Source organism: Battus philenor, unplaced genomic scaffold (genome assembly GCF_028537555.1).
Source record: "Battus philenor isolate CCGP_79_NKW_IND1 unplaced genomic scaffold, ilBatPhil1.0.hap1 SCAF_16, whole genome shotgun sequence".
Classification (NCBI taxonomy): Eukaryota; Metazoa; Arthropoda; class Insecta; order Lepidoptera; family Papilionidae; genus Battus; species Battus philenor.
In genome coordinates, this window is record NW_027181678.1 from 7,600,171 (window position 1) to 7,657,006 (window position 56,836).

The 56,836-nt window shown below is 32.4% G+C and overlaps 7 protein-coding genes across 7 annotated transcripts; 1 reads left to right on the forward strand and 6 right to left on the reverse strand.

Moving 5' to 3' along the window:
* Positions 1 to 202: 202 nt before the first annotated feature.
* LOC137919352 (uncharacterized) lies at positions 203 to 1,110 on the reverse strand. The gene is made up of 2 exons (XM_068762403.1): positions 1,093 to 1,110; positions 203 to 1,009 (listed from the first exon to the last, which is right to left on the reverse strand). The coding sequence occupies exons 1-2, from the start codon at positions 1,108 to 1,110 to the stop codon at positions 203 to 205; spliced, it is 825 nt and encodes a 274-aa protein (XP_068618504.1).
* A 3,689-nt stretch (positions 1,111 to 4,799) lies between these two features.
* LOC137919514 (cuticle protein 16.5-like) lies at positions 4,800 to 5,922 on the reverse strand. Its single transcript, XM_068762607.1, has 2 exons — positions 5,821 to 5,922; positions 4,800 to 5,144 (listed from the first exon to the last, which is right to left on the reverse strand). Exons 1-2 carry the CDS (start codon positions 5,920 to 5,922, stop codon positions 4,800 to 4,802), a joined length of 447 nt encoding a protein of 148 aa, XP_068618708.1.
* A 3,710-nt stretch (positions 5,923 to 9,632) lies between these two features.
* Positions 9,633 to 10,119, reverse strand: LOC137919515 (cuticle protein 16.5-like). Its single transcript, XM_068762608.1, has 2 exons — positions 10,079 to 10,119; positions 9,633 to 9,989 (listed from the first exon to the last, which is right to left on the reverse strand). Exons 1-2 carry the CDS (start codon positions 10,085 to 10,087, stop codon positions 9,633 to 9,635), a joined length of 366 nt encoding a protein of 121 aa, XP_068618709.1. The 5' UTR covers positions 10,088 to 10,119.
* A 3,158-nt stretch (positions 10,120 to 13,277) lies between these two features.
* Positions 13,278 to 14,492, reverse strand: LOC137919516 (uncharacterized). Its single transcript, XM_068762609.1, has 2 exons — positions 14,481 to 14,492; positions 13,278 to 14,399 (listed from the first exon to the last, which is right to left on the reverse strand). Exons 1-2 carry the CDS (start codon positions 14,490 to 14,492, stop codon positions 13,278 to 13,280), a joined length of 1,134 nt encoding a protein of 377 aa, XP_068618710.1.
* Positions 14,493 to 17,172: 2,680 nt separating this feature from the next.
* Positions 17,173 to 17,841, reverse strand: LOC137919359 (cuticle protein 38-like). The gene is made up of 2 exons (XM_068762412.1): positions 17,753 to 17,841; positions 17,173 to 17,451 (listed from the first exon to the last, which is right to left on the reverse strand). The coding sequence occupies exons 1-2, from the start codon at positions 17,762 to 17,764 to the stop codon at positions 17,173 to 17,175; spliced, it is 291 nt and encodes a 96-aa protein (XP_068618513.1). The 5' UTR covers positions 17,765 to 17,841.
* Positions 17,842 to 31,590: 13,749 nt separating this feature from the next.
* LOC137919518 (cuticle protein 18.6-like) lies at positions 31,591 to 48,852 on the forward strand. Its single transcript, XM_068762610.1, has 6 exons — positions 31,591 to 31,639; positions 32,899 to 33,130; positions 41,430 to 41,506; positions 41,801 to 42,101; positions 47,571 to 47,710; positions 48,175 to 48,852. Exons 1-6 carry the CDS (start codon positions 31,628 to 31,630, stop codon positions 48,412 to 48,414), a joined length of 1,002 nt encoding a protein of 333 aa, XP_068618711.1. The 5' UTR covers positions 31,591 to 31,627; the 3' UTR covers positions 48,415 to 48,852.
* On the reverse strand, positions 45,847 to 46,787 carry LOC137919362 (pupal cuticle protein C1B-like). The gene is made up of 2 exons (XM_068762414.1): positions 46,737 to 46,787; positions 45,847 to 46,065 (listed from the first exon to the last, which is right to left on the reverse strand). The coding sequence occupies exons 1-2, from the start codon at positions 46,746 to 46,748 to the stop codon at positions 45,847 to 45,849; spliced, it is 231 nt and encodes a 76-aa protein (XP_068618515.1). The 5' UTR covers positions 46,749 to 46,787.
* Positions 48,853 to 56,836: the final 7,984 nt, after the last annotated feature.

Sequence of the window (56,836 nt, forward strand, 5' to 3'; positions counted from 1 at the left end):
TAGATGTAGTTTAAAACTTCCAAAAAACACTCGTTCCGTATTGTGTTAAAATCATTCAATAAAAAACATCTTTAAAGTATAGATCACATTTATTAGTAAAGTTTGTACAAAACAGCCTTATGTTTAATTGTAACAATAAACAACAATTGCTTAATATAAAGTATTAGACTAGATAACAATGATCAATGAAATTAAAATTAAATCATTTCCATGCAAATTGCTTCAGGATGGGAGCGGGTAAAATTGGTGCCGGGCCCAAAAATTTTCCGTAAGGTTGAAAATGAGCTGCGTAAGGTGCTATACCATAAGGAACTGATTTAGCGACAGCTATCGGAGCTGGTGGAAGGACCGGAGCCGGGGCAGGGGCGAAAACAGGAGCAGGCAATGCTGATGCTACAGGTCTAAGGATGGGATTAAATGGTGCTGCTTGTAGAGTAGGTACTGCTCTGAAGAATTGAGTTGGCCCTACTACAGGTACTGGAGGTAGAGCTGGTATAGCAGGAGCAATTTTGGGTAGAACGGGAGTAATAACAGGCGCCGCCGCAGCTGCTACACGGAAGGCTGGCGCGTACGCTGTTGCAAATGCTGGCACTGGTAAAGGTGCTGGTAGCACAGGCGCCGGAAAAGGCGCGGGTATAGGTGCCGGTAGTACTGGCGCCGGCAAAGGTGCTGGCAACACTGGGGCAGGCGCAAACGAAGGGGCTGGCAAAATCCGTGTAGGTGCTAATGCAGGGGCTGGTAAAACCGGTGCTGGAGCCGGCAGGTACGGTGCTGCTAATGCAGGAGGAAGAACAGGCGCTGCTAATGGAGCTGGTAACAGGGGCGCTGGTGCCGGTAAACTAGGAGCAAAAGCGGGTGCTGCTGGAGCTACTGCATGTATTGATCTCGCTGCGTTCGGAAAATTATAGAACGGAGCATATCGAACAATAGGCACAGATTTAACTGCTGGTATGAAGTGTCCTATTCCGCTAGCGTGGCAGCTAACTATGATGGCAGCAATAGAAATGATCTGTGAAAATATTAAACAATTATTAATTTTGCGCGTTTATTATTTCAAATAAAACTTTCTTTATTGTCTTCGTGATAACTTACTAATTTCAAGATTGTCATGATGGTTTCTATACGACTTGATGAGTCGAGATACAACGTGTTGTGTGATTATGAATGTGTTACAAGTCCATTATATAGTTCACACTATTGCAAGCATTACGTCTATATCAGTACTCATTGTTTTCACTTTCCTTTGACAGGACGTGTACGTGGCCAATTATGAGTCAATACGGACTCAGTCGGTTACCGAACGAGTCTCACACTTGACCATCAACGGAGTGTTTATATAACTTAAAGAGGTTTATAGGTAAGGGTTTGCGTAGTAATTGAGTTACAATATTGTTTAGCTATGCACTTGCTTTATAGAAGCATACAGCTGATATATAGAGCTAATATTGTAGTAAATAACGAATAATCCATATGTGAATAGAAAAGAAGTAAGTAATAACGCCATATTCATTGCAATGTAATTATTTAAATTTTCTAACCGATTAGAATAAAAGTGTAGAATGCATACGATCGTAGATAATTGTAAAATGAGTGGTATAATTAACCGCCTATTGCATCCCGGAAATAAGGCATTTTATAAGTCACATACCGACAGTGTGATATGAGTCAATGTGTATGTAAAAATCTATAAAATAATCGTTTTAAAAAAATCAATTTGTACTGGGTTTATTGAAATGTTGGTAAAAAAATAGTTTTTATAATTGAAAATAATCACATACTGTATATGTAATGACATTATAATATTTATTTTCTTATCAAGTGGACTCAACGCCTATTATTATTCAGGATTGTTATGGTCTTTAACAATACACCAACGTATGCGTCATGTGTTGTTTAATGCATCAGAAAGGGCCAAAGCCCACAAACAAATATGTTAAAACTATTACCTCGAGTTGAAATACTTTATAGGATTTGTATAGATCTCATGGCTTACTTTATTCAACAAGCCTGATAATGTACAAGTAATAAAGCTAGTTTCAAATTAAACTTACTTAAAAATTTTAGGTTTATTATTTATTTTCACACAACTCTTTGTGATTTACAAGGATCATGAGATTTGTAGTAATGAGTTCGTTGAGAAAAACGTTATCGAGTTTATGGACATTGAGACAATAGTAAGACAAGCCATGTAAAAAAAAAACGCAGCAAGTGAATAATGACAAAACTTAATTATGATACATAAAAGTGTCGTTGCAGTTTCTTACGCCACTCCTACCAGCGCTAACGCTTTCCAAAGTAGTAGTGCCAGGCTAAAATAACCGATTAAGTCTAGGTGCCGCACACCCTTGAATCGATATTGTGAATGCATATAAAGTGACAGCTCAAGCTGTGGGCCCATTTTGAGGGCTCTGGTGCCAGGTATGGTACTTCGGAGTGGAGTGTCCGTCGAGCGCAAAGAGCTCGGCACTCACGCAATCCAGTAATATTGTATATATGACGTGAGGGCGTGAACCGCAGATCCCGAAAATCCCCGAGCACAGATCCGTAAACGAGATTTAGGCTAATCGACATCTGCGCTGTGTCCTCTTGTCCTTGAAATCCCTAAATGCCAAAAATCCAATAAAAACCGTCACCGCTTATTTTAGAAGAAATGCTATTGATTTCTTAAAAATTATTCATTGACACCTAAAATAGCTCAGTATAAGTACATCGCTTTATTTTAAACATTGATTATTGCTGTCAAAGTCAAATGTTGTGCACTTTAGTAAAATTGCGGGAAGAACGCAATATATTACAGAAGCATCCATCAGAAACCGTAAACAGGCTTACTTTAAAGATTTTGTTACGTATAGGTTATTAGCCTTGACTCTTTATAGACGATTTATAGTGTCCATATGTACGTGACTGTACCTTAAAAGATCGTCTATTAAGCGACCATAACGAGATAAAGTTTTAAGTAATAGGGAAGTTTATGATAACAGAGTTCTTATCAAAACAGAAGATTGTCAAAATTAGTACGGTAATGATTAATTATGATGATACGAAAGATAGAAGATATTAGGGCTAAGCGTAGAAAACTAATCTTTTTTTCTTTGTTTTAACAGTTATCAGCTGTGGCTTTGATATACCAGAGAACAACATGTGCTGGCACAGAAAGGTTGCTTATATAATGCTGTGGGAGGAGTGAGGCTTTACCTTTCTTAGTTTCTCAAAGCCAAAATCAAGTACATTTTGAATTTAGAATTCAGGCTGAATACAGTTTGACATCAGCGAAAAAATACTGAACTTCGATGGCCGCCGCGCTGAAAGCTGACTGCATCCATAAGTTCTAGTGATTGAATTTCCTTTAGTCGTCTTATTATCGAGAGCTAACTCATCAGCAAAATCACACCATTAGTTGACATATAATTATTTTAACCAGGTTTTATATCAGATGGAGAGAGTTACTTTTCAAAACACACTGGCCTTTTCAAGTAAACGCAAGCGTGTTGAAAATTTTTAAGTGTAGAATAATTATTACAAATATTTCCACCTGAGACAATTTATGTCAAATGATTCTATTATTAATATTACGTAATATATAAAATTTATGTTACTCTTACCGTATAAGGCGTGTTATTAGAAATGTAATACTATGGGCAGCTGTGAATTATATGTGCTATTAAACTGTGGAAAACCATTGACCCGATTTCACAATGTGTTCGGTGACAGGACGTGTACATATTTAGTCCATGGTCAAACAACGCTCCAAATATCGTGCGTCGTCCCCAGAATAACCATATATGAAACGAATTCGAATGAAGTATATTCCTCTAATCTATTTGTATTCAACAAGCACTGCTTGACGGACCAGTGAAATGGTTTACAACCGGCTGCGAGTAGTCAAATCAATTCAACACTATCATTCTTCCATGCAGAATTTTGAAAAAGTTATAAACTAATTCGTCTATATAAAATTGTATAATAACATAATGTTTTTGTTTTGGCACAATATAAACTACATGTTACGTTATAATTGTACAAAATTTATTCTATAATTATTACCATTACCATAATGTGGTTTCAGACAACAATTTTTAAGTTTTGTTACATTGTAAGCGATTTATTCATTCTTATTAATAATAAAAAAAATCAATGTAACAACATTGAGTATATTTCCAGATTTTAACTTTATCGAGTAAATATAATAGATTCAGTAATCTGAGCGTAGTTAAATTTGTACGGTCTTTTAAAACCATATACTGTATCATAAATATATTGCTACACACATTCGGCGAGTACCAATTTTTGAAAAGAATACATAAAGCTAAAATATTATCAACACAATGTTAGATTAATAAAAAAAAATCTTGTAGAAATAAATAAAAAATACTGTCTAAATAAAAATACTGTCTAAATGAAATAAATACTGTCTGAATATACTGGCTTAAAAAAGAATTCTCAACATGGTATCCGGCTTTCAAATAATTATAGTTGAGTTTTAAAAGAGATGTTTAATCTTTAATACATTCTTCAGGTTTAAGTTAGTAAAATCATAAATAAATGTGATCATTATTTCGTAAAATTGTTTAGTTTTTGATATTCTTTTGGTTTCAATTAACGTTTCAAAATAACAGTAATTACTGGGCAAAGTTCTTATCAAGCTAAAAATGTGTTTTTTTAGCAATTCTGCATTTTACCTATCCTTATACGGTTTTCATATTTTAAATACTAGGATGAAGAATAAAAAATAAAAAATGATGTTGACATAATTATTTTATTGGTCTATTCTCTATGTACAAAATGGTACAATGTCTGTTTTAATAAGCTATTAAGGGAGCAGGTGCTGCTACGTACGGTGAAGCGACGTAAGGTGAAGCATAACGAGCGAATACTGGAGCAGCTGCAGAAAGGAAAGGCGCAGCTGGGGCAACGATTTTAGCTGCAGGAGCTATGTATGGGGCTGGTGCTGCGACAACTGGAGCGGCGGCTGCTACCAAAGGTGCAGCTACTACTCCGTTGTAGTTCCGCGCGATGTACTGCGAGCTTGAAGCTGTGACGATAGGAGCAGGAGCCGCAACAAGAGGAGCTGGTGCAGCGACCAATGCCGCAGGGGCTAGGCTGGGTTTGGCAGCAGCCATAGCAATGCTAGCGAGAAACAGTACCTAAAAAAACAAATTTATTATTAAAATTACTCAAATAAAAAAGTATTCTTTTTTAAGACAAGTACTATCAATTATTGTTGTCTGTTAATAGTTGTAATGAAAACGTCTTAGAATGCTTATTAGTAATAGCAATCGCCAAGAGAAAATTATTAAATACCTTGAACATTTTGCTTTAGTTTAGGTAATTCTGTTGAAAGAGAAAAGTGTTGTGTACAGTTTTGGAGCAATATGTAGCTTTTATACAAAAATCGTTGGCGAGATTCACCTTGTGTTTCGTCATCGGTATGTTACGAAGTCACCTAACGCAAATGCAACGAGGCAAATTACAATTCTGCATAAAAATCCACCGAGAATGTTTAAAGTATAAATTAAGTAGCTACGCAGTAAGCAAAGTTTCAAACGCATATTAGATTACAATTCCATCTGATTTTGTTTAAAGATAGTTGAAACGATAATCTGAATACTATTCACACAATATCTGGGCTTGTCAATATTACTGTTGTTGTTAGTCTCAAGTTACTATCCGACCAAATGAGATCCGCTTTTATTTTATTACTACGAAATGTCCAAGGAACCTAACATTTCAGTACTAAAAATTACGTAATAACCTATATATACTAACATAAAAAATGGATGTAATAGTAAAAGATTGGAGTTCCTGCATCTTTAGGTTTACCTTTGAGATCCTACACTTGACCTTGGGTGGTTTAAAAGGAGTGAAAACAATTTGGCGGTAGGTTAACGCCGCGGCTTGTAACCAACCACCCAACAAAGCCATGTTACCAAGCGGTCTGATCTAATTCCGGCATGATGTTCGGTGCAGCTATTACATAAGGATGGGTCGAAACCGCTAGCTATAATAAGTCAGAAGTCTTCGATTCGAGAGTGAATAGATGTCTTAGAAGCAAGCATGTACCATCGTAGACCTCGTCATCGCTTAAAAAATAGTTTACGACGCGATAACATTAAATTAAGGACTTTATATTAAAAAACTCGCATATGAACAACTTAACCAAAACCTTGCTAATGTAATAAAACTTGAATGGATAATAATTTTTTTTTACATACCCAATAAATATTCTCAAAATATAAATTAACAAAAGGTAATATTAAAAAAACTGGTTCTCAGCCGGGGCGTGACTTAAAACGACTGCGTTTTAGCACTGGATTGATTGTTTTATTATAATAAAAGTTTAATAGACCTTTCGGATTTTAATAACTGGTACAAATTAGGTTTTTTATTTCCTTTAGTAGTAAATTACTACTTACCCTACAATGTAATATTAAAAGAGGCGAGACATGTAATGCAACTATGACAAAAGCTTTATTACTTATATTAATTTTTGATTAAATACAATTTTCGAAAAAAAATGTAAATTAGATCTAAGCGTTGTCCAGACATTAATCACTGAAAAAAAATTCCGCTCAAATTGAAAGATCACTGTTCATATATTTTGTTATTGTTATCTCTTCGGTCTTTCTCAGAAATCCATAAAACATGGGTGTGAATATTGAATAAACCAACAGTGGACAAAATAAGGTTACATAAGACATAAACTGGAGCACTTGCAAATTAAGTATTCAGATGCAGGTACATTTTCATGGCAAGGTATTACTAATTGAAATGAAATGTATTTTAAACAATACCTTTTTCATTTGAAAAGCGGTTTTAACTTCGGCATAGAGTAATATTTTTGTCAATTCATATAACTATATATGTACACTACTAAATAAATGCTTTTTTACTAATTGAAGTAAACTTAAGAACTTTACGTGGATATTCAGAACAACATTTACATGTACATTAAATATTTTAGAATGTGTAAGTTTATAACAGCGAAATAATTATTTACATTGCTTTAAAGTATATAATTAGTGTAAATATTTCATAATACGACTAAATAATAATAGTTTAAAGTGATTACGAGCAATCACCACAGATAATAACTGAAATAGATAGTAACTGAAAAATTATTAACTAAGATTAACTTCTAACTCTAATGAATAATATATTGTAATATATGTAATACAAATTTGTGGATATCTATGCTTGAACTAGATTGGTACTACCGCGCTCTTATCTACCACTCAATAGTAGTTTGTAAGTTCAGTTTGTTACGGTTTAAATACACCGTAGTCATTCAATTTATAGAGCGTATTTAAAGCACTGATCACATTGCATAAAATTCTAAAATGTTTGCATTAAAAAGATCTTCCTTTTCAGTTTCTTTTTAGTACAATTTTTAAAAGGTCACTCATGTTTTTATTGATGTTTAAATAAATTTTTAATTTGTGTTGATAATGTTTAATATCTGTACATACATTTAAAACGTTTCGGTGATGCCGAGATCCCTTTATTTTTTATTAGATTTGATGCCACGGAGCAAATTTTTTATAAATAATATTGTATAATTACTTTTCAACATCATCATTTTAGACATAGAATATCCACTGCCAGACATCGGGCTCTCCCATTGATATCTAATAGGACCGGTCGAAAGCGGCCTGTGTCCTGTGTTTTCTGATGGCCTTAATTGGGTCTTCTGTCCATCGTCTGAGTGGACGTTTTACAGCCTCTCCTTGTTCTCTGCGTTATATGAATCGCCCACTACCGCTTGTTGCCGTTGGTCTACGTATCTCAATCCTAATATGATCTCGTAGAGAAATCCAGAACATAACTTTCTTCAGGGCTTCGTGAACAACTTTGAGTAAGTTCATAATGCACGAAGTCAGACACCACGTGTTTGTTCCTTAAGTAATTGGTCGTAGACCTTCGCCTTAAAGCGCTGAAGGGTTTTGGACAAAAAGATAATTCGTAGTCTCTCATACGGTGTCCAGCCGTGTTGGATTGGATAAATGGCCTCTTTCTAAAAGTTCCTTTTAAATAATATTTAATATGCGCAATATTAAAAACGCTTAGAAGCTATGATCATGTATTATAATTTCTTAGTATCAACCGGGTAAAACGTGATAATACATTTAAAATGTGAAGTGTTTAACCACTCATGAGAATTGATTGCGAAAATATATTTAATTCATTTAATAACTGACTTGATTTATCTTGTTAATTTGATTTATAGTGCGATTCATTTATAAATGATAATTTAAAAGGAAATCTAAATTTAGCGTTACCAATTACTGTGTCAGAATAAATAACTAACATCGATTGCGTAAACGCCTCCCTGCTACGTGTGCTCTAAGTAATCATTTTATTTTTGTTTAATTAATTGCAATAGAGACATTGAGTAAAAAAATGAACTAACATTTATTTTTTTTGTTTGTTAATGGCATAACTTAAATAAATCCTTAATTTGTTTACACCATAGTAATTTTTTTTTGTATAATAATCATTTTTATATTATTTAAAATATTCAGGTCTTAAAATTTTTTTTAATAGCTTTGTATTCGTTATTTCAGTTCATAGACCCCCACTGCAAGGCATAAGCCTCCCCAAAGATATCTATGGGAGGATAAACCATAATACGCACGCTCGGGTTGACGATTACTGTGTGGTATATATATCCTCTGTGAAACTATTTTGGTCAGTGGCAATCCTATATAATGAATGCATAAACTGTGGATAACTTTAGACACTATCCCGGAATTCAAACTCTTGACTTGTAATCGCACGTCTCAGTCCTTCACTTCTGGGTAGCCCACTGTTCAGCTTGGTATTATTATTACACAATCACTGATCTGGGGTGTAACTTTCATTTTCTAATTAATATTAGTAGTGTAAGTGTCAATCATATAATTGTAATCTTTTTTAAATAGAAGCTGCTCTTTACCTCTCCTGTTTAAAATATTTAAATTTTAAAATTTTCGTGTTTCGAAAGATAAAATCTTAGCATATTGCGCTACCTTATTTCAAATTCAAAAGTCTTTAAAGTCTCAATAATTAACTACTGAATCGTCGAACAAGCATGTAACTGTCTTAATTCTGATAAGTCATACTGGTTTATATTAATGACACCGTGTGGAACTAACTAACATTTTATATTTACATATTACACCAAATAAAAAAAATTAAAATTTAAAAATCATCATACCCAATTTTATTCACGGAAGTGTAAATGGGTTAAATATAACGAAATTGTCAAAATCGTTTATTTTAAAATAATTAATCTATTTAATGAAGATGTCATCTGATTAACGTTTAAACTTTTGCTTATGTTAAAATTTATTTTCCTAAGAACTTAACTAGATTGTCTAAATTAAAATTTACTTTTAATGATAAGGTTGCATATTTACGTCGATATTACATTTAAGGTATAAGACAACGATATCACGTTCGATAAGCTTCATTTCACTAACATAAATAAGTTTGAGGTTAGGTAGAAATTGAAACACATAACTATGTTTTGGGTGAATTAATATGTCGTGTAAAGCTAAAGTATGCGGGTTTTGTCCGAAAGAAGATACGCTTATATGAGGTATAAATTCGTTTATTCGATAACAGTTATTAATTATTCAATCTATGGTTCAGTCTTACTTAAAAGCGATAAGAGGAGATGACGGGGCAAAGTAAGGTGAGGCTACGTAGGGGGTGGCATAAGGTGAGGCATAACGGGCGTACACTGGAGCAGCTGCTGAGATATATGGAGCTGGAGCGACGATTTTGGCTGCAGGGGCGATGTATGGGGCAGGTGCTGCGACAACTGGGGCGGCGGCAGCTACGTAAGGTGCAGCAACCAGTCCGTTGTAGTTCCTTGCGATGTACTGCGAGCTTGAGGCCGTGACGATCGGAGCGGGAGCCGCAATAAGAGGAGCTGGTGCAGCAACCAATGCCGCAGGGGCTATGCTAGGCTTGGCAGCAGCCATGGCGATGGTGGCGAGAAAAAGTACCTGCAAACCATAAAAAAGTTAACATAAATCTTTGAAATAAAGAAAACGAGCATTAGCAAGAATTGAACATATTCTATTATACCCCTTACCTTAAACATGTTGTTTGTTTGGTTTAGTAGTCTGTGTTGAACAGATGATGCGAGTGATACCAAAAGTTTGGGGACAATACCTTTTATACAAAAGTCCGCAGTAAGATTCACCTTGTATTTGGTTTCGTCACCGCTGTTGCACGGACTTGTTAGACGCCGGGCACGCAATGGGGACGCGTAGCGCAGCTATTACGAAAACGGAGCTGGACGGACTGATAACACTGTATCGGATAATACGGTGTGGGCAGGATATGAAAAGCCTAATTTAATAATATCGACGATTTCCCGTATTTAAATGCTATCAAGGTTTATTATGAAAAACTAAACTCTTTACGTATTGTGTGTATAAACACACAGAGTTTATATATATATATATATATATATATATATATATATATATATATATATATATATATATGTATGTATAGTAATATAATTGATCAAAATATCTTAAGAAAGTAAATGTAATTACATCTCTAACATACACACTCCCACATACGCAAAATAGATTCACACAACTCACGTGATCTTTGGTAGCCACGGAGCACTTTTTCCTTGTTAATAAATCTAAAAATCCTTGCTGATACTATTAATTGATATATCTCTGATACCTATAATAATATTAATTTTGTCCTACCGTGGCCACGGGGGGATTATACTAATGTGGTCTGCATAATTCATAAATTTATGTGTTATTCGTTATTTATGAAAAATAAAAAAGGGAAAAAATCTATATGTTGATAAAATATTTCCAACTATTTAGTGATTTATCATTTAGTAGGAATATTTCTTTTACCCAGTAAAAGTCAGCTAATGTCAGATTTAAGGAAATCCTAATACAATTACGCACAGTGTTTGTTTATGCAAAGCACACCTAAAAATATACAAAAAGCTACTCATTATGTACAGATTTTTGTCTAGGACTTTTGTTGAAGCTGAAAAATTTTACAACATATTTGTTTTTAAGGATCATATAGCACGTAACTCGATTTACTTATTATGCAATTTAAACATTCCCCGCAAAGGATGTGTTGGATTGAATTTTTTTCACATCTTTGAAAGTAATCGTTTGCATTTATTGACGTATCGTACGTTCTCCGTACATTAGTATGCCACACTTTTGCATTTCATGATATATTCAGAAATTTCTTTCCTTGATTTTCGGCACAATTTCGAATTTTAAGTGATCAGCTTTGTATTCAAAATCAAGGAAGTAATTTGATAAAATGTGATCCACCTATCACAGTAAGTTATCAATCAGTTTATTTTATATACTAATATCACCACTGACTAATAATGGTGTTAATAAATCTACAAAATTTAATACTTGAATGGTAGTAAATTTTCCACACTACGGTCATGTTACTGAGTTATTATCAGTTTCGCTTAAAAAAGTTAACATTAATCTTTTGATAAATAAAATTTTACTTATATATTTAAGCGTACATACGCTAAGCGCCACCTCTTACTATAACAGAGCTAAACCATATTACCAGTAATCTTGACGTCACGAAAGAATGAAGAAACTGAATTTTTCACATCGATTTAATTTTTCCTATTTTTATAACAAATATTTGTGAATGATTTCTAAAAGTAGCTCTCTTTAACGACAATAATGAACCTTTAAATCTATCCGTAAAATTTTTAATTCACAGCTTAATTTTATCTGACAAAATTTATTTAGTCAGCAATTCGAATTAAAGGGAAAACCGAAATAAATAAAAATTTTGCTTATAAATATATTCTCGTCCACGCTTATCCGCAGCTGTACCGCCTGACAATGGTTAATATCATCTGGTAACAAAATGTCGCGAAGGAAATTAGCTGGTTAACCGTTTTCTCCGTTTAAACAGAAATAGGGCATTGAACCCCACAGGTCTTTGTACTAATAAAACAAAAGTCATTCGAACATTGTTATACCATACATATTTTTGAAAACCATACTTTTTACTAAAAACAAATATAACATCCGATATAGGTATTCTTACGGATGCCCTCTAATAAAATATTTAAAATGTCGTTTCAAAGATTACCCCGTAATATAATGCATTATAGTACGGGGTAATCTTTGTAACGCCATTTTAAATTTTTAAATATCTACACTTTCATTGTGTAGAATGAAAGGTTTTAATTTCGTCTATATAATAAAGTAATTAAAGTTCATGCTCCTCTTTTTCATATTAAAATTTTAGGCTTTAATCTGCGATTGATGACATTTTTATAATTTATAGATTTATTATTTATAATATCTAAAAAGAATTATATATTTTTAAAATATTTATTGGTGTAAAGAAAAATTTGTTTACTGAATTCCTTAAAAAAAATTTAACATCACTTTATCAAAAATCACCTTATTGTGTTTTTGGAGCGAGCCAAGATTTGTCCTTAAGACACGTAATGCGGATTTTGATAGTAAAATGAATTTCATGCATTAATATTTTCTTCAAGCTTGCTCATTTTATATTGGGAGCTATCGCTTGTAGTCGCGTATAGAGATCCCTTGTCAAAAATATTATTATATTAATTATTGTTAGTATTTAAGATAATTGTAATTTGAGAAAATATCATTCTCAACTTTGGGTTCTCTACATCCCCCGTTTTCAAAGAATTTCAAGTTCTTAAAATTAGGACCGCTATTCATTCTTGAGGTACTTCTGGAAAGTCACTGAGATGTTACTTCCATTCCTAATTTAAAATACTTGGATCGGAAAATTATCGATCAATATATCACCTTGTATATGGAGACCTATTTTTATAAAATGCAATAAAATTCAAACATTTGACCACTTAAACTATTGGAAAGCTAAGATACTAACTAATCATAAAATAAATTTATCCTAATTACATTTTCGTTTTATAATCAGAAGTTGGAACTGTGATATCAAAACCATTTTTATTTTCATTCCAGTAGTGTCTCGCGTTACACACTAGTGCAAAATGTTATTTCAGTCTAATTCACACAACAACTGTCCACTATAAAGTATTATTATAATTGTAATGTTATGATAAATTTGCTTATTGTATTAAAGTAAAATTATGAAAAAAAATATTTTTTAGAAATAAAACAAAAACCAATACAAAAGGATAAATATTTATTAATAAGATTCATTTAAGGTAAAAAGCAATAACTAAAAACATTTATTTACAATGTGTTAAATTTAACAAGTGTTTTAGATTAATTTTAGCAAAAATTCATCCATCACAATCTAGGTTCGTTACCAGGCCTGCTAAATGTCCGTAATGTAATTGGCTCAACGTCCCTAGATTTCGTGCGCTTTGATATGATTTTAGGGTATTGGGCCACATTTTTCGCTGATACAGGTTTTCTATAAGCCAAAGCATAAGCTGAGTTTCCAACAGAAAGAACTTTGTGTGAAACGGGCCTAATTACAATTTTACCAGATGGTATGAATGTGTGTACATGCTTATGTATTTTAATTATTTTCACCGGGTGGTTTTTCTTTAACTGAGGTGGAGCTATATATGTCAGGGGTACTGGCACAACTTCTACAGATGTTTTCACTTTCTGTGGTCTTGGAAGTTGCGGGTTTACCATCGGCATTCTTGCTAAAGGTGGTGAAGTGGGTTCTAATGGCAACTGGAACGGTGGTGGCAAATATTGCTTGAAATTCACATTTTCATTTGAAGGCAGGGCTTGAACAAAATTATTATCAATATTTGAAGGAACGGGCGTTGTAAATTCTTTTTGCTTTTCAGTCGTTGTTGCCACGCTCTGCATTTGATTTTCAGTCGTACTTTCCTTTTCCCGCTTGTCATTTAGTGTGAAAGTTGGTGATGAAGGTATGAAACCAAATGATGGCGGCGGTCCAAAAGGATAAGGAGGGAGCAATATCGTGGCAACTGGTGCAGCTGCATTCGCTGTAGCCACAGCAATTGCTACATTTGGATCCGAAGAAGTACTTAGTGGAGGATTTACTGGTACCGACGGTTCTTGGTTATTCTTTGTTGTGGGTTGAATAAATACAGGATTAGCTGGCTGTGGTGTTACACGTGGAACAGGTACTACGCGAAATAAATTGGGAACTGATGGAATTGGAAGAGGTGGTTGTGGAGCAGCGATAACTGCCGGAACTTGTGCAAAGGGAACAACGGGCGGTGGTTGAGCGACTGGTATCAATTGAGGAGGAGACGCAACTGGAAAAACCGGTGCTGGAAGTGGCGGCGCTGCTACCAAACGGTTAAAAGTTCTTTCAAAGTATTGAGAGCTTGCTGCCGTAACGACGGGTGCCAGGTCAGGTTGAGCCACCAAGCCTACACCCGAGCTCTGGACTAAGCTGCATACTGCTAACAGTAAGGTAATCTGTAAGAAATTTCATTTTAGATTATTTATATTACAAATAATAATAAAAAAAAGAATTTAAACAATCTTAGTTCAATTTACCGTTAGTGTCATGTTGGTTACGTTCCTTTGCATGACCGCTTTTGATATTGTAATGCGGGCAGTTAAAAATGAAGCCTTAACTTATATATAGGTGTAACAAATTTTGCATCGTGGTGTGGCAATGTTGCGGGTGTATCGGAATACTTAATGGTACAATGGGTAAGGACAGGTACCTTGATGGCTGCAAAAATCGTATTGACCGACGTCGTAGGAATAATAATGGATAGACATGTGCTCTGGGAAAGTACTTACGTTACCAATAATGGTTGTATTCACTTAATTAGTTCAACATTATATAACAATTCAATGACATTTTATAATTCTCTGAGGAAATATGCATTGATGCAAGTTTTACTTTCAAATGTTTACAGCTAAATGTAGCAAATATGTTCGGTTATATAAAAAAGTTGTAAATTATGGTGTTTGTTAGGGAAGGGCGTCATAATTATATACTTTGTTTTGGAAATGAGATGTGTCCATTCCAGACATTTCAAAGACTCCCAAATCAATTAATAACTAAAATAATAGTCCAATTTAAGGACTATCATGACTAGTAGCAGCAAAAATGTATACACTAGCGTACCTTAGCATTTTAATCCCGGTGAAGCTGTAAATGGTGAACACATTTAATCACAAACATTTAAACTAATAAATAATAAATCTTTAATTGAAGTGAAAAACGTCAATCGTTTTGTGTAAGGTATCAATGACATTATTTTTTATTAAGTATATATATTATATATTATATTTCTTATTAAAGAATATTCATTTCCAAAAAAATAAGAAAGAATTTTCATTAGAGTATGTAAATATATAGGGATCCCATATAGTAGTTATATTATCATCGTACCTTGATGATAAAGAGAGAAAATGTCGATGATTTGTAATAAGTTTCCACATAGATCAAATGTAAAGGCATATTACCCTAAACAATTCTATGGTCCCTGTTATAATTTGTTCTAGTTCTCTAGTTAATTTTATTTATTGTGTTAAATCATTCAAACGAAATGAAATCTTTGCCTCAAGTGGATGAAGCCGTTGATCCGAAATATCCGAAACGTAATAAATGTGTAAAACATATAAATCTCATGTCCTCTGATTTCTGGCTTTCGTAAGATAAATTGGAATAAAAGCTTTTATGAACGTAAAATCTTTTTCACGATATATTCACGAAAATTGTATAACAAATTTAAGGGGATCGTTCTTCCGTCGTATTACTTTATTTTTATTACTATTTCCGGATTTAAAATATTAGTAAAGCTTTGGATAATAAAGCTTAATTGTTACATTCTAAATGAATCAAAACATATAATTTAATTATAATCAATATCACTTAGATAAATTTACTAATAACTTTCAATATCACATTTTTTCTTACTTGAAAAATATGATAGCAATTATTCAACAGAGAATATAGCTTTTTTTTCCGAAGGCGCCGTTAAAAATTTATCAAAAACTTTACAGAATTATTTTATTTAGCTTAATCTTATTTTGCAATATTCGATAAACCACGCTATAAAAACAATATAATAACTATATAGCGAAATAAATACTCTTTAAGTAACCTACCTTTATATAATTTATAATTACTTTTGCTATAACAAAAATACACTATAGTAACAAACTGGTCCTAGAAAACTTGTTATAGAATGGCATATTACTATTGTAATATTTTCTTATGATTTAACAAATTTTAAATGAAATGGAATGTTTATGTAAAATATCAAATAATAAATAAAAAATACGTGTAAAATATCAAAGCTTATTATGTAAAATATTCAAAACAATCTGGCAAAGATTTCTGTTAGCAAATTGTCGTGTATTACAACGTGGCAAATATATATCAGCTGTATTTTATTAACCTGTTAGGAAATATTCTTTATAAACAGCTTGGAATGTATCAAATCAAACGCCTAATAACTTCTATAACAAATTAAACCAAATTAAAATAAGTAATATTTTACGTTTTATCATAAAATATCGATTATCTAAAAATATTTTTTCTGGTCTAGTATTAAAAAGTTTTTTTTTTTTTTAATAACCAACTAATATTTAATAATTTCGACTAAACAAAGACAAGAGTGACAGGTCAAACCCATTCATGTAATTTTTAAGTTATTACTTTGTTAATTATATATTACTCAGATCACGTTTATGTAAATATTGACTTTTACATGTTTATAAAAATATTCAGCTAATGTTTTGACGATGTTACTTAAGAACGGTAGCTATTAATATGGCAATTTTTTTTTACATTTTCATTCAACTACAGCAAGATTCCTATGGAGAGAAATAAGGAAAAAGCGCTATAAAAATAATAAAATTAACACTTATCTTTTATCTTACTAACCACAGAGAAAATTAAATATTCTGCGTCTCAACTGTAAAACAATACTAAAAAAAAACAAAATCCCCTGAAAGTATGTCTTGACTCCGCTATGGTGCGAGCTAATTCTGTAGGACAACGGAAAAGAAGCTCCGGCTCTTCTTTAACACGTTGAAGCAATGGCGTAAAAACTGCAATAGTACGAATAAGTTTCCGTAGTTTTAGCAACAGGCGTCAAAGAAGATCGTAGAGTATTAGGCGCTAGGTACCCAGAATCTGATGTAGGATTCCCTGACGAGACAAAAGAGGCGATTGAAACTTGCATTATTTTATTTTCATTATAACAATTTTATGCTTTGGTCGAATTTAAACGGCAACAAATGGGGCGGACGCTGCTACATAGGGAGCTGCGGCGGCGACGTAGGGGGAGGCTACGTAGGGAGCAGCAGCGACGTAACGAGCTGCTGGTGCTACGTATGCAGCGGGAGCGGCCACGTACGCAGCGAGTCCACTGTTGATGCGGTGGTAGTACTGGGAACTGGTGGCCGTCACGATCGGAGCCGGAATAGCTGCAGGAACGGCAGCTATGACTTCTGCTGAGGGCTTTGCTAAAGCAATGGCGATGACAGCCGATAGGATAACAAACTGCAAAGTAAAATGAAACAGATTTAATCAACCCCATTGAAAATAGGTCTGATAACCTTCGGATAAAACAGTCAGTGTACTTAAAATCATTTTTTTTTCAGTCAATTTCATTTATAAGATATGGATAGAATATCATATTTACAGATTATTTAAAATATAACATCATAAATCAGACGTAAAATATATTTTTTTTACTAATTTTGATAATATAGATATTTAGAGAATTTCAATTACGATCACGTCGTTAGAAATAAAGCATTTAGGAGAAATTATTGTTGACGAAAAAGAAATATTTACTTACGATTTTCATCATTTTGCTGGTTTTGGTTGTTTGTCACTTCTGTGATAAGAAGAAGAATGGTGTTTAGCGTAGGCGCCGCTGATCATTTTATACTAGCAAGACGTGGCGTAACATTGTCCCAAACGTGGTGTCGTCTCTGGCATTGGCTGAGGCGTGATTTGAATCAAACTGAATACATTTCACCACTCTCAGAGGAATAAGCAGTTCACCGAAATTTATTCAGTGGCTTTCAAACGAAATCTTTTAATTTTTTGTAGTACGGAATACCGTAGTGTATTTTATAATTTACTGCGAATAAACATAAATATTTAATAACGTGCCAAGGAAATGCAATTCATAATATAAATTATAAAGTTCGGTGACATACTTAAAGTTACACAACGGCCTGCACTTCTTATTGAATAGTTGTAGCAGTGTAAAGAATTGCTTTATAGATTTTCTTGCTCTCGGTGTATTCATTGAAAACGTGGCAATAAATGCGTCTTTTGATTCGACTCCTCTCATACTGGCGTGAAATTATGTTCAAACTTTATAGGGGCCAACAAGTAGTTCAAAATACGATATTGCCTATTTAACTCATATTGAATCTGAGAAGTCGCTGGATACGCACAGCGTGGCAATCTCTGAGAGAGGCCTATGCCTTATAGCGGGCGCCAGTGTTTATATCCACGTATACATCAAACATTGTTCAATTTTATTTTAAAAATGCGATCGTTTAGTTTCTAGCCGGTTATTCTTAGCAGATCAGCGTTCTGAGCTAATGGCAGCTTACTACTTATAATGTTATAATAATTAACGATTAAAAAGTACTTATAATTGCCTACTTGAATAAAGATATTTTGAATCATCATAACAGCCGAGAGAAGTCCATTGCTGGCACCGGCGTCTCCTATAGGTTACCAATAAAAAAGGGAAGCTGAACTTTAATACCCTATTAATATTTTTTTTTCCTTCAGAGATTATCTTTGCGTAATTTAGAGTTTACGCTCTTAAATTTTACTAATAACTTGAATGATGTTTATTTGTGTTAAATAAATAATAATTAATAGAATTTTAATTAATTCACTATATATTTTAGTCATTGTAAAAATTTTACTGCTAATTAAACAAAAAAATCTTAGTTTTTTATTTTTAGATATTATCTTCAAATGTCCTAAACATTATTTAATTATTTATTAGTGAATATATCAAGGGACACGAATGAAAACGAAACAGACATGTATCGTAATCAAGCGTGTAAATATGCGCCAGTAAAATGTCGCGCATTCATTTTGTCTACATTATCCATCACACGGCATTGAAGGCAAGGACTGTCGTCATGGCGGACGTCTGCCTGCGCACGACACCGCTCATTGTCACCAGCGCCCGTCGCACCTACGTCCAGACTCCAGAAACATGTTCCGATATTACGTAACAATTCCCGCATTTCACCTTAAGCTTAACAGAATATTGTAGTTTATGTGAATGACGTGAATATTATCTCCGCAAATAATAACCGAACAGTGACAATGAGTCATCGGTTTAAATTAAGATTTTACGGCGATTTAGATACAATTCAGTTATTATGAAATGATATTACACACAATAGTAATTACGTAACATATATATAATTGTTAAAAAGGTAAATTTATTACAAAAAAATTATTTTATTTATATTTAATTTTAAAAATATTTAACGTACGAGTCAATCCGCCTTAATTTGTATAGTTATCTTGGGTCTGTCCTCTTTCACTCTATGTGTACGTCCTATAATTATATGTATATTGATCCTACTTAATATTATAATTTATTTTTCATTAGTTTCAAATTTTAATATTTTATTGTAATTTTAAATTAAGAATGAGTAAGTTATAAAAGAGTACATTCATAACTATTGACATTTCCTATCCAACAATAAAGTCTTTATTCAGGCTGATTACCTGAAATGAATTTTACAAAAATGCTTCAAATAAAAAATCTTTAAGTTGAAGAACAGTTTGCTGTGGCATATAGTTCGTGATATTTTAAAACCTGGGTTAAAGAACATATTTTAAAGTTTTTGGTCTTATAATATATATAATAATTTTCTAATTTATTTGTATTTATTAGTTATTAGACAATAATTCTGAGAAAAAACCCTTTTATCCCAGAAAATCTTATTTTATCAGCCCCTTTAACGCCTATTGATGGCACGGCTTCCCCCAAAGATATCGACGGGGGAATATACCTTAATTGCCACGTTTGGGTTTGTGATTTCAGTGTGGTATTATGGTATGCAGATGACGCTGCTGCCCATTCTATGGAAACTTGTTTGTGAGCAATGTCAAAGCATTAAATGTAAATGACTTAAAATAATGTACTGGGAATCGAATTCAGGACCTACGATCGTTAATCTCAGTCCCCTTCCGCTGGGCTACATTTCATCCACCTAGAAAATTTTAATGATAACATTATAATAAAAGTTCTATTTCATAAAGGAATTGATTGAAGCCCAAAGTAGAACTTTCTGATATCCACATTCATGTTAGTTACATTTATGTTTAAGACATACAATACAAAGCAGAATATTGTTCTTTATACGAATTGCATAAACTTATATTATTATTTTATGCTAAGAAATAAATATAATATCACTATGAAGAATGTTAGGTTTCGCAAGTTTACAAACTATAAAATATCTCACGAAAAAAAACATATAAAATGTCCGTAGACGAACGAAATTAACCGTATGTCGGCCCATTGGTTTGGTTAGTGGAAGTGGCAATGGACAGGCTACATGGCACATAGAACAGATGACTGCTGAGGCTTAAAGGTTGGGCCTTACGTATGGTATGGCCTTCGTTCATTTATTTAAACAAGTAATTATTTATTAAGATACCAAAAGTAAAAATTTAATGTTACACATCTATAATGACTGATCCATATATCCTTGGTATTCAAATTTAAGATTATGTATCTTAAATATAAGTGCAAGTAATTCAAGAAATAATAAATCCTGTATAATCTAGACATCTTTGTCTACATTTCAGCTCAGAAACATTCCACTTCTTCACATAATACAAGCAAGGGCGTTGCTTTCAAGTGAACAATAGAATTCTTTTTATCATATTAACTGACGCAATAGCTGAGAGGATACGCGTGTAAGCTATCTCAAGAAAAATGTATTACCTGAATACCCATTTCTCTTGAGAGATTTCATCTGATAACACTTTAAGTGATAGGTTAAGAGTATATTTTAATTCAAGTAATTACAAGACATTAGCGTTGACAAAAAAGTGGACGTATATGGTTCGAAAAGATTTACTACTGTAATTGTATATTAATGCTAACTTAGTTTCTAATTTAAAAAAAGAGATACTCTGAGAATCAGAAATTTTGTAGAAAATCATAGAATTATTAATATCTAGAGGCTAGCAAAATACAAAATGTAAAAATAAAATGCATTTGTCGAGAAAAATATATTTTGAATAATTATGAAATTACCAAAATATAGAAAATTAGAAATAATCTACTTCACTGTTTGCTTTTTTTAGAAAATTTTTAACGTTTTTGAATCCAAGCTATATAAAGATTAGTTTTTTTATTATAAATTCTTACAGAAAAAGTTAATAATACAAGTGCGTGCTTAAAAAAATCATGATAATCAACAGCATTTGCAATTTTTTTTAATTATATAGAAATGCAACGAATCAGCTATGTATTGCAAGTCATAGCTTAAATTAGCATTGAATTGGGTTAATAAGAAACCAGAGCGCGTGTGCACTTAACTAATTAAAGAAATAATTTCATTCATATGGTATCGTTTAATTATGATTGCGCAGATTGCATAAATTACGGTGCATTTAATACGTCTTTTTAAATATAGTTAGAAATCATTGTGCTTTATTTAGCTTGTTACAAACATCATTTTGTTCAAATACTTTCTGTGATACGTTAATTTAAGAGAGATAACAACTCACATTATCGATTGGTCCACTGTTTTAATAGTTATATAAATAAAAATAAATTTAAATATGTTAGCCCAAAAATATTAATAAAAGAAGAATAAAACTGATGGAATACTTTATATAGAAGTGGAAAAAGAATAGAAGTAAACTTGATTAATTAGACTTGGTCTTTTAGTACTATTCATTTTACATTTCTTATAACTTCTACCAATGTTTGCATTATCGTCGTCGTCGTTTCAGCCCATTGACGCCTACTGTAAAGCATAGGCTTCCTTCAAAGATATCTATGGGGGGCTTTACCATAACCGCTAGCTTAACGAGTCGATCGCAGTGTGATACTATAAAACGCTTTGTAAGATTGCGTAATTTTTAAAAATTGTTTATTGTAGAATGAATACATACTTTGTTAACCCCTGATTGATAATTAATTATAACGTGTTTGCGAACACAAGTAAGTTACTTATTGGTGGGTATAAATAACGACGCATCGACGATACAAAGTAAAAAATGTCTTTTTGTACTCTGAAGACGTCGGCGTTAGTCAAATACAGGAAGTTTCTTTGAAACTCTGTTGTAATGTAAGTGAGGGCAACGCGTACAGTTTTTTAAAAACACCAATGAGACCATTTCTGCGACAAATATTTTAGTGTAAATAAATAATAGAATGAGGAGATCCGTAGCCGAATGAAAATAGAAACCGACTTAAACCAGCAGATTAGCAAGTCGAAGCGGTAGAGGATAGGCTGCAGGAACTAATGATCACTGAAGTCTGAAGCCTTTGTAAATACCTCGGACTGACAAGCGTAGCATAGGACTTCTACCTAAAAGGTAGAAGAAGGATATGGACCGCTTCTTATAAGCTCCATTGGATTTATATGCCTATGACTACGCCCAGCAGTGAACTTTCTACACATTTCTCTTATATACTTTCTCCATTTAGACAAGTTAATAATTATTTAATGTATATGTTACACGCTTAAGTTTTAACGTGTAAGTCAAACTTGTAATAACTTATCTTAAATGCGCAGAAATTACTGTATTTTTACTTAGTAATTTTTTTGTACATTTCTTGCGATAGTATTTCGTTTACGTTTTATACATCTTTTTTGCAAGTGTGAAAGAAATATTAAAATTGTGTCTTCTTAACAACTCTCGTCATAGATTATACACATAAGTATGTTTTTATGACTAAAATATATTACTGCACAATCCGAAGTGATTTAATCATTCATTTGCAATGAAAGATTTCTTTCTAGGTACCAATTAAATTTTGTAACTTTTTGGGACATATTTTTTTCAAAAGCATTATCGAAGGTAACTGCACTGTAATGTTTCAAGTTGCGAAGCTTTTTTTCCCAGCTGTCACAAAAGTACTATGTCGAAATCGATAATAGTTTACTTGTTTAGTTTTACATACGTATACATATATTGTTATTCCGTATTGATTAGACCTGAGCAATGTAATTAAAATTTTATTGCCTATAGGCGCTTTCACGTGGCTTCTTTGACACGTGTTTGTAACATTATTTCTCGGTCATCTATTTCGCTATGTCCAGGGTTGTCAAAAATTAAAAAATTAAAAAAACAAATGAATATTACAAGCAACTTTAAATTGTATGTATTATATGTATATTTAAGTTTCGTTTACATTTTTTTATATGAGCATTATCCACTCCTCAATTGTTCAGATCAAAGTTAAGGCTCGACTAAAAGCTTAACTCCATATAATACGTTCGAAATATTTGTAATATTAATAAATAGTGCGAATATTACATGATATTTAAGTAAATATTATTTTTTTATTATGCACAATGAATACAAAACAATAATCTTCACTTTGTTCAATACCGGTACTGTTCGAGCTGTACAAGACGTGAAATATAAAATATCTTGCAGGCATATTTTTTTATGTATATAAAGATCGACTGCGTTTAATATAATAATAAATAAATTTAAAGCTGTTTTCTTTATTTTAATGCAACCACCATCATTCCATCCACAAAATATATACGTAGTTAATATTGTAAAAGATATTAACAATCTCTTCTGCTTACTTATAATGAAAATGACCTAGGCCTCCTTCATGAGGTAGGGTAGAGAATGCTAACATACTAATTCACAATAAAATCGTCCTTGTTTAATGTAGAGTTACTACACTACTAATATATGTTAATTTTTATTTCAAACCTAAATAACGTTTCATCGACTGTCAAATAAATTATGAGTAAGTTTGTTGAGCCATGAGTTGTTTTGGTATATCACTAAAGTTTATTTTCAGTTCAAGTCAACATAAACCAGATCAAACATTACGAAATTTACAATTACTATTTCAGATGACAATAAGACTTTAGGATTAAATATTAATAGCAGAGTTTAATTTCTACTGTTTTTAATTTTAAAATTATTAATACAGTACAATATCAACGCTGCCTTTATTACTTTAAAGATTTAAATAATCACTATTCGCATATCCGGCACGCCGCTTTAAACCGGAATTATTGAAAACGTGGTAATTTAAGAAGCCAGCAATAGAGGTCCTCGTCAACGTCTGATTTTAGTTTTGCAAAAAAATAGCGAAACATTCATCTAATTACCTATGATAAACACATAAAAATATTTCCATAATAGAAATTTTACTAACCAATCCTAATATATTCCTGTCGTATCGAGTGTTTTGCAGCACTCAGCTTCGAAAATGTGAATGGACAATCCATTACAAATTTATTTATTATTATTTGCTTAAATCCTAAAAATTAGTGTAATCCTCATACAATATGAATCTTACAAAAGAGACATCAAGAGTATTCTAACTCGCGTTCAAGCGAGGGCGGTCAGAAGAGATCCGTGTCACTCCCGACCGTCGAATAGTCCTCGATTCTTATACTACACTTCAGTCACATCAGTATACACCGACATCAGTATAGCCCCTTTTGGTGCTTACATCTAAGATGTAACTGGGATGCGATCACCCGGCGTAAATTTTCGATCAAGCTGCTCATTGCTTAAGCCGGCTAGCAGCATAACGTTAATCACATCAAATGCACGAGGAAAAGAATTTTCATTAAAAATTAAAAAGTGTCAAAGTGTTATTCTTTTAATCGTCCTCATAATGTCGGAAACATTGTTGAATTGTGTATACAGATCCTCTGTCGTGGAATGTGTAGGCTATAGTCCAAATTAGTAGATAGTCATATACGTTTCAGATTTTCGTTGCGTCATGGTTTGCGATTTGCTTAAATTAAATTCAACTACTCCTATTGAATTCATTATATAACAAGTTGATTACTTATTTTCGTATCTATATGTGGTTACTCTATTTAGATATTCCCGGGTATAGTTATGGTCTACGTCAGCGATTCCGGTGTGCGAAGTCATATCGGAGACACGTTCAAATTAATTTGGTTATGGCGAAAATACTAAGTAATAACAGTTTATGTAAACAATATTATAGTAGGGTAGTAGGGTATTATAGTAGGATAGTAACAATATATATCTGGGAATGAAAATTTGTATAAACTATTATAATCGTACATATACAATACATATAGTTATATGAACGTAGTTCCATTAATATATATATATATATATAATAAACAACTTAAACGAAGAAACAAATGAAATTGTATTATACCTTTAAATTTAAAACGTATAGATCCACGTGATTGAACCAGACACTCACGTGTCCAACTTCTAATATCGACAAATTGCTAATTTACTGAAATATTGTTAATTCGACATTAAACTGTCGTATTTCCACATGTTTACTACAGATATAACTATTATTTACATGACACCTTTAAATATACGTTTAATTGTAGTTAACACATTAGAACAAGATATACATTATGAGTCTCTTATTTGTTATAAATGTATTACATCTTTCATATCATCACAATCAATTCCCTTCAGCCTAGTAATAAAATTGGAATGGATACCACCATCGCACGGACTTATATGTATAATAAATCGATATTGCAGATGATTCGGATAAAGATGAAGAATAAACTTGATTTTTGTTTTAAAAGGAGGAAAAGGAGAAGCGAGGCATATGCTATCAACAACAATATAATGAATATCATGCCTTTTTGCTTCTAACTGTAATTGAGGATGATGCCTTAGCGGACTAATATACAGTATTCAGTGGTTTAATTACAAATAAACACAAATTCATCTTAAAATAAATATATTTTTTTGTAATTTTAAAGTTGTGATGTATTTTACATTATATAATGGTACGTTTTTCTGTTTGTAAAATCGGCGTTAAATGTTCGAAATTTATTCAGTTTCAACGAAAGTAGTAAGAATAGGGCGAGGCGTAAGTATAGGCAGAGTATCCGACGGGCGCGGTGTAGGCTGAATAGGCGGAATAGGCAACAGGCGCCGTGTAGGCCGCTACGGGCGCAGTATACGCAGCCACGGGATATTCGTACACCAGAGGCTTAGCAACAGCAAAAGCTAAAAGAGCGACGAACAACACCTAAAACAAAATAGCAAATTCAAATAAACATTACGAATCCACCAGATGTCCAGTGATTATAATGATGTTTGGTGAAGGCTCAAGCCTCGAAGAGGGCGCCTATCGTTTGACATGATGATTAGGTTGATGACAATGATGAGGAAATCCGACATAAGATACCCATCCGTTACTGGAGCAACGAAAAAATTACGTTGGGCTCTTTTTAAAACTACGGTAACGACATACATAGTAGTTTCAACGGCAGGTGCCCAGCGCGTCAACGCTAGAATTATATTTCCTCACTTGTTATCTTAAAGTATCTCCCCGCGCACAACAGGACATACGCGCTACCGATCACCTTGCATCAGGCCCTTGAAGGAGGGTACGGAAATACTTTTGCAGTCTTCATTATCTAAACGCATAGATTTAATAATAAAAATTTTCACTTTTTTAAGTTTGTTCTACTCATATTTTAAATCAACGGAGCGTACTTCAACAAAATTCTACCACATAATTATTAAAAACACTGTACTGAAATTTAGTACATCATATTTTTAAGGTTAAATTTACTGTCTTATGTCATATTTTAGTATAAGTAATATTAAGTAAACAAAAGCAAGGGATTGTAAGATAATCAATGTAACTAATATCACTTATTAAGGGTCTGTTTACGTTCCAGTTAACCTCCATTGTATATAATCTCACAAGACTTTAGTCACAATATACGTTGAAATTAATTGTATAATTGCTAACAATTAATTGTGATGACAATAAATTATTTCACTTACGTATTTGAACATATTGAAGATTTTAAATTTCTTTGATGTAAGTAATGAAGATACTACTTGTTCGCAATGATGATCGTTCTGGACAATGGCTCTTTATATATAAGAACGTTAAGGTTAGAGTGCAATGATGGACGATGTATGACCGGATAAGTAGCCTGATATCCTCCTACGGATAGTTAACAGTATGGTCACGCGCGACCTTGCGTTCTAGACCAACGAGTAAATATATAGAGTCAAGGACACAACAACGTCGTCTCAAAAAGGATTTGGAACTAGTTTTCAAGTAACTTTTCACTTTTATGCTTAATCTCTTAGTGGAATTGTACAAATAAGTCAAGCAAATTATTTCTTTAAAACTAATTTAGAATGACTTTTTTATTTAATAAACACGAAGTCTAAAATAATCAATATTTTTCGTTTTCGCACCTCGTTTTCTAGTCATAACATGTTTTTTGCAACATAGTTCAACTGCGTGATTTCTCTTTATTAAGAGTTAGTTTAGGCATCCTTCAAATTAAACGGAAAATAGTATGCAATTCAAACAAATAGCATCGTAATCTAATAAAAAAAGAAACTTCAAAAAGTAAGCAAAATAAACAAAAGTAATGTTTTCAAAATTTTTAATTTCGCCATGCATTTTTATTCACATTATTAGAATAAAAATTACAAGTAGTATGCGTTATTATTTCTTTTAATATATTATGTAATGTTTATGGGGTCGATGATGTTTCTTCGTCAGTATCAGCTTTCGCTGATGGGAGAGGTCCGATGCGGTCATTGCATATGTGAAGTATGAAATAATTACAACAATTACGAAGAACTGTAAACAATACAAAGTTTACTTTATTTAAATATATATTTATTATTACAATTTAAGCACTATACTTATTTACTATACTATATTGCTTTGTAATCACTCATCGCCAGGGCTTGCTTGTATTATGTTACCTTTTCTTTTATGAGTTGGATGCAAGGAATTTCTGCGGCCAATAAATAGCTCCACTATATTTTTGTTTACCGTTATATCAGTCAATAAACGCCCATTGTGACACATAGGCCTCCTCCAAAGATCGCCACAATGACAAACTGGACGCTACCCACATCTAGCGACATCTTGCTACTATAACTATGTCATTGGTTAAACTAGTGAGAATCTTTCAGCCACAGCAGCCATAGGATGCACAAACGATATGCCCTGCCTACTGCCATTTCAGACGAGCAATTTTTCGAACTACGTCGGTCACCTTGCTTCTTTTGCGGATCTCCTAGTTAATGATTCGACCTTTCAACGAAGCTCCGAGTATAGCCCCCTCCATTACTATCTGAATCTTCTGGCTTTGAGTCTTCTTATAAAGCCCATGATACTGGATGTAAATAATAATAATATTTATATATTTTTTAAGTAGTACCTAACAAGCAATGTACTTACATTTACGAATAACATTTTGGTGAAAAATCAAATCGTCAAAAATGATTTCTACTTTCATCAACGTTTTGAATGCGCCAAATACGCGTATCGGCACCCAAGTTTTAATTAAGCTAGTTGCTTGCAAACACGCAAAGACGGAGTTAATTACTTAGGCACGGTTGATTTTTGCTAAGGTTGACAGTCGAAACATACTCGTGTTTCTATAAATATTTAACAACTTTTATAATATAAGCGAGGAGATATAACAAAACTACAATATTAAAAGGTTTAGAGGCGAATTTATAACTCATTTGGAAGCAAAAAGTTTTAAAACTTTTACACTTATTTTAAATGTGTGAAATGTGTGTAAAATGTTTCATTTTTTCTACAGGAATAAGACAGGCCCATATATTCTGGCGGTACAAAGTCTTGAGAAACAGATTTAATTTTAATAAGCGGTAAACCAAATTTTTAAAACCATTATTTTTACTACATTATAATTACGCTAATTATTATTTTTGAAACAATCAAATTTTGTTTACATAATTTGATACATTGATTGATATCAAATGAGCTATGCAATCTCCCTTTCAAACTTTTTATATTTAATAACCAAACACTTACTACATGTAAACTGGTAAATGGTTGTATGAGTTAAAATAACCCAGATTTATATTAGAATTTGGAAGTTTTTCCTCTTTGACGTAAAGAGTCTTTCATGAGAAACGCTGCGATGGTGACGACAGGGTTGTGACGAACTTTCACCGACCCAAACCCCACTGTTTTCTTTTATGCCTATTGTCAAAACTACGGGTCAGTACATACTACCTTATTTTTAATAATGCTGGCCTAGTACTTTAACGATTTAGGGTAGAACTGATACTCGTATTCTCTTTATGTACATTTTTTTTAATATTGCTTTTTAATCATAACTAATAAATGAAGCATTTACTAGTTATAATAATCAATTAGTTTGGTTTCAGTTGTATAATGCCATACATAAAATCAGTCTCAAGAGGTGCACTGCTTGAGATGGGGGAGGCCCATTCCTTGCATATTTTCAATGAGACTGGTTAAAGTAACTTGCATCTTCTGAGGACGCCTAAATCTATAATGTACAACAACAATATTGTCAGAGATAGTAGAAAGTTAACTAAAATATTCAATATCGTATATATATATTTATAAAAAATCTAATATGTCATATAACATCGAAACTAAATAGAGACAATTTTATATCACTTTGTCAGATTAAAATTTTTGCGCAGTAACCTGCATATTTATTGTACGAATTAACGAAAATATTTGATTTTTATCACTATCATTATTATCATCATAAATCATGTCAGCTGATAGACGCCCACTACAAGGTATAAGCATCCACCGAAGATCGCCATCATGTCTACTGCGCTGCTCGCATCGACTTCTCGCGACCTTGACTATATCGTTAATAATACGCTATATGTTAATTTTTGTAAACATATACCTAGTCTAGCCATAAATTACGTTACTGGTTGTTCACATAAATTGAAAAAAAATATTAATTGGAATTTCGAACATTAGCTTCTACGAAAAAAAATATACTTCTTTCCCGCCATTGTTGTATATTTTTTGTTTAGAAATTATTTGTTTTCAAAATGGAGTGGGGTAAAAAAGAGAATAGGATTGCTAACTTCACTGTACGTAGTAGGTAAGCAGCCAGCCGACATTCTTGATACATTGAAAAAGCTAGGTATTAGCCGAATGTGTGTGTATCGTACCATCCAAGGGTACACTGAAACCATATCTGTTATAACCGTGAGAGATTCGGCCGACCGCGGTCTATTTGAAAAACCCAGGCCCTTAATGCAGTTAAGGCCAGAATTCGTCGAAATCCAATCAGCAGCAAAAGGAAGCAGAAAATTCTTTCCAGAGAAATGAGAATCCCACCGGGGACACTTTCTCAGATTAGATTTAGATTCTCAAACTAGATTTAGGTCTAGGGGCTTACCGGAGATACGCAGGACATACAGACACTAAAATTAAAGAGAGTCGAAACATCAAAACAGCTGTTACTTCGATACGCTGACGAAAAACACAGAAAATTATTTTTACCGATAAAAAAAATTTTACAATCGAGGAGCACTACAACAAACAAAATGATCGAGTGTATGCACCCAGCTTTAAAAAAGCCTCCGAAGTGGCCAAAGTTCAACAAGGCCATCATCTAGCATACGTCATAGTTTGATGGGGTGTCTCCTACCAAGGAGTTACAAAGTGCCCTTTTCGTGAAAAAGGAATGAAAACTGCGGCCAAGGTGTATCAAGACACCGTGTTAGAAGCGGTAGTTAAACTTATGGCTTGACTAGGTATAAAAAAGTGGCTAATTGAATAATTGTAAACATTCACATCGATAGTATTTGTAGAGATCCGAAGCCAGTTCAATACTTGGTAATTTTTTTATTTATTTGCAGACAACCCAATAGATTTATTAGGTTTATTACAAGCAGATAGATATTAAATTATATTAATTTAATTTAATACGCTTTATTGTACACGTAACAGAAAAAAATAGAGTTATATTAACTTAAAAAGGTAACAAGGGCGGTTTTATTACTCTAGCCATTTTTTTACAAATAACTATAGTGTAGAATCATCAAGATCAAACAGCAGACAGTCGACGTGTACGTTCTACGACTTAGAATAGATTATTATAAAAATTAACGGTGATTGGTTATAGGTAAAGTTTTAAAGAGATGATACCCATTTTTCAAATTTATTTTTTTAATCTGAATAAATAATAACTTGTTGAAATATATGCACAAACGACAGTAGCATAATGCCGCACTTGTTATAATTATCATTTCAGCCATTGGACGCACACTGGTGGACATATGCCTCCCCAATACATTTTTAATAGGTCTAATTAAAAGCGAACAGCATCCAGAGTCTTCCGTTAACCTTAATCAGGACGTCTAACCACCTTGTGCGTCGACGTCGCTATTCTTGTATGTACTTATATATTATACTTGTGATTTTTCACAAGTGGTATTTAATTATAGATACATTACAGTTACAACATGGTTTATAAAGATGGATTTAACATATTAATTCTTTTGAAATTAAGTAAAATTTTGTTTATAAACAACACTCGAATTATGTATTGGTTACATTAATGGGTACAATTGTTATTCTGAACATGTGCGCCAAGGTTAGTCTTTAGCGCAATCAAAGTATAAAAGAGGACGCATTTCTACGTACTAACACATACCACCTTCTGCATTCTCTCATTTATTTCAAACCTAACCATCTAACAACATGTTCAAATTGGTAAGTGTATTAAAAAATTTACAATTAAAAACAACTAATTGATGTCTTTTTTTTGGTCAGGCATACAATATCGTTTAGAGAGATAATCTTTAAAATACATAATATATCACGAACTTCAATCTTGGCTACATATTAATTCATTCATTCGAGTCACCCGACAGATGCCCACTGCAAGACATATCTTCCAAAGATCACCACAATGATCGGTCTTGCGCTGCCCCCATCCGGGGACTTGCCTTGACTTCCTGGGACTTCCCTTTCCCTTAAATATTTCGATGATCCTTCGAGTTGGGGACTTATCCATGCTGCATACATCAGGTCATGTTCACTGATGGTCGGATTCAAGAATAGAATTAAAATAAAAAAAATGTTCATGATCTAAATTTATTTAAATTGTCAACGTTTATTTAATTTATTCTTCAAAAGTAATTAATAAGAAGAGAACTCAATAAATCGTTCATCGTCTCAATTAAGAGTAAAGCCCCTTGTCATTATTAATAATCTGTGTAAGTGAATCTAATACAATTACTGATTGCATATTCTGCGAGTAGTAATTTTCTTTCAATCTTTACTTAGTACACATATTAAACACTTTATTGATTCAGACTACATGTAATTAAAATCTCTTTTTAAGCCTACAAATTTAGCGCAGTGGATAAATAGTTGCCTGGACTGGGGGTCGACCAACTTTATGCAAAATTTTAATCAATTATTTATTATTAAATAGTAATTTACGAACGTAATCTTTTAGCTTTTGTAAATATTTTTTATTTAAAAGAATTTTTTTTGATTAATATGTCTTGTCCTCAACGATTGCTTAATTTTGAAATTCCCATCGACGGATTATAGATATAGAATAAAGATAAATTTCAAAAAAGTTTTTATCCACTATATTTTATTGCATTTTTATGGTAATTTTAAAAAAATTGCCTGCTCCCTATATTTTGTGAAAGAGCAATAAAGTTTATACAAAAAATTGTGATTCGCGAGGTCTTGTACTAATACTTTTGAGTGTAAAGGGTATTACGACTTTATTTTATAATGTATGTTATGGAATTGTATATTACGATATTACTATTAATATCCAAATAAGATTAGTTACAATGACCACCTCTGTACACATGTCTTGAAAAGAATGCCTGAAGATCCCTAGCATTTTTTAACTAAAAGCTACGATAGTTCCAATCTCATCCTAGTCCGTGAAGATTCCACAAAACTAAACAGTTATTCTTTTACTTATATATGTTATTTTTTAACAGTTTATCTTCGCTTGCATCCTCGCCGTGGCGGCCGCTAAGCCCGGCGTGTTGCCGGTAGCCTACACCGCTCCCGTGGCAGCCGCTTACACCGCTCCTGTGGCAGCTGCTTACACCGCTCCCGTGGCAGCGGCCTACACCGCGCCCCTTGCCTACTCTGCCTATTCTGCCTACACCGCACCCGTCGCCGCATATTCTGCCTACACATACGCGTCTCCTTACTCTTTCTACCTCCGTCGATAAAATATTTGATTGAAAATGATACGACGATTTATTTACAAATAAAAAAAAATTTAAGCTGTATTTGGCAAACCGGTATTATAATATTCCAATCAAACCCTCCAATTTTTAATAGCGTATTATCCTATGATGAAGAAGGTAGCTTGAAAGTAAAAAGCTTGAAGGTCATAGCCTTCATCCTCGGTTAGTTAGAATAAAATATCTATGTATGAACCTTTCTTAAGAGAGACATCTAAATCCAAACACACCGTGAATAATAGATGTTCAATATATGTTGAATACACAACTCTTACATATACATTTATCAAAAAAATCAAGGATTTATACCGCGACCTACAAGCTTGAAAAGGTATATATAAATGAGTACTAATTATTTTATTTACTTCTCAACGAGATAAACACAAAGATTCTAAAAGTCAGCTTTTTATAATGATATCCTCCTCTTGTATCTTAAATTACGATCAAACGATTTTACTGCGCAGTATATTAATAACATGAAAACAACGACAGCGAGGAAAGATCAATGCCCTCCTCCTATCTTTTCTATGTTCTTACGAAGTGTATCTACGACAAGAGCGACGTTTGTTCCCTGGCGAGAGATACGGGATATCCGTTTATTTATAGAGTTGCGTTTATTATTGTGTTTTATTTTTAAAATAGCAACCCTGATAGATATTGCACTATCTAAATTTTGGTAAGATTACACACTATTTTTGGGTTTTAAATATCGAAAAGCTTTGTCTGCTTATGGCAAGTATTTAGGTTCCTATGGATGGTAATGGAAACTAAATGGTTACATATTATTTTCCCTGCAATTTTTCCATTATTTTGCTCTTTATAGGAACTTTTGTGCTTTAAATAAAATGTGAAAAAAACCTATCACTTTCTACTTTTCCGTTGATATGAATTTGATGATTTATTTTTTACCTATTTGGAACTCTAAAATGTTAACAAAATGAACTAAATTCAACAACAAAAGTACAAATAGATGTATTACTATAAATGACTTTTTACTGGTAATTTGGTAAATCTTATGTTATAATTATAGCAATATAATATATATATGACATGGTAATTTAATGAAGAGATATATTAAAATTAATTTTATTCAACATTTAAATAGAATACATTAGCATTAAATAAAAATAAATCAAAACTATCAAATTAAGTAAGTTTTCAACTTAAAGTTTTCTTCTAAATCACAAATTGTTTTATTATTTTCATGCTACATATGTTGTATAAATTATATTGAGTTCAGTAACCTTAAAGATCACAGCAGTTATTTCAATTCCCTGTTCAAATCAAAAATTCATCCGGGCTACAACTTAATGTCTAAACTAAACTAAACATCAAAAGGATTGTAGACACGGACGGACAATATACAAAACGTTAATTTGTCTCATAGTTAGACTCTTTAAAAATCTAATAAAACTTGCTTTTATTTTAATTTAAAAAAATGTTAGAATGAAAATGAATATGTCACCAATGTTTAATTTCTAAAAAATATTTACAAAGCTGATAAGATGTATTTTTTATAACTCTACCTGCGTAAGAAAATTCCATAGTAGCATTTTGTTTTTTTACCTGTGTGTGTTACTTAGTCATAAGTAGAAAGTAGCACTTACCATTAACTAAACTCTCTTTATGGTATAAATTTAACTACGTTTTTTTTCTAAATTTATAATTGAGGAAACTAAATGCTATATGCTCTTTACCTATAACTAGTCGCTATAGCGACAACTAGGCATGTGTTGAGTTATGAGTAATTGTCATAAAAAATATTTTAAACTTATATCATCAACATTCATATTTGAAAACATTTAATATATTTTGTACATATTCGGTGATAACAATTACTAGTAATAAATTATTTATTTTATAGTAAATATTTAAAGTAACCAAATTCTGTACTGGAAAACTAAATGGACTCCTGTTAAAAAAATTAAAACCATCTTATCAAATTTTAAAACAGATTAACATAATTTAAAAGTGAAATTTAAATTAAAGCCGACTTACGTGTGGCATATTAAAGCGACCAAAACCTGCAGCAAAAGCTGTTAATAAACCAACATCTTTTATAGTCGGCCTTTTTTATCTTGAATCTATTCAGATATCAACGGAACAATGTACTCGTTTGAGATCTGACGTAATTTGTTTTCATTATTAATATGTGTAGAGCCGGGTGAACAACTATGTGACATTTACGCATCATTCAAAATGCTACCGTTATCACAATGTTCTACTTTCATAACAATAGCAATGTTAAATAAGGGTGTATGTATAGAGTATAACCTGTGATTTGTAATTGTAAATCTTCTAGAGGTTAAATACTGAGGGTATTAAACATATAGATAAATATCATTTATTTATCGTTATAACTATTAATAAGAATCTAATTGATTGAAAATATTTGTTCTAAATATTTATTAATTAATATTTAATTTTTGTCTCCACTCTGATTGGCAAGGTGGCAAGTTGTGAAGAAGAAGCAGGAAGAAACTCCATAACAACACATCTATTAAAAAAATTTAACAGGATGTATGCACATACTCTTTTTATCAGATATAGCGTAAATTAAAACAAATTAATCATAAAACATTCATTTTGAATTTTATAAATAGTAGTCCAATAATATAACAAACACGTACTTATTAACATTTATTAGTAATTATTAATACCTAGTAATTATTACTAATTAATATTAATTTATTAGTAATTAATATTAATTAGTAATAATTACTTATCAATATTAATTAAGTTATAACTTGTAAACCAAGTAATACTACGTAGTTTTTTCTCTTGATTATATTTAAATATTTCTTCGTAAACAAAATGAAATAATTGCTTAAAAACATCAAAACTCATAATGTAATTCCCCATCTCAATCGAAAACATTTAGAATATAACGTCATTTCATCATTTTTCTTTTTTATAATTCTGCGCAGGTAAATATTATAATAAGGTCAATGTATGATGGACCTGTAAGTATAAAATGAACTGGAAGACGTAATTTTTAATCAAAGTATCATCTGCTTTTGAACACGTTTGTGTATCGATTCGATAAAAACAGTTTCTCTGCGAAAACATGTTTAAATTGGTGAGTCATTTTTGTCTAAACGTTATTTTTCTGTGTGCGGAAGAAATAAAAACAATTATTTTGAGAATACTGCAATACTAAAACCTAAGCTAGGATCAGTGTATGGATTTATAAAGTTTGGAATAAAATAATGAAAGTTCTATGAATAACCAATCATCATCAAACAATCAAGTGAAATATTACTTTTTCGTGTCTTAAGATCGAAATCATCACGTTACTTATAAAACATAATGATTATCATCACCATTCCAACCGCTGGACGTCCAGTATTCTATGACAATCAAATGTCGTCCTCTCCCGCAGATTTCCAAACTTATCGATAAAACGTATTCAAATTAGAGAAGTCGATTGTTGTAAATTGAGTTTCGAACGGTTGAAGTTTTTTGGTTTTAAACTTCAATTTTTCTAATAATAATTGTTTTCTCTATAATAATTTTAAATCTCTTAGGTTTAAAATGTTATCGATTACTTTGTAAGTTTGAGTTGAATTTTTTACAGTTCATGTTACCATGTCTACTCGCTGTTGCGTCCGCCATGCCTAGCACTCACTCAGAAACTTCCAAACCTGCGTGGGAGCAATATGCTGGACCTGCAGTAGATCAAACTGCACCTCTTGCATTTTCCGACTACACAGCACCTGCAGGTTCTTTCATATACTACAAATACGCAGCACCATATTCCAATTACTTTAAACGCCGATAATTTTATTTTAATTTATATTTGTAATAGATAATATAACTATTTTAATAAGTATAATATAAATGACTACTTTGTAATATATTTTTGTTTTATTCAAATTTATTACGAAATCGAAAGTATATTAGTATATTTCTTATACGGTTTGTATGTGCCATGCTTGTTCCTAGGTATTGTAATTAAAAAAATACTGCGACGATATTAAATCCTAATTGAAGCCATATTGTGTGTTATATTACAGTTCCCTCGTATTGTCTCGAAATTATTTTGTAATAAATTTGACAAGCTTTTGAACGAAAAACGGGATTCTCGTAGCTTTAAGATAAAGGATATCAATATAGGTCAGATTAATCTGATTCCAGTTTCTGTCACATTGCCTCCTGGCTCTTCTGGCATTCTTCCAATAACAAACACAAGTGGGCACTACGAATAATCTTATGTAGATAATAATGTAAATAAATGAATAAAGACGTTCAAAGTAAACATATTAAAGAAAAAGAGACACAGGAACGCAAATTTCGAATGCAATGCAAAATTAACCTGTCATTGCCATGTCTCGTAAGATAAAATAACGCGCATGTGTTTGTCACAGACTAAAATAAATGCCCTCAAATGATTTTTGAACTTTAAACAAACCTATTTATAAAAAGAACCTGCCAGGTCACCAAGAGGAGTCGGGGACGTCTCTATTTCAGACGCACATTTTCCTTTATAAAATAATAGCATTAATTTTTACCATCGCAAGCGACCATAATGTAAATAAATGTCAGAGATTATTACGTCAGAGTTTATTTTTTACGTATTTTTTCCACACCAAACAATAAATTTATTTCGTCTCAAATATTAGTAAGTCGAATATTGAAGTGACGTCCAATGAACTATTAGGTATTCAAGGATAAATTTTATTTAATATATTAGTCTCGTAAACAAGATGTCTTCAAAAACTATAAAAAATTAGATAAGTAATAAGAAAATATAAAAGGAATCAAAGATGAAAGAAATAAGGAAACTAATTTACATTATAAAGTGGTTTATTTATTGCCTACTCGATACTCAACTTCTAATACAATCTAATGTTATTGAACTTTGTCTTAACTCCTCGTTTTCGTTGGTAAGCCTTACATGAGGTCGACGACTTTTAAAAATATTAAAAGATAAACATGTGCGATTTCCCGTATCCCGATAAATCTACGAAAATCGTTTAAGGAATTTATTGAATACTGGAACAATGAACTGCTACGCGTGCCGCTGGTCCCGTTTAATTTGTGTTCTATGCAGATTACCTATTTATTCAAATATTTAAAAGAGTACAAATTGTTTCTTCTATCACACTCTTCGATTAGTCTCTGTTGTAAACATCTTATTCATCATTCTGTTATTGTCAAAATGTTTAAGCTGGTAAATCAACATTTGTACACTATTTCTATAAACAAGTATTCACATTTACTTAAAATAGCATGGCAATGAATTGTTCATATAAATTTCATTTAAGAATACCTGAAAAATTCTAAAAAATTTGTTTTTTTTTCGCCTTTGTACTTGCCGTGGCCGTGGCTAAGCCGGGCGTACTGCCAGTGGCCTAAACTGCTCCCGTGGCGGCGGCCTACAACGTGTCAGTGACTGTTGTTCACACAGCGTCTGTGACAGCAGCTAACACCGCGTCCATGCCAGCAACCTACACCGTAACCGTCGTTAACTCTGCCTATTCTGCCTATACCGCACCAGTTGCTGCTTATTCTACGTTGCCTTATGCAGCTACTTCTTACCTTCGTCGTTAAAATAAATAAAAATAACAAGGTTGTACATTTTTTAATTTTTAAAAAGTAAATCGAAAAAAAGTAAATCTTATCGATTTAACTCCGATCTTCCCCTTCCCTCGAATTAGTGTTGTCAAAAATTATTCGCCCGGCAGGGAAGTAAAAAGTATTAAAACGTATTTAGAAATAAACGAAATAATGATTACGTCCAAGTATAAATTCTCTACTTCGTACACTACAACACAAGTAATAAGATATAGATATTTTTTATTGTAACACGAAGTTATGTATTATTATATTCTAAAATCCCTTTTTTGTTTTATTGTTTGTAAAATATTTGACGGCTTAGTTTTTAATTTATTAATATTTACCTTGCATTTTAATGTTGTCTCTTTATAAAATTCTTCTTAGTACTTTTTAAATAAAGTATATATATTAAACCGTCCACGAGTTTTGCACATATTTATTTGATACTATGAATGACTTTCATCTTAAATCGGTTAATAGTTGTTAATTTTTTTATTTGAACGTAATATAGTCTATACCAGTTTAAAGCGAAAGGGCTAAACTCGTGTCGAGTCCACTTTCTAATTGCCGCCTTACCAATCAAATTGCTCTCCTGTAGGGCGTGGGCCCCACGTTGGGGAATCCTGTTCTATACGTACAACGCAACTCAAAAAACTTAAACAATTTTCAACAAACTTTACAATTTTCGAAATACGATGCCCTTCAAACCGTATTACAAGTATATTTTTACTTGGCAATAGGAATGTACGTCTCGTTAGTATTCATCTAAATGGGAAAGGACAACAAACTAGCCTCCACCTTCCCGTACCATGGTGTAATAATTATTCTACAAAAAAAACATAAGTTTCATCGTTTAACCCTATATATATATATGTATAAATATATACTATTATATATACATATACATAGAAAATAGTCAAAAGTAATCTGTCAAATATTACATACTTTCAAACTAGTGAAGTTCAGTCACACTTATTTTCTTGATTTCGTAGGGACCAGTACCTGCTCCGGCAGTACATGTACTAAAAAAAACGTAGCGACGTTGAAATTACCAGGTAATACTTCGCTAGCTGGTAGCGCAGGGTTTGTTGCCTTGAGTCACGAGATGTTATAGAATGATAAATATATATACCTCCAGCATTACTAACACAGAAGGCACAATACTATTTCATTGTAGAATTTAGTGCCATGGTAAAATCTACTATAACAGTTAAACTTACATCTTTTATAATAAACCAAATTATTGAACATGTTCGTAAGTCCTCGAGAATGGCTCAACTTTGGTTATTAATATTTCTAATTTTCTTCAACCCACAAGAAAAATTTTTGTAGAGAAAAATCAGGGGAAAAAAAGTGTGTAATTTTTTAAAAATACTTTTTTTTCCAAACAGAGTAAATAAAAACACGTCAGCAATACAATAAAGCGTTACAAACAAAATGGAGTCACCTTATTATGAAAGTCTTGCAGTGCATAAAAACAAAACCTAATTTTTGTAAATAATAATTGTGTTTTATACTATTTGAATACATTTTTTAAAATTCTGTTATAGTGTGACGGACGAATACATTTTGTAAATACGTAGCCTGCCGAGGCAGCTATTATTTAGTCCCTTTATATACCCACAGTACCAAGTACGGTAAGAAAAATAATATCCCTTTTCTTCAATATTTAAGTTTGCAATGTTTTTAATTTAAAAAGACGTCATTAATATCACGCTGTACATTTCTTATGGAATTAAAAATCTTGTTTTGTCGTTTCAGCCCATACATGCTCATTGCAAGGCATAGCTCTCTATATCTTTCATCTCTACTATGTAGAAAAAGTTTATCGCGACGATTAAATAGAAAATAACTGATTGTAGGTTAAGTTATAACTACAGAATTTCTATGACACAATAATTGTTCATTACTGGATACTTTCTTAAGTAAACGTGTTATTAAGAAGCACGCTTGATAGAAATAATCTCAAAAAATACAGGAAAAGAACGTCATGAAATCAATAATTTATACAATGGTATTAACTTACATTCCATCGCAGAAACATTGTTAACAATATGTTATATAATTAGGTAATAATAGCCGGAATATGTTTTATTGTGACAGATCTGATTTATACACAACGCACAAACACCAGAAACTGTCCACTTTAGATTTAAAACAAGAAATAAAATATTCTTGACGGAGCAACGGCCTTGACATCCGCTTACACCGCAATCGCCCCAGTGAACAATTCTAACAATCCAAAGCGTCATTTACCATACCAATCGAGGCACAAATCTTTATTTAAAAACATTTTAACGTCATGAAAAAGATATTAACAAAAATATTTATTTTTTTATACAGACACAATAATTTTTACCTACATTCGTTTAGATGCTTCTCTCAAATTTATTTCAAATATCAATTACATGATATTTAGTAAAATATTAATATAACTGGTTGGTTGCTTGGAAAAATTTAATTTAATTTTGCATATATTATCTATGTTATTCATATTTTTATGAAACGAAAAGAAGAAAAAAAAATAGAATTATAAACAACTTAAATATGTCCAAGTTATTACAAAGACAACGTTAGATTTTTTTTATTTAAAAATTCGTAAAACACTTCCCTAGTCTGCTAAATACCTTTGAACGGCGTGTAGCCGACCGAATACATTATTCCGAACATGCACAACGTCTGTTTCACAAGAAGTAAAGTATAAAACATAACGAAACGATTAAACCAACATCATTCCGCTCCATCACTGTTATTCCACGTGTTTGCCAAACTCATCCTAAACATGTTCAAACTGGTAAGAAAAGGAATATAAGTAAACTTACGAAATATTTTTACTACTTAGTGTATTATTATAGATATTTATGACCATTAATTATTTGAAAAATAAATAGTTTATAAAATAATAACGTTTACATGATAAAAAATTTAAAGGCCATAAACATAATGTAAAAACTACTTTAGATTAAAACATTAAAAGAAGATTAATAATAGTCTATATTTTAAAATTTGAAACTGTTTACCTTTAGAGTAAATAAAAATTATATTTTCTTATACATAATTATGTATAGATATAATAATTTCTTTACAGTTCCTTTTCGTTTGCTTCCTTGCCGTGGCGGCTGCTAAGCCCGGCGTACTGCCGGTAGCCTACACCGCGCCCGTGGCAGCCGCCTATGCCGCGCCCGTGGCAGCCGCCTACACCGCACCCGTGGCAGCCGCCTACGCCGCACCCGTGGCAGCAGCCTACACCGCGCCCCTGGCAACCGCTTACACTGCCCCTGTGGCAGCGGCCTACAGAGCACCCCTTGCATATTCTGCATACACCGCTCCGGTCGCTGCTTACTCAGCACTTCCCTATGCATCTCCTTATTCTGCTTATTATTTACGTCGTTGATAATTAATAAATAATTTAATTACAATAATATAACAGTTTTATTTAAATCCATCTAAGGTTGAAACTTCTAGTAAAAAACAAAACGTAAAGAGGAAATGCCAAGCAAGAGAATTTATAATTATAATTTTTTTAGTTATTGTAAAATTTTTTGTGTGAAATAAAAAATAGCTAATTTAAGATTTAACAACTCAAGATAATTAATGTGTACGTTTGGTTTGAGGACATTATAACACATATTCAAGCAGCAATAAATGCTATGTGAATAAAATTTAGCAAATTTATTTCATTTAACGACAAAAGATAAAAAAAAAACGTCAATATCCATCACAAATGTACATAGTTACGGTCCTGCATCCAAAACTAATAAAAGCTTACGTATCGATAATAGTTCCTTTCTACACAATTGGCATTATTATATGCCCTATATTTTAAAATCTAAAACAAAATATGGTGTAACAGAAAGAAATAAAAAAGCCTTTCCACCAAAGCTACCAAGGCGTTGAAAGGGTTTGATCAGCTAAAGCTCCCGAAGAAGCTTCGAACTTACTTACTGTAAAGTAATCTAGGATAGGCACCTCAAATATTTTACCGCCTTTTACTGCCAAATATATTAAAAGTTAACAGTTTAAGCTGCTACTTTATATAGTTTTGGATAAAGGTAGTTAGATTAACGTATAGGGTTACAGTACATAATTAGGCCACCGAACAATCAATAAAATTTTATATTCTCTACCCGTCTTTCTCACATTCGGTATTAGCAACATATACAACATTTTTTTAATGTATAAATTAGAACTAACTTCAAACATACGTTATTCTTCTTCACCTGAGAATAGAAAGAATAATTCTCATCGTGTACACTATTTTTATGCATACAATATTATTTTAGCGAGCAGTGGTAGAGGACAGAGACTTGCTTGAGGCAGCGGCTTCAATTCCCGGGAAACAAACTTGTTTAATTCACATTTTACCTTTAAATACAGGATTTTCACCGCTCAAAAACAAGTTTCCAGGAGATGGGCAGCAGCGACTTCTGCAAACCATAATACAACGTTGCGATCGCCCAACCAACTGTCAAGCCTGTCGATTATGATATATCCCCCAATAAATATATTAAGAGAAAGCCTATGCCTTGCCTCTATGGGCTAAAACGATGACAACGACAACGAATTTATCTATCTGCCATTGTAAGCACTTTATCCAAAAATGTGTTTAACTTTAAGATATATGTCTATAACAACATAGTGCTCTAATAATATGTTAGGGAAAAAGTTCTTTAGTATTTCATATTTGAAAATTCTGACTAACCTCTTCAAAGTTTATTTCAGAGGTATGATTATCTAATATTATTTTATCACTTTACAATAAATCCGTTATAATTATTTTCCTTTATGTTTCCGTGATTGCAATGAAAAATCGTTTGTTTCTTAAAAATATTTATTATGGGTTAAACAAATATTATATAAACAATTAATTGTAAAAAAATAATAATTAAGGACAGATGTATATATCTAAGTCTTGTTGGTGAGTTTAAATAACGACTTACCAGCGACACAGACAGATAGTTGTCGCTTGAAATGCCAGAGTTTTGGATCACTGAAGACGTTGTTATGCTTTTAGTATTGGAAGATTGTTGTAACATAAGAACTATGTCAATAATGTTCGAGTCGTTGATATTACACTTTCAAAAAATTTTGCTATGGTTTTTTAACCGGCTTATAATTTTTTATTACCACAAGTTTATAGTAACGATTTATTTTTTTGGATAAATCTTTACTGTCAATTAATCTTAATAAATCGTAATCAAGCTCATAGTGTACAATTTTTTTTTAAATAATGCCTTTTCGTAAAACTCAGATAATTTTTTTACAAAGTAATTAAGTACTAACTAAGGATTCATTCAAATAAATACTATCCATCATGTACCAGCTCACGGTAAAGACTTAAGCGTAATAATAAATATTAATAGAAATATCGAAGCAACCGTGAGAGCAGACTATGAAAAAGTTGAAGAAATTGACATTAGTCGTATTGTTTTTAGGGTCGTATTTATTCACCGCTTTTATTTAATGAATACTCAAAAAACTACCTTATCGCGAGCTATACAGAATTTATAAATTGGCATCTTACCGTCTTCTATAGAAAGCCAATTAACGCCTATTATTTATAACACCATCTACAAAATGGTTATGAAATTATTGGAAAAGATGAGTTTTGTCGCAGATCTACAAAAACAATTGGAACTCTAGTGAAAGTGTAGTAATACAAATAGCAAGAATCATCAATTTTATCAACTTATTCATATCATAACTAGGATCAAATTGAGCTTCCCTGTAATGTAAGGTCAATGTAAGTCCTTAAATTCTTTCATTAAAGTAAAAAGACTATTTTTCTTTAATGCATCTTACCGTCTGTTGTAATATAAAGAATATAAATGGTGTCAGTAGGCAGTTCTTCACTCAACTCACAAAAAGTCATGAATTAGGGGTTAACAGCAAATCGGCATGACGCGTATATTTATACAGGCGGTTAAACAAGATACAGATGCACAACTTTGAAACGAGTTACGCCATACAATCTACATTAACTGATCGTGATGGACGAGATAAGAAGCAAAAGGCGTTTTGGCAAGAGTCGCGGTTGGAAGATTACAAACATAAGAACTTTTTCACCTTATGTAAGATACCCGCCAGCTTTATGCGTTAACTACTAACCTTGACAAGGAATACGTGCCTCATAAAGTCCGTAGTTTTAAGCCACTTGATGATCATCCACTTATTTGAAGGATATACTCAATACTATTAATAAAGATAGTGAAGAATAGAGATAATGTTAGACCCTACATGCCATGTTTATAACCGCGGCGGTCATAGAAACACTTTTATTGACAGGCAATGTTTTGCTGAACTTTACCCTTTGATAAAAATATTATTATAATGTCTTTGTCTAGGAAAATAGCAAAGAACATTTCCTTATATTTCTTAAATTTCCGAACATACAACGCTTGGTATTCTCTTTAAATAATTGCATTAAATATAATATATATATAGAACAAATATATATGGATATCAAACGCATAAGATATTTCTTCTTTCACACTCGATTGGGACTAAAACTGTCAGATAGAACTGGTAATACATAAGTAACCTAAAAGGGCTACCAAACATTTCAGTGAACCTGTGATAACTTAAACTAACTCACAAGCCTGTAATAACTTTTCCATAGCATCTTCGCCGTTCACGACGCTACGTCAGCGTGATATTAAAAGCATGGTTTTTCTTACTTACGTAAGATATCCGACAGTATTTATTAATTTAAGACAGTATTTATTATTTTTTAATTAAGGCATTATTAACCATACTTAAAAAAAGAGGTGACACTTTAATATGTCCAATTCACTTTATGATAATCCACTGATTTGAATGTAAGTATACCATTTTAGCAATCCTTCTTCGATTAACCACATTCAGCGTAATAGTTCTAAAGAGCCATTGGTGTTTCAAGTTAAAATAAACCAAATGTTGTTTGTTTTTTTTTATTAACAGAAAACTGATAAAAACAAAAGATATTTATAGTATAATATTTTGGCAGTTATTTCGTAAATAATTCAATCAAATCATAATTTTTTTAAAAAACAATGAAAGTATATAATATACTTTACATAATTTAGCTCAAAATAAAAAAAATAAACTATAGAATATGACTTTGACAAAATAAAACATTATAATGATTCAAATAAGTTAACGGCGTAAATAGTAAGCGGAGTAAGGAGATGCATATGTGTATGCAGAGTATGCAGCAACGGGCGCGGTATAAGCTGAATAGGCGGAGTAGGCAAGGGGCGCGGTGTAGGCAGCTGCCACAGGCGCGGTGTAGGCTGCAGCTACGGGTGCGGTATAAGCCACCGGCAGCACGCCAGGTTTAGCGGCTGCCACAGCAAGGAAACAAGCGAAGATGAACTGTAACATAAAAGAAATATTATTAATTTTGATATTGTCATCATTTCAGCCGAAGGATGTCATTAGGCCTTGCCCATACACTTCAAATAGTACTGTTTAAAAGCGACCTGTACACAGCGTCTTCCAACGACCTTAATTAGGTCGTCGGTTCAGCTTGTTGACGTCCTTTGCTGCGCTTGTCATGTTGTCCATTCTAGAAACTTAAGAACCCAGTGGTCATCGATTGTACAGGCTTCTGGATACGGTCTGCCTATTGCGTCTTCAACTTGCTATTTCTCTAGGCTTTGACGGTTTTTTTGCTCATATACAAATTCACTGATCCCTTATTCGACCTCGTAAAGAAATTTCGAACATAACTCTCTACATGGCATGAATGTGAGAGATGACATGTGTAGAGAATAAATATCCGAAGTGTAAGATCAGATAAATTGGTTGTAGACTTAGGTAAGTTGTACGATGTTTCAAAGTATTAAAGAAATAGTATTAAAAATGTTATTTAATTAATTATTACAAACACAGCTTGCTGTAGTCATAATGTCGCTTATTACAGTTTTCAATTAAATTACTACTGTCTCTAACCTAAAAAATGGTTCTTGAAGTTTTTTTTAAACTTTAATTTGTATATTTACTTGAATAAAATTTTTGTAGATACATTATATATTTTAACTTACCAATTTGAACATGTTTAATTTGTTTTGTTTTGAAAAGGAATAACACCAGCTTATGAGTGAGAAGGTATTGTGTGTCTGTGCTCGCTGTTTCGTAGTATTTATACTACGCCTTTAGTTAAGAAATTGTATTGACGCATCTGCATAGAATAACAAATCTTTTGGCGCGCCAACAGTAAAAACAGTAAAGTTTTTGGTGTTACAAGTAACAATAGTTTATAATTTATTGGGATATATTATACCGACATTTGTACATTCAGGGAAAATAAATAATTAAAATAGTATTAATTATCGGGCGTGTGAGATATTATAAAATTTACATTAAATGTACGTTGTATACAATTTTGTATATCATAGTTGTGTGTAGGTCATATGTATTAGACATATTTTTATTGTAAATAATTTTTTATAAAAAAATACTCGAAATATGTTTTATAACTAGAAATGCTTGTGTAAAACTTTACCGGTACACAGTTTCATGTATAAATGTATGTAAATTTATACATAATATATCCATGTTCCTTCAGAATCGGGTACAAAAAATTTGAAAATAACTATTAATAATTGCAAATTTACGATAAATACGAAATTAAGTAAAAGTTTAACAATAACATAAGATCTACTCGCACAACTACTTTTGCGATTAGTAACTAGAACCAATACCTACAAAAAGTTGACGAAGTTTTAAAAATAATATTCGAATGTATTTGTTTTTTTTTTTATTTTACTATTGTATATTCAAATAATAAAGAGTCAAAAATAAGTGTAATTAAAAATAATAACCTGTGTGGTGGAATGCCTTCAAGTTCATATAACTTATATAAATTGATATTCAAGACACGGCTTCCGACGCGGCTTCATATGGCAGGCGAGGTATAAAATGCAAGCGACAGCCTCAAATTGTATCACACTATTACATTCTCTCGAGTTCAGTTGGTTTGAATACAAAATCTTTAACAAACAAAATGTTCAAACTGGTAAGTTTTCAGGAACATTCTTCAGTCATATCATAGCTTCATTTATCAATATGATATTATTATAACGTTTCTAATTGGAAACTGTTAATGAAAATAATTTTGCCAATAGTTCTGTTTAAGACAACAAAATGCTTAAAGTAAACAATGCATTATTTCAAACGAATTTTGTATGTACATATTTCTCAGCTACATCTAAGCTACTAGCTATGTCTAATGTATGTGTAGTGTTCGTTTGCATTTATACTTTACGGGGTTTTTCTTATCGGGTTATCTATTTACGATAATGAAGCTCAAAGACTCCCTCGGGAACCTGAACTCAGCACAATAAATGTTTTAACGGATTGTAGAAATAAATGTATAAATTTTTATATATTTGTTTGGGCCACAGCAATTGCTTTAAATGCATGTGCCATTTAATTATGTTACCGAAATAAATTATTTTATTATGTATATTGCATTTACAGTTCATCTTCGCTTGCTTCCTCGCCGTGGCGGCCGCTAAACCTGGTGTGCTGCCGGTGGCCTATACCGCGCCTGTGGCAGCCGCTTACACCGCACCCGTGGCCGCCGCTTACACCGCGCCTGTGGCAGCCGCCTATACCGCGCCCCTTGCCTACTCAGCCTATTCTGCTTACACCGCGCCCGTTGCCGCATACTCTGCCTACACATACGCGTCTCCTTACTCTTACTACCTCCGCCGTTGAAGGTCTAAATACCCCAAAAATGTTAAAAACTCTGAATAAGCTAAATTTTTCATATATTAAGGAAAGTAGGTACTAAAATGACGCCTATAAATAGGAAAAAATTCAATCACCAAGTCACAATTTTCTCATAACAAAATTTCGTGAAAGACTTCTAAAAAATAAACCATTATTGTAATTTAGCCATAGACCGTCTACTACCGCACATGGATTACCCAAAGAACTGGTTAGATGTGGCCTGTGTCCAATGTCTTCAGATGAACTTAACAAGGGCATCTGTTTACCTTGTGGGCCTGTGGTCCATGATTTCTGTCAAGGTCCAATGACTATTTGTCCTAAAAAATATCTACCACCATTTATAAATAAATCAATTTAATAAATGTATAATAAATAACTCTCCGTTATTCAATATATCTATCCTTGCTATTTAAGAAAAAAACTATTTAGATGAAATAAAAATAGTTGTTTTTGTCATAAAAATTTTTTTTATTCCTTTTCTCTAACACACATATGCAAGTACGCATATGCTTTACATTTCCGTTTTGTTTCATAAATATATAAAATGATCACTAAAAAGCACAAAATGCACCACATTTTTTAACTAAAAACTAAGAATAATTTATAGTGCTCGAATTGATAATACTAAGAAATTTTTATAAGTAACATAGCAAGTACTAACTCGAAAAAATAAATAATGGTAGCTTAAAGTAGCCACTAGATCCAGTGAAAGGTACAACTGTAAAGACATCATGGTTGTTGATTTAGCCAATAAAACTATGTTTATATCATCAAACAAAAGCATTCGATTTGTCTGTATTCTGATTGCAGTAACAAAAACGCATTCAAATTCTTTAAACAGACATAGATGTATTTTAAAATGTCTTGCCGTCGTTTGTGCAAAATAGTACACAACAATATTCTTATGATTAACACTAATTGAAATAGTCTTTTTTAATAATAATACATAAACTAGGCATTGAACAAACTATACGAGCATTAATCGGTTACTGTAAACAAATAAAATATATATACTTTTTAATCAAAGCTACTGATTCGTGCCCAAAGTCAATTCCTTTTTAAGTAAAAATGTGTATCCAGAAATGAGTTAAGTATTGTCGACTGGAAAATTTAATTAGTTCTTTTCAAAAATATAATCTAGCCTTAAGTACTGTTACTAAGAAAAAAGAAAACATTTTTTTACTGTAACATTAATACTATTATACTACAGTGTGTTAGTTTAATACATAAATATAAAACCATGTAAAATATATAAAGTTTATACAAAGTGATCCGTGTGGGTAATATAGTTCTTTAAACATTGAGACCAGTTATAAATTGCGGCAAGCACTCTGTTCAATGGAAAATTCTTCACTACTAATCACATGCATTATTTTAGGGACTCCAAATTATCATGATGCTTAGAGCAACCCTTAATCTCTAAAACTGAGCATGAATCATAATCCAGTAGATTATGACCTGAACTAAATAACAGTCTTCAGCTCTGATGAAGTCCAGACCGTTCGTTTCCAGCCAATATTAGGTGGATCTAGTTTTATAATCCGCCAGATACCTAGATTAAGTATATATATATTATTTAATAATTAGAAATACTACAACATGAAAACAAATATCGTTACAAAATATAACAAAACCTTTTTATAATTTAGTGCAACTTAAATGATCTCTTTCTGAATTACCTGATGTAGAACATTATTTATCCGTTAACGTCGTAGATTAAGAACACATATTTGAAATCATATCATACACTGTGAAAAAATGTTAAAAATAAAATTAAACAACGTTGAAAAATAAACTGTAATTGTTTATTACTAATACTAACGACAATAGTCTGCTTTACTACGAATGGTTTGAGATAGAGCTAATGATCCGATTAATTATAAAACTTGTTGTATTTAGTTAAAGTTATTAGGTTCAGGTTAATATACCATGCACCGAGTAATTAATGCTCCTTATATCTAATTAGGGAAAAGTAAACTTACGACAAATTTAAAATGAAGAGTAAAAACGCAGGGCACATCCGTTCTCAGGGTGAATGGGCATCTGTAGCTATCACAGACGAGGCTACACGCTTACGACTAGCTTCTAGATCATGAGGGGACGCATGGCGAGGTGTGTGTGTAACTGTCCGGATGCAAAGGCCTCTGTGAGGAAACCTTGGCTTAGGCTTTTACTCTATACGTGTTCAGCATTCTTATTCAAGGATATCCAAGAGGGACGAATCTTGGCACGAACGAACTTGTATTTCTAGTCTTTTTTTATTTCTTAAATAAATCTTGGGACTACCTTCGGTTGCGAGTACAACCAAAGAGTTAAGATAGATTTCTACCGGCTAAAACCACACCGTCTTCTTTAACGCCTTTTGTTAAAACTAAGGGAACACCTTCGCTTACTATCCTAATTTTAGCACAAGTTGCCTAGTGCCTCAACGATCGAATCACCCGGAATCTGTCAAATTGACATAGTTGTGGAGGTTGGAGGAGGACGCGGCATAACCTGCAGCCTCGTTCTGCAACATTCATTAGAATTTTAGTCCTGGTAGAACTTAAATTACTGCTAAAAACGTCAACACTTAAAGAAAAAAGTTTAGGATAGGACGCCAACGTTTCTATTATTAATTAGATTATTATTAATTATGCTATATATGGATAGAGTACTATTTGACTGTAAAGTTGTTTTAATTTTTACTATGGCTGTGGTAAGTAATTGTCTTCTAACAGTATTACGTTTATATATTACGTAATATATTGTTATTATATTACGTAATTCTAAAAATTTTGTACATTAAAATTCCAGAGCTCCTGGGCTCTTCAGTGATACATCATGATTACTATATGAAATTCACTCGAAGATTGTAAAACCGTATTACCGATGCACTTCAATCACACAGCCCTCCTAACAGTGTCCCAAAGGCACGAAGGATGTTGTAAGCTTTGGCTGATCGATCCATGAGCCGCACGTGTAAAGTGATACTCAGGCCTGAATAGAAAGTTCCTTCATTGTTCTCGACCCTTTAAAATTTTGGTAGTATGTAATTATTCCGATTATCGTATATAAAATATCTTACGACAAAACTTTAGGTATTTATGTATGAAGACACTCAGTCAAGCACTGCACGTCTTACGGCTGAATTGATGATAATGATCATTCATATTTTACTTATTTGACATACTAAAATTACATTTCAAAAACATTAGTTAAAATACCTTTTAGTAATAACGAAATCCATACAACTTTAATAGTAACATTTTAGTTAACGAAAAACCGTTGTTATTACTGACCTGTTAACTAACTAATTTCATATAATATAAAATCTCTTTACGTTTGTATTGCAAACATTCTTAGATATTTCCAAGAGGATGGAAAGAGGAAAACACATAGTTTATACCAATTACCTTGATTCTCCATTGCTGAATGCGTGTGTTGATCGATTGATATTCTCGATGGGTGCTTCAATTGGGTTTCCTAATAGATGTCAACGTATATAACGCTACAGAATCAACTCTAACATCACACCATTGCTCGCTGCCAGACTCAATTGTTTATTATCAATTTATTTTGAAATCTACAAAATGTTCAAACTTGTAAGTATTATTATCACGCTTCTACACTTATTTGTAATTTTCTCTTGGTTATTTCATTAATCTTATTTTTGGTAATAATGAATAAGAATTACAATTTTTCGAAAATGGCTAGCACACGAAAGCACACGAGTGTATATTTGTGCTATCAGGGTTTATTTTGAAAAGTATATAAAATATAAAATGTTATTTAAACTTAGACAATGGTCACTAGTAGTCAAGATTAAAATCAGATAATAAGAAAGTAAGATTATGCAATAAAGTTGAGCGACAAATTTCCTAAAAGGGTCAAGGTACTCAATAATGAAAGACAAAGCGTAAGGAGGAGCATGAATTAAGCATACATGCGTTTATGGTCGTCTTTAGAGTACATAAGAAGTAAAGTATATAGATGTTAAGCTATTCGCAGTTATGCGGATTGTCTATTTACCAACCACAATAAAACAATGGAGGTGATCTGCTCGCTGTATGCACACGTCAAATATAAATTATACAAATTACTTGTTACTCGTTCACTAATTATTTTATTACATGTTTTTTATTTTATTTTGTTATTTAAAATATGTTATTTATTTTATTTGGGATAATCAACAATTGTGACTGATAATAGTAGTAAAAAATCTTTTAATAATACTGTTTTATATATTCTCTACAGTTTATCTTCGCTTGCTTCCTTGCTCTGGCCGCGGCTGAGCCAGGAGTTTTGCCGGTGGCTTACACCGCGCCCGTGGCAGCCGCTTACACAGCGCCTGTGGCGGCCGCGTACACCGCGCCCGTCGCCTACTCCGCCTATTCTGCCTACACTGCGCCCGTTGCCGCATATTCCGCATACACTTATGCCTCTCCCTACTCATATTTCCTTCGTCGTTAAGAAACGTTCAGTAATTACATTTTTCGTTTAAACCAAAACACTGTTTTATTTATATATTTTTTTTCTCACTTTTATAAAGCATATCCTTGAGTCAGCCTAATATAATAATATTATCGTGACGATCTTTTGTCTTTGCCTTGCAATGTGCCTGTATCGGCTGAAAAAAAGAAGAATGAGTTCACCATCATTTAAACTAAAGGATATCAACTGCTGGATATCTTCCATAGATTTCCTGCAGGGCTGGTCGGCAGCGGCCTGGCCCGAGCGGAAACTGCACTTTGCGAGTAAATGTCCTTCACTACGCTTTCCAAGACCGTGGTCTCCATTCTAGAACCTTAAGGTCTTGGCGGTGGTCGTCTTATATTATTATTAATTAACATTGATTGTCCAATTCTGTGAAAAAATAGTATGTACCATCCCTAGCCAAGGCTCCTCCGGGAGCTCTAGAGATTTACTACCTTAAAAGAGATCTGAGGCCACCTTGAACCCGCGGAATGCAAATGCAGCATTGAAAATCGGGTCCTTAAAAAATTATTGCGATTTCCTTACATATAAAAAAATATATATTGAAGACGCAATTAAAGTAATCCAAAAAAACGCTAAAGCCAACTACAGCAGATAATAATCATTCTTGGTTTTAAAATTGTTTTTTAATAATTTGTTTCAAGAAACTATTTAATTTTTATTTACTATTTATTTCTTAGCCGTTGTTCGTCATACAAAGTATAACAAGCAATAAGTGTTATTTCTGTCTAGCCTAGTGTTTTCATATTACATGCTTAGCTTGGCAACTGAGTTAGACAATGTATTGGTACCAAGAGTATTGAAATCTTTATGTGTATTTTATACGACCTGACCAGGTTTTCTTTTTTTCTGTGTAAAACAATGAGCAACAATCTCCGATAGATAGTCATTATTAAGGCCAATGTAGAGACATGTTTTTGATTTAGGAATTTATCTGGTTAATCTATGGAAATGTTAAAGGTTATGTTAGGTCTCTTCCTTATCAACCCATGTATTGCTTCAGGCGCTCAACCGATCGGAATATTAGCAGTCTTCCAATCAAATAACTACTGAAAGTGCTCGAGCCGCGGTTCCAACGGAGCCTTCGACACCGGTAAACTAAAGAGATCGAAACTAAACCTTTATCGATCTACAACTTCAAACCAAGTGAATCTGCAAATGCCAACAAGCAAACATAATTTTTCAATTACTAAAAACTTCTATCACTACGCTTATCACCTTGTCACATGACACTGTATAAACTATACTAGCTTACAGCAGAAACACCAAAACTAATTTTAGTTATTGTGACGTGTGAGATGCCCTTCAGGCTCCAGGTTCAGCTACTAGCTATATAAATAGCCTACTTCTTATAATAACCATCTATATTCTTATTGACAAATTATTTAAAAAAATTAATAGAACTTATCCATAAACTTAAGGCAAGGACTAAAACCTAATAATCAGTTGGACAGAGAAATATTATTAAAGATTGTCAGACATTCCAGAGTGAATATTTTGAGTTATACAAATTATTTTGTTGTAAATATATTTCATCGAGCTAGTTTTATATTTATGCAGTTTTTATACATAATAGCCGATATATAAATTCTGTATAAACATTTCTAACAATAGTATAATACTATATCAAACCACGACTAAAATGGAACGTTATGTGACCTCATTATTTCCGACATTTTTTCAAGTCTTTTTTTAAATCTGAAACAACAATGATCTTTGTCTTTCTTGCTATTCTTATGAACTCATCCGCTGACCTAGTTGCAACAAACACCTCTTTTATACTCTTAGACACCACTCCAGCTTTCTTCTATTTGTTATAATAACCCTTGGCTGTTTTCTCTTTACCTGAAGTACTTAAGTTGCTTTATTTCTTAGGTTTAGCTGTATAAGTTAGAAAGAATACTAGTGACTAAGGAAGGGACTATTTTTTTAATTAGATATTTACATTTTTATTTTCGATATTTTAACTAGTTATTTCCTTGTGTATTTAATATAAATTGTTTATTTTCTGTTTAATAGCTTTCCCTCAAATAAATAAATAATCATTTATAACTTATAGTAATGTCATGAATTTAGTTTTGGCCAATATATTTTCAAAAATAAATTTTCAATATAACTATGCTATACATATACAACACGCATTTTATAAACCGATGAATGGTTTACGGTGCATCGTTTGATTATTCTACTATAACTACATTCTATACAATGATGTTAATGTTATTACAGTTCACGTCTTGTGTTACTCCAATTACTATAAAACTAAAATAAATATTAATAAAACATTAGCAGTACCATTTCTTCTTTTTTTAGTAATTTTCGTCGTTTATACTCATGGTCTTCGTCTAATAAATCAATCTTCGCTACTATTTTTCTCCGAGATATATTGTTTTCATAAACTTTTATGGAGTCACGAGAACACGGTGTAACGTTTTTGTAACCTTTAAAGAAAAATAAGTTAGCATTTTAAATAAAAATAAGAATTGGGTAATGACAGACTCAACGATGTGTACGTTACATTTATGAAATATGCACAAACATGTGCGATGATGTGCGAATTACATGCGAATTACATGATCCACGTTTTAATATCGAATCTCGAACCTTGACTTGACAAATATTCAACGAATCGATTTCTGAAGAGTACGTCAGTTGAACCATGAGAACTTACTTAGTTTTTCAAACTGGATCGCAGTTAAACATTTAATAATAATAATAATACAAAAATTAACGATAACAACATCGATGTACTAATATAAATATAATGAACAATATAAATCACGAAAAACCAAAATTTTTTCATCGTTTGAGCCCATGGCCGCCCACAGCAAGGCATAAACATCCCCCAAAGATATCTATTGGCTGATATGCCAGTAGCACCACGCTTCGCAGGCGAGTTAGCGATTGCAGTGTGGTATTATAGCACGCAGAAGATTGTTTCCTATCTTCTGGACACTTGTTTGTGAGCAGTGGTACCTTATATAATTAAAACACGTGTGAATTATATAAAATTGTATCCCGAGAATCGAACCCACGACCCAAAATCGTATGTCACAGTCCTCTATCGCCGGGTTACCACTGTTTAATTTGATCGGTATTTTAATTTAATACACCGGATAAATATCTTTTGACAGAATTATTAATCATTCATAAACATAATTAGTTTTAATTACTGAATAACTAAATAAATAATTACATAACAATAACGCTAGTAATGTATGGCTAAGATTTTGAACTTTTATTTTGGATTATCTTATATATAATGTTTCCTGACTGTACACCGCCAAATATACGGAATAGAATCAAAGACCGCTTAACCTAAACAAAACTTGACGAAAGAGTTTTAACAATTCCGTGAACAATTTCGTGCCAATAGAAATGACGATGCAATGTGAATGTTAAGCATGATATATTAAAACTTTTTACTTATACGCCATCCAAAGGACGAACTTGTATCGCAACTCAAAGTACGTGTGGCAGCAAGTATCACCGCTTTGCCTGCAATCGGCCTTCGTTATTCACTATAAAGACCGCGTCGCTTACTGTCTTCTTATCATTAGCTCAGCAGCAGCAAATCGATAACCAACCACCAAAATGTTCAAACTGGTAAGTAACATGATCATCATAAGCGATAATTAAATACTATAATTAGATCATGATCTTTCAATAACACGAACGAATACTCAAGTGATATTGTATTTTGTTATAACGATTTGCGTAAAAACCGATTTGATAATTTTTGTTTTTTTTTTACAGTTCATCTTCGCCTGCTTCATGGCTCTGGCCGCAGCCAAGCCCGGCGTCCTGCCAGTAGCCTACACCGCGCCCGTGGCCGCAGCCTACACCGCGCCGGTCGCAGCGGCCTACACCGCACCCCTCGCCTACTCCGCCTACACAGCACCGGTGGCCTACTCCGCGTACAGTTATGCCT

Coding starts and splice junctions, on each gene's coding strand:
- LOC137919514 (XM_068762607.1), bottom strand. CDS start 5,922: ATGGCTTTGTTGGGTGGTTGGTTACAAGCCGCGGCGTTAACCTACCGC. Junction 5,145..5,820: donor TCAAGTGTAGGATCTCAAAG/GTAAACCTAAAG, acceptor TTGTTTTTTTAG/GTACTGTTTCTCGCTAGCAT.
- LOC137919518 (XM_068762610.1), top strand. Junction 33,131..41,429: donor TCCTTACTCTTTCTACCTCC/GTCGATAAAATA, acceptor ACATAACGAAAC/GATTAAACCAACATCATTCC. Junction 42,102..47,570: donor TTCTGCTTATTATTTACGTC/GTTGATAATTAA, acceptor TTGATATTCAAG/ACACGGCTTCCGACGCGGCT.